The sequence below is a fragment of the Corylus avellana genome, chromosome ca3, assembly GCF_901000735.1.
Source record: "Corylus avellana chromosome ca3, CavTom2PMs-1.0".
Classification (NCBI taxonomy): Eukaryota; Viridiplantae; Streptophyta; class Magnoliopsida; order Fagales; family Betulaceae; genus Corylus; species Corylus avellana.
This window is the reverse complement of record NC_081543.1, coordinates 18,132,471-18,204,559: the sequence shown is the minus strand read 5'-3', so window position 1 is coordinate 18,204,559 and position 72,089 is coordinate 18,132,471. Positions and strand designations below refer to the sequence as shown.

Sequence of the window (72,089 nt, the reverse complement as noted above, 5' to 3'; positions counted from 1 at the left end):
ACCTAGATTGTGTGGTTAAGTCTAACCAAATCTAAGGAAAGGTTAAATCAGATTAAAGTTCAGATTGGATAAGATTTCGGATCGGATTCAAATTCAGATTCTGCACACGTCTTAGTATTTTGACCATAACTCTCCGTTAAAATATCCGATTGAAGTGATTCAAAAGGCATTGGAACGCTAGCTCAAAATACTACAATTTGTTGTGAAATAGGATTTTCGTAATTCGTACAGTTACTATGTCAAAATCGCCCCGCAATTAAAGGACACAAATCTGGACGAATCCTATTCCGATTTCAGACTTCTATTTTGACTTGGAGACAGACTTCCGAATTATCTAGGTTTACTTGGGCTGCGAGGACTTTCCTAAGCCTATAAATAGACTTCTTTGCATTCAAGAAAATATACACAATCCCAGAGAGCAAAATTCTTTTGTTTAGTTTTTCTTTAGGTTTAGGTTTAGGTTTAGGTTTAGATTTTATTTTTATGTGGAGCTAAATTCCCGACTAAGGTTGGTGATGAAGCCTCACCGATGAAGAACATCAATACTTTTATGTAAGTTTTTATTATTCTGATTTTATTGGGTTTTATATTTCAATTGTTTTACTTTTCATCAATTGTATGGAGTGATTCTTGGATATCTCTTGTGATTCAAGGATACATGTGATGATTTGAGATAATTTCATATGATTGATTGCGATCAAGCGCACTCATAGCAAAAGCAGCAGTTCCGTAAATCTTTGCCAAAAATTTATTTTTGGTCCTTTTTGTGAGTTTTAAAATTTAAGTTTTCATTTTTTTTTTTGTTGTTGTGTTAGTTGTTATTTTAGTTTATTTTATTTTTTTAAAAAAAATTAAAATTAAAAATATATATATATATTGGTTAATGTTTTATATGGGATATCTGCATGCTAAAAAGTGAGGGGAAGCATGAATTTTCATTTTAATGATTTTAATGCATCTCCTAGTTGTAGGACACCAGCTCCTACCAACTACCCTCAAAATTTTTACCCAAATAAACCATGTTCATTTTGTTTCAATCCTTATCATGAGGAGAACAATTGTCCAGATCTGCGAACTGAGCTCAACGACTTATGGGACAAATTAGATCAAATCAGAGCAGCTAGATCTAACTTTTCATATGAACAAATGAACACCAGTTTCTCTAGCCCGGGGTTTGATTCAAATTTCAATTGTTATAATCCGGACTGGAGCAACCAATATGATTTCTCAGGATCAGCTCAGGCTACAGGAAATTATGCTCACCAATTTGATGAATTGCATCATTCAGAATATCCACAGTTCGATCATCAAGCTCAACCTCCTATTTATCAGTCTACCACTCAAGTGCCTGCACCACAGTCATCACTGGAAGACATGATGAAAGCATTCATGCAATCAATGGATAAGAACATACAAGAGATAAAGCAAGATATGAAGAATACTACCCTGAGCAATTCCCAAGATATACAAGAGCTAAAAGGTTTCACCAATCAAGCCGTACAGGAGATGAAGAATTCCAACATGGCTAATGGTAGAGACATACAAGAACTTAAGCAGGCCATGACCAAGATAGAAGGACAGATCGGTCATCTAGTTGCTGACTTCAACAGAATAGAGGAAGAAGAGCTTCAAAGTCAGCTGATGGCTGAAAGGCACTACATGATGGATGAGGATGATTCTGAAAATTCTTATCATGAGCATGCCCAAGTCACCATCAGACTTGAGAGTGAGGAAATTGTGGATAACAAAGAGGAGGAAGAGAAGGATGAGCAAGTTGAGCACTCTGAGCAAGTTGAGCACCATGAAAATAGTGAACTCCCAATGGATCCTAATCTGCCCAGTGACATGGAAGTGAGTACTGAAGCTCCTGGCTGCATCACTGTCCCTCTTGAGACACATCAAGAGCCCAAAGCTTCAGCGCCTAAATATCTCAAAGAGCCATCTTATGTCAAGATACTCAAGGACTTGTGCACACAAGCACAAAAAACTAGGAACCACTTTCCTAAGACGATCCTTCAAAGCAAGAAATTCTACATAAGATGGCGAAACATCCTTCAAGAGGGGTATGAAGTTTTGAAGAAGAAGGGGTGGAAGGGATTGGTTGGACATCCGCATGATAGGGGGAAGCACTGTAAAGTTTTCTCCTCCAATTTATTTTCTGCACTTCACTCCAAAAATTCTTTCTTTCCTTTTTCATTACATGTTAATTTTATTTGTTTTTGTTTCTAACAGCAATTAATCTTTTGATATTGTTTCTATGAAAAAAATATTGTTGTTAGTTTTTATTGACAAGTGTTTTGGTGTTTAAGTTTGGGGGACGCCCTAGCCTTGTTCACACTCAGATTTCTTTATTTCCGGTAATGTATTTCTATACTACACATTGAGGGCAATGTGTAATTCAAGTTTGGGGGTATGGAAAAACCACTTTGTCTATTTATTTTTGTTTTTATTTGTTTATTTTTATTTGTCATTTTGTGTTAAAAAATTTGAAAAAAAAAAAAAAAAATTGTGCTATGTTGTTGTCAAGTTTGAGTTAAACTATAACTGTGATTTGCATTTCATTAGCTTGCTTAAAGGGTTGAACATCATCATTATGTCATTAGAAGTTTGAGTCCTTTGACTTATTTTTGGGTAAAAGAGATTTCACTTGTTTTGAAATAAATTTTTATGAGCACATTAGCATGTTTTCTGTGAGGTATGATGTTTGAGCTTAAGCTTGTTCTCTTTGAGATTTGTTGGATGACCTATTGATGAATAACCATTGGCTTGCAAGATATATATATAAAAAAAAAAAAAAAAAGAAGAAGAAAAATAAATAAAAAAGAGAAAGAAAAAGAAAATAAAGATCATGTTAAGTTTTTCACTGAGTAACCGGACCTCTTGCCTCGTTAAGCATTGAGTGTTCGCGTCAAAAGGTGTGAAGTTCAGTGTTGATTTATGATATGGCTAATCTGACTTCGTAGCCTTTTTGACTTAAGTTAATAAGCCCTTAAAGATGTTCTACATCTAGTGCCCTAAAGCCACCTGGCTTGGGAGTCATTGGCCTAACACTTGTTACATGAGTCAATTAGAAAGCTTAAGGGAGTTAGACATTGCAAGGCCTATTAAAAAAAAAAAAAAAAATGCATATCTTGCCTCGGTTGTTTCATTTGTTAGGGATTCTTTCAAATTTTATGGAACTTGTCTTGAGTTTAAGCAGAAAGCTTCATGATTGTATGCTAATTACACTTTACACTTTTTAGAACATATGAGGTCTCAATTGTCCATTTATGAGTAATTTGATTTTGGATTTCCTTTTGACTATTATGATGGTGTTTGTCTTTTTAAGTTTGCTCATGAATAAGAACCATGGTTCATGTGAAACTTCTTTCTTGTTAACAACATAGTGCACAATGTTTGTGGGTATCATTCCTGTTAAGCCCTCACGAGACTTCACTCGTCCACTAGGGATGCCTAGGGGTTTAAAAGGCTTATTGCATATGCTAAATGCAATCGTCTCTCCCACGAAAGAGGATTTATGTTTATTGCTTTCATTTTATTTTTTGTTTTGTTTTGCTAAGGGACTAGCAAAATGTAAGTTTGGGGGTGTTTGATAAGTGCCAAATATTGCATATTTAGACCCCTTTATTTACATTAGTTAATCCTTTAGTTGTGTCGTTATTTAATATTTTGTGTTAGTTTTGTGTTTTTAGTATTTTGTGGGTCATTGAAGAAAAACTGCAGCTTTAAAGGGAAAAATGCAAAGTTTGGAAGAAAGCATACTTTGAGAAGACCTAGATTGTGTGGTTAAGTCTAACCAAATCTAAGGAAAGGTTAAATCAGATTAAAGTTCAGATTGGATAAGATTTCGGATCGGATTCAAATTCAGATTCTGCACACGTCTTAGTATTTTGACCATAACTCTCCACTCAAATATCGGATTGAAGTGATTCAAACGGCATTGGAAAGCTAGCTCAAAATACTACAATTTGTTGTGAAATAGGATTTTCGTAATTCGTACAGTTACTATGTCAAAATCGCCCCGCAATTAAAGGACACAAATCTGGACGAATCCTATTCCGATTTCAGACTTCTATTTTGACTGGGAGACAGACTTCCGAATTATCTAGGTTTACTTGGGCTTCTAGGACTTTCCTAAGCCTATAAATAGACTTCTTTGCATTCAAGAAAAGATACACAATCCCAGAGAGCAAAATTCTTTTGTTTAGTTTTTCTTTAGGTTTAGGTTTAGGTTTAGATTTTATTTTTATGTGGAGCTAAATTCCCAACTAAGGTTGGGGATGAAGCCTCACCGATGAAGAACATCAATACTTTTATGTAAGTTTTTATTATTCTGATTTTATTGGGTTTTATATTTCAATTGTTTTACTTCTAATCAATTGTATGGAGTGATTCTTGGATATCTCTTGTGATTCAAGGATACATGTGATGATTTGAGATAATTTCATATGATTGATTGCTTGGCTTTTAACTCATAAAAATTGGATATCCCTTGTGATTTGTTCTACGGATACATCTGGTGTTTCAATTTAATTTGGATTCCTTTTGTGATTTGGTCAATGAATGGATACATGAGATGGTTTTGATTAATTCTTTGAAGTATAGTAAAACATATCTATGATTTAATTTGTGAGAACTTCGGATTAATATTGATGAACATAAAATATGTTGTTATGATTTGGTGAGTGTGAATTCCCAAACCTTAGTACCTTTATCCTTAGATTTACTTATTTTATTTAGTTTATGTTTATCCTTTAATTTTCAAAACTCAAAAATCAAAACCCTTTTGGAACTAGATTAGGATTTAATTAGTTTAGATATAAATTGCTCTTTCAAAAATACAATTCTCTGTGGGATCGACCTCGCACTTGCAATCCATTAAACTACAATCGATTCGTGCACTTGCGAGTTAAATAAATTTGCACAACAGGGACAAGCAAAATGTAAGTTTGGGGGTATTTTATGAGTGTCAAATATTCCATATTTGGACCATTTCATGCGCATTTGCTAAGCCTTTAGCTTTATTATTTTCTAATCTTTTGGTTAGTTTTAGTGTTTTAGTGTTTTGTAGGTTGCTAAGGGGAAAATGCGCCTTTAAAGGGAAAAATGCAACTCAATCCATCAATTCTAGGGCTTAAGACACTTTAGGGAGCATTGGCAGCAAATTTCGATTGAGCGATTATTCGCACCCGATGAGTCCAACTAAAAAGGCCATATCGAGAGTTGTAGAGCTCGGATTGAAGTTATCTTGGTGTCATTGGAAAGCTAACTCAAAGATCTACAAAGTCATGTTTCACAAGAGTTGGCTAATTCCGAAGGTAGTGCGATAGAGCGCACATGCTACCATCAAAAGTGGAAAGTGATGCACGAGTGCGATCGAGCGCACTCGGCCGACCTAGCAGTGCGAAAACCATAAAATTAGCTTATAAATATCATTATTTTCTATTGTAAACATATGGAGACGCACCGGGGGCGCCGTACTTTGTCAATATTTGACTTTTCTGGGTTTTTGGAGCTTTAAACTCTAATTCTTTTGTAAGTTTGTCAATTTCAATGAAGTATTTCAGTTTCTTTATGATTCCACGTGTCGTGAGAGGCTAAATCTTCAACTAAAGTTGATGATGAAGCCTCGCCATTGATTAGTTTTATATTTTTATGTTTTGTTCGTACAAATCCATCGTTTAATGTAATGTATGTTCATTTCAATTCAATTGTGTGACCAAATTGTGATTGATTGTTGTTCATAAATCGTGAAAACGTTGGATATTCGTTGTGTTTCATCCAACGGATACATCGAATGATTTGATTTAGACTTATATCCATAGTGATTTACAGATACAGTCGATAATTTGATCTCAATTGGATATTCGTTGTGATTTGTAATAGAGTTGGATTCATCGAATGATTCAATTGATTTATAAAAAACAATAGAACATATATAGGGTTTAATTGTTTGTCGTATGCATGAATGAAAACATGAGAATATATGGTTTGATTTGGTGAGGTGAATTCTAAAACCTTAGTCGTTTATCTTTTGATTATTTTTATTTTATTTAGTTTATGTTTGTTTATTTTCAAAATCAAAATCATTCGGAACTAGGTTAAGATATAATTGATTTAGATAGAAGTTTATTTACACAAACACAATTCCCTGTGGATTGACCTCGCACTTGCATAATCTGTACTACACACGACTCGCGCACTTGCAAGTAATTACAATTTGCACATCAGTTGCCCTTATCCTAAAAATTTGGGCAGCATAACAACATGTTCATAATATCTTGGTATCAATTTGGCATCATAATGACATATCTAAACATCTTAATACTATTTGGGCATCATAACGACTATATAGTATTTATTTATTTATTTTATTTATATATTTTCTTACGGGCATTAGTAAGGCATTAGTGTAATATTTAATAAAAATCTCTAGCATTACTTGGGCATTACAGCGTCGCTTTTGTAAAATACCTAATAAAATTTAGGTAGCAGAACAACGCATTTGTAATATTTAAAAATGATGATTGAATATAATATCCTTCTCTAAGATATTCAATCATACTTTTCCGAGCAATTTAGACATCATAATGACATAAATTAAATTGTAATAACTATAATTGACATAAACTAAGGATGAAAGAATTATATTGAGCAATCCCACTTTGAAGAAGCTCCAAGCCTATATATATATTCTACATGTTACTTTTTTTTTCTTTTTATTTACTGCGTGAGAGAGGAAGAGAGTTATTTTATTTTATTTTATTTTTTTTGAAGAATTCTTCACTGCTTGGGCTATTTATACTAAGTTTTTAGGACATGGTTGGAAATAAACTAATTAAAGGCTGCCAGTAAAAACAACATTTGATTGCCACCTAGAGGATAAAACAAAACTTAATTGTCGCCTTGATAAGTGCCGAAGTATTCATATTTTAGCCCTTAACTTATATTTGTTTATTCCTTAGTTTTGCTAATTTGTGCTATTTTATTTCTTTTATGTGTTTTCTTTGTTTTATAGGTTTTTAGAAGAAAATGAAGCATTTCTGGAAGTATTGGGCTTAAAGAGCAAATTTGGGAAAAGTTAAAGATTTTGATAGTGCGATCGATCGCACTAAACTTGCACTCGAGCGCACTTCCAGAGAGGTCCAAGCCAAGACGAGTGCAGGCTTGCGCTCGTGCGCAAAAGAAGAAGCCTCAATTGCAGACCTGTGATCAAACGCACATGGGTCGCGATCGAGCGCACCAGTGCGTGAAAAGCAAGGCAGCAGCACCCTATTCCAGAAAGTGCGCTTTTTCACGCCAACTAGGGTTTTCAAAACCCTAGGCAAACTAGAATGAAAAAGCTACGATTTTTAGGGTTTCTAGAGGGTTCCTAAGGCCTATAAATAGACCCTTAAGCTTATAGAATAGATACACAATTTTAAGGAGAAGAATTGGAGGCTCTTCAAGCTCAAGTTTTGGGTTTATTCTTTTCCTTCTATTTTATTTTATGAAGATGTTTAACATCAAAATCATGTGTAACTAAACTCCTTAGTAGGGCTAGATTAAAGCCCTAATTATGTTTATTTAATATTTCAATATTGGTGACTTTTTGATAATCATACTGTGATGCTTAACTTAATTAATTCCTATTTTATTGAATTCCTCATATGTGTGTGCCTAATCAAATATGTATGTGGTATGGATTAGTTATTTAAGTCAATTTGGATGATAGAGTCCTGGCTTAATAGAGTAACAAAAGATTGACACAATGTAAAAGAAAACATAAGTTAGAAAGGATAGAGACTTTTACCGCACCCAATGGCCTCAATACCATTGATATGAACAGATGCGCTTGAGCTCCTGAACTGCTCAAACGCTATCAATAGTAGCTTCAGTGCTACTATTTTAGGGAGATGCACTCAAATTCCAACAACTATGGCTCAAGTGCTCTTGGTGGTGCTGCATATTAGATAGACTAGAGTGCCAAATCTTGTGGTGCCAAATCTTCATCTCTTAATGTAAAGTTCATTTCAATGTATGGCTTCACTCTGTGTCCATTCACCTTGAATGTCTGATTCTTCTGTGGACTATGGACCTCCAAAGCTCCATGAGGGAACACTTGGGTGACAATACAAGGACCAAACCATCTAGACTTAAGCTTACCAAGGAAGAGTCTTAATCTTGAATAGTAGATCAATACCTTCTGTCCCACATGAAACTTCTTCCTGATCAGTTGCTAATAAGTGCCAAAATATTCATATTTTAGCCCTTAACCTATATTTGTAAATTCCTTAGTTCTGTTAGTTTGTGCTACTTTTTTTGTATTTTCTTTGTTTTATAGCTTTTTTTAAAGAAAAGAAAGCATTCATGGAAGTATCGGGCTTGAAGGACAAAATTGGAAAAAAGCTAGAAGATTTGAAACAAGCAAAAGCATTCTAGTAGTGTAATCCCTACGATCGAGCGCACTTCCAAAGAGGTCCAGACGTGAAGAGCAAGGCGTACGCTTGTGTGCACAAGAGAAGACTCGATCGCATTGCGATCGGGCGTAGAAGACATATGATCGATCCCAGAGGTGCGATCGAGCGCACATGGGCTGCGATTGAGCGCATCCGTGCGCTGGAGCATTCCAGAAGCTACGGCCAAACCTATATTGCTTTCCATATTAGGGTTTATCTAATCCTAGTTGTAATAGGACTAAACCCTTCGATTTTACTAAGATTTTTAGGTTTTCTAGAGTATTCCTAAGCCTATAAATAAGATCTCTAAACCTTTAGAATAATTATCCTTGAATAGACACAACTTTGGGAGAGGAATTTGGAGGCTACTTCTAGGTGCGGTTTTCAATTCTTTTTTTCCCTTTTCATTTTAGTTTTATTTTAATTATGTGTAACTAACTCTTTAGGAGGGCTAGATTGAAGCCCTAATTATGTTTATTTAATATTTCAATATTGGCGCCTTTGTGATAATCATATTATGTTGCTTAACTTGATTAATTACTGTTTTCTTGAATTCCTCATATGTGTTTGTCTAATCAACATATGCATGTGGTATGGACTAGTTAATTAAATCAATTTAGATGACCGAGTCTTGGGTTTAATAAGAGTAATAAAAGAAATTCACACTGGTTCTTGGGTTAATCAACATGGGGAACCTAGAGTAGACACCCATGCCCTGGGCCTCATGTATTTGTCGATTTCCACAGTTTTATGCTTTCTTAAAGAACAACTTAGTAGACACCCATGCTAAATCCTTTAAGAAAGAAAATAATTAGAGTAAACACCTATCCCTAATTCTTTGCTTAGGGAGATCAATAGCTTAAGGAGTAGACACCCATACCCCTAGGTTGGTAAACATTATGTATTCATAATATGATTGGAACATTGGCATATGGTTATATTATTTTAGCATGATTAGTGGTAGATATCAAAGCCCTACCTATACCTTATCTTTATCTTTATTTCTTTTCCTTAGTATCAATATCAATCTCGTGACAATTTTTGTATTTTAATTACTTCTAAAACAAAATCAACAATCTCCATGGGATTGATTTCGTACTTGCTGCACTATACTATCGTTTGATCTTGTGCACTTGCGAGTAAAACGTATTAAATATTATCTATTAATTTAGGTAGTATTTGGCACAACAAGTTTTTGGCGCCGTTGCTGGGGATTGTTTGATTTTGTTTAGAATTTTTTTTCCTTTAATTTATTTTTGTTTTAAGTCTTTCTGTTTTTCTAGTTTTCTTCACAATTCCTATTCTGCCTCTGGAGGTGCGCTCAAGCGCCTAATCAGGGCGATCGAGCGTACCTCACGATGCGATCGATCGCACATCCGGACAGCAGCACAGTTACTATATTAATTATAGATCTGATTTTTTTTTTCTTTTCTCTTCATGTAGGGTCAGTTAAGTTTGCATCTTCGTAAGTTTTAATTTTAATTTTGTTTTTATTTACCCTTTTTATTTTGACCTTTTGTTATTTTTGTTTTCGCACATGTGGGGCGGCATTCCGGCACCCCCGTAGACCATGTTCATGTTTCCATGACCCTTATCACCATATTAGAGAATGTCCTACAATAAGACAAATTTCTAACAAATTTTATGGGCACATGAACACAAAGTTCTCTAGACCAGGGAACGACTGCTATTTTTATTCCTGTAACCCATCATGGAACCAACAGTCCAATCTCTCATGGCAAGCTCAAGCTCCCAGAATTCATGGTCCACAATCTCATAGACTGCAACATCACTCATATCAGCAATTCTATGATCATGCATATCCCTTTCAATTAGCTCCACAACAGCAATATCAGGCTGAGCCATCTCCTCTTAAGTTTTCTGGAGAGACGTTAGATATGATGAATACATTGATTAAGACTACACAATAAGCATCTGAGGAGATGAAGACCTACCTCAAACCGAAAGGCAATAGTCTCAAAGAAGAAGAAGCATACCTAGAGGAGCCATCTTCCACTGATTGGCCTCCATAAGGCCAAGAAGAGGAGCCATGTCCACAATTATATGGTCAATCATATTCTTGTCTTAGCCCCAGTCTGAGGCAATTTATTTTCAAGATAGTAGTTCATGAAGAGGAACCATCTCTCATGTATGATCATTCAGATGTTTCTAATGGACACTAGATGGAGGATGAAGAGACTGGCTATCATGAGCAAGCTGTCACATTGAGGAGTGAAGAGGTGGTTGAAAATCAAGTGGAAGAGGGGAAGGAAGAGCAAACCGAAGTTCCACAGGAGCCACATCAGGAAAAAGAAAAGCACAATTTTTTCACATTAGCTCTTATTCCTGAAACACCAAGAGGCCAGGAGAGAAGTCTGTTAGAACTACCATATGAGCAAATTGAGGACATCAAGATAGAAAAGCTCCCTGAGTTTTCTTCTTACTTTATTCCAGTTCATGATTCCCCACTGGATGAGAAATTGTTTGAGAAAACTCAAAGTGGTCCTCCCCGATCTATAGACATTTGGAAGTGTTGATACATAGTTTTCTGAGGTGGTGACGTGGCACGCCTGGAAGTGGTGCTGCCAACTTGAGGAACGCTGCAAACAACACACAGGAAAGAACAAACAGGATCAGAACCTCCGATGGTGTCCCTGCGGGGGAGCTCCGATGCCTAAGTTAGAATTTGAGGAAAGAATATTTAAGCAACCCAAGTTTTCAGAGCTAGGATCGCACTTACCTTTGATGGAAATTGGGACCTGTATTTATAGGCATGGAGTGGAATTTTTTCCTCGCACGTCTCGGGATTCCTATCCCTAAATATCTGTTTTGCCGTTATTTGGTAAGGGTAGGAATCCTAGGACAAGCTGATAAGGTTTTGTTTTGAATTAAACAACCTTTTGAATTTGAATAACTGCTTATCCCGCTTGTGTAGGGATTTGTTCGTAGGTGGATAACCTTCTATGCTGTAGAAAGCTTCTTTGAATGTGAGATAATGTTTACTGGGACTAGTTTGAATTTTTGCATATCCTTAATTGTAAAATGACCGTTTCGCCCTTGGCATCTGACTATTTGCTTTCGAGTTGCGTCTCGGACTTCGCATCAGATACCTCCCGAGGAGTGGTCTTGGATTTATGTCCGAGTCCTCCTCGGGGCAAGCTTGTCCGAGACCTCAAGCTTGTCCGAGGCCTTGTCGGGTATTCCATTTAGTCAAGATCGGGTTTGGAACCCGTTGGGCTTTTAGAACTAATCCTTGGCCCAACAAGAAGCATCTTGCAATAGGAAGAATTCATTCCCATTGGTGCGAGAGAAGAAAAGACTGGTGCTTCAAGTTTAAAGTGCCATAGTCTGGCTGAAGATGTTAAACTTAGTGCTTATGGGAGGCACCCCACTGCATATCCCTTTTATTTTCTTTGTTTATTTTATTTTGTTTTCCATTGTTACTTTAGCATTTTATTTTTCAGGAACAAGTGTGCTTGCATTCAAGTTTGGGGGTGTGCAATGATCCATGCTATTCCAGATAGTTTCATTCATATCCCGGGTAAGATCTTTCCATGTTATACACACATTGGGGATAATGTGTAATTTAAGTTTGGGGGTATGGGAGACACTTTATACACACTTTATACACACTTTATATACATGTTCATGTTTGTCTTAAAATTTTGGTTGATCTTAAAAATTGTGATTTGATTCTCGTTGGTGAGCTTAGAATTTTGAACACATGATCGGATGATTGGATTTTTTAGTTTGGTTACTTGCTTTTGGTAGTTGAGAATTCATATGTTTGATCTGATCTTACACAAGCACATTAGCATATAATTTGTGGGGTATGACATGAAAGTCTGATATGTGTGTTTCTATGTCTTGAGTGAAACTGGATGACTTATTAGATGGATACTTTGGCATATATATATATGATAAAAAGAAAAAAAAATCATTGATAAGCTTTTTATTAAGTAACTGGACCTCTTGCCTCAAACCATTGAGTGTTCACGTCAAAAGGTGAGGAATTTTGATTTGGCTAAAGTCATGATTAGTTTGGTTTCGTATCCTTTTTTACTCGAGTTAGTAAGTCCTTAGGAGTGTTTTACACCTAATAACCTAAAACCATTTGGTTTAGGAGTCATTGACTTAACACTCGTTACATGGGTCAATTAGAAAGCTTAAGGGAACCAAACATTGCATAGCCTAACCAAGAAGGAAAAAAAAAAAAAAAGAAGTATGTCATAGTTATTCATTCTGATGGGGATTTTAGTGAACTTTGAGATATTGAGACATTACATATTATAAATAATTGGAAGCTTCATATTTTTTGTGCTAATTCACTTTACACTCTTTGAAATTTGTGATGCCTTAGCTGTCTTTCGTAAGTGATTAGACTTTAAAATTTCAATTCATTGTGAAGATGAAGTTTATCCTTTTAAGCTTGCTAATGAATGAAAACTATGATTTTGAGTGATACCTTAATTTTAAATCACATGAACTTGTGCATAATATTTGTGGGTAACATTCCTAAAAAACCCTCACGAGACTTCACTCGTCCTCTAGGGAATTCCTAGGGGTTTAAAATGCTTGTTGCATATGCTAAATGCAATCGTACACCCCACGAAAGATGGATTTATCTTTTTGTTTTCTGTTTTTCATATTGTTTTTAATTTCATATTGCTAAGGGACTAGTAATATGTAAATTTGGGGGTGTGATAAGTGCCAAAATATTCATATTTTAGCCCTCAACTTATATTTGTTAACTCTTTAGTTTTGTTAGTTTGTGCTATTTTACTTCCTTTTTTCGTATTTTCTTTATTTTATAGGTTTTTGGAAGAAAAGAAAGCATTCCTGGAAGTATCGGGCTTAAGGGGAAACATTGTAAAAAAGCTAGAAGATCTGAAACAAGCAAAAGCATTCTGGTAGTGTGATTGATCGCAGGGGACCTACAAAAAAGCCCATTTCCAGAGAGTTCCAGACGTGAAGAGCAAGGCATGCGCTTGTGTGCACAAGAGAAGACTCGATCACATTGTGATCGAGTGCAGAAGACTTACGATCAATCGCAGAGGTGCGATCGAGCGCACACGGGCTGCGATCGAGCGCATCCGTGAACTGGAGAATTCCAGAAGCTGCGGCTAGACCTATATTGCTTTCCATATTAGGGTTTTTATAATCCTAGTTGTACTAGGACTAAACCCTACGATTTTACTAGGGTTTCTAGGTTTTCTACATTATTCCTAACTATAAATAAGACCTCTAAACCTTTAGAATAATCATCCTTGAATAGACACAACTTTGGGAGAGGAATTTGGAGGCTACTTCTAGGAGCGGTTTTCGGTTATTTCTTTCCTTTTTCGTTTTAGTTTTATTTTAATTATGTGTAGCTCACTCTTTAGGAGGGCTAGATTGAAGTCCTAATTATGTTTATTTAATATTTCAATATTGGCGCATTTGTGATAATCATATTGTGTTGCTTAACTTGATTAATTCATGTTTTCTTGAATTCCTCATATGTGTTTGTTTGATCAACATATGCATGTAGTATAGACTAGTTAATTAAATCAATTTGGATGACCAAGTCCTAGGTTTAATAAGAGTAACAAAAGAAATCCACACTGGGTTCTTGGGTTAATCAACATGGGGAACCGGGAGTAGACTTTGTTCAATCGAGCACACCTCTGCATGAGTGCGATTGAGCACACTCGGGCAAAGAGTCATGTGACCTATTTTTAGGACACTCTCCCCCATTCCCCTCTCATTTTTTCCCATGCGCCGAGAACTCTCCCCAGCCCCCTTTTCACTCACTGCACACTACAAGTTTGCCTCCACTGGACTTTTCCTGCCACCACCGCACCTCTGCGTCGCCGTTCACCCTCCGACCGCCACTTACTGCCACACATCACTCACAACCCATTCCCCCATTGCCCATCTCCATTCTAACCCGATTCTTACCCACTCCCACTTTTTCCCAAATTTTTGTTGGTAAAGCAATCTATGGGTGTTTCTCCATGCACGGATTGCTTCTGTGGTTGGTTTTCTCTATTTTTGGAGGAGGTTGGGTCATTTTTGTAGTGGTTTTACAGTTCTAGCTCGAGATACTACACACCACCTACTCGATAAAAATCCTAAACCAAGCTGCACAATGGCTAAAGATCGAGCTTCGTCCTCTCGGTTTTTTGAAACTCAAGCCACCTCCTCCAGACCCACTTTTGAGCAGAGGGAGCTTCTTTTTAAGAAGAAATTTGCAATTCTAGAAGACTCCCAACACCTTGAAGCTACAAGCTAGGCAATTAAAGAATTCAAACGCCGTGAGTTGAAAAGAATGTACAAGCCCGTCACCTCCACTGCCTACAAGAAATTGATCACTCAGTTCTATGAGCATGTCTCTCTCAACTACACTAGGCCAGGTGTCCTGTCCTCAACAGTTCAAGGCAAGGATCTTGAGGTAACTTCAGTCGACATTGCCATTACTCTAAAATGCAATGATGAGCACCCTCTAGAAGAAGCACCGTTTGAGGCACAACCTCCCAAGTTCTACATTGCAGAAATCATCACGGACATGTGTGAGTGAAAATTTGCGAACAAGTATAACAAAGCTGGCAGTATAGCAAAGATGCCTCCACGACTCTGGCTTATGGACTCTATTCTGCATCACAATCCATTCCCCTTGGGACACAAAACTCAAAGGCGAGATCTATTCCTCCAAACACTTTACGCCTTTCATAAAGGTTTTTGGTGTTCCATTCCTGCGATCATCTGGAGCTAGATTCACAAGTTCGGGAGTGGGGTGCATTTAGGGGGAGCTGAGAATACCAACTCATGGGGGTTGCTCTCTCCATATTTACTCACTCACATACTTCAAAAAAAGGGCATAAAGGGTATCTCAGAAGATGGACCAGTCACCAAGACCCTGCGGTTTGTCATAAGACAATGGAATCAAAGTTATTCACACATGCCAAGGGTACCTCAAGCACCAATAGCTGAGGCGGAAGAGCCTGTGGAAGTAGATGAACCTATAGCTGAGCAGGAAGCAAAAGAAGATGAGGAGACTATCACTATGGGCGCTGCACAATATCGTTCCATCTGTGAAGAGATGGTTGAACTCTAGTCTGAGCTAGCAGATCAAAGACGGGAGGCCCAGGAGGAGAAATTCCTGGCAGACCAAAGATTAGTAAACCTAGAAGTAATGATGTTGGTCCATTACAAACCGATTGCCACCACCTTCAGGAGCATTGATGTACAAATTTAATTGTACTCGTAAGCGCACGAATCGTATGCAGTAAAGTGTGTGTGCAAGTGCGAGGCCGAATCCACAGGGAGACATGTTTGCAAAAATCAATTTTCTAGTTTAAACCAATTTTATCTTAACCTAGTTCCAAATTTTGTATTTATGTCATGCAAAAAAACATAAACTAAACTAAATGATTTGAAAACAATTAATGGGAAAAGTACTAAGGTTATCCGAATCTGCCTCGCCAAATCAAACAACATGTTCTTTTATTTTATGCATACAATAGACAATCAAAAAGTTTATACATTGTTCAAAAGTTGTAAACACACACATTAAATCATTCGATGAATCCATCCATTAAAAGAATCACAATGGAAACGAAACAGAAGCGCAAGAATGACAATAGGTCGTATTTTTGCTCAAAACAGTGCCTCCCGTCCACGGGTTACAAGAGAAAATGTTATATAAATAATAAAAAAAAAAAATAGGGTTCGACGCTGCCAGGTCAGCGTGAGTGCGCTCGAGCGCATCAGCTCTTCAGGGCTTTTGCGGCGTAGCACTTAAGTGATGTGTGCTAGGGTTGATGTGGACGTGCACTCGAGCATGCCATGCATGGGCTCGAGCGCAGGTGCGCTTGATCGTCGCTCTATGCGCTCGATCGCACTTCCAGGGATCTTCAATTCCTTTGCTTATTTCCACCCTTAAACCGCAATTTTCTCTCAATGACCTGCAACACACCAAAACTAACAAAATACATAAGAAAATAACAAAACTAAGAGCTTAACAAACATAAGTTAAGGGGCCCAAATATACAATATTTGGCACTCATCAATGAGCTCAAGCACGAAGTAAATGGGATCGAGAGCAAGCGCGCTAATTAGTCTAGTGCTGTTGTTGTGCTCGAGCTTGCGCAAAAGGTTGATGAGCGTAGGCGTACACAACTGAACTAGCTACTACCTTGGCTGGGAGTGCGCTCGAGCGTAGTAGGACTGCGCTCGATCGCACTTGCGTTGATGTGCGGAGAGTGCTACGACAGAAACTGGAAAACAGGGAAAACAAAACAAAAACACAAAGAAAAATCTTTTTTTTTTTTTAATTAGCAACATGAATTAAACAAAACAAAATAAAATAAACTTGCAGATGAAAATCCTAATTATAACTAGTAGAAGGATAAAATCAATTAAGACATAAATTGAATTCAAAAATCAAACAATTCCCCGGCAATGGCGCAAAAAACTTGTTGTGAGTTTTAAATGATGCTTGCATGTGCACGAGTTATTTGCAATATAGCTTTTGCAAGTGCGAGGTCGAATCCACATGGAATTGTGTTTTTAAGAACAAAATATAACTAAAGTAATTTTATCCTAACTTAGTTCCAAAAGATTTTTGATTTTGAATAAAAGAAAGCATAAACTAAATAACAATGACAATAATCAAAAGAGAAAAATACTAAAGTTGAGGAATCCACACTCACCAAGTCGGAACAACACATTCCATTTTCATTAATACCATCTGAAGTTCTCACAAATAAACTCCTATGTATGTTTTACTATGCTTCATAAATTAATCAAAACATCTAATGTGTCCATCTATTACACAAATCACAATAGATATCCGGATTAAACCAAATCATCCATTGTATCTGTAAGACAAATCACAAATAGATATCCAATTTCATTTTAATTAATAAAGATCCAAGCAAAAAACTAAATGAAACTCTCCTAAATCATCACATGTATCCGGGAATCACAATAGATATCCAAGAGTAATTTCAATAATTGAATTAAAGCAAAACAATTGAATTCTTAAAAACCCATAAAATCAAATGATATTGACTTACTTCAAAAATGTGTCGTTCTTCATTGGTGAGGCTTCATCCTCAACCTTAGTTGAGGATTTAGCTCCACATGATTATTACAAAATAAAACCTAAACCTAAAAACTAAACTAAAGAGAGAAAAACTATAGAAAATCGGACTTTGTCACCAGCCTACGTTTCTTAAGGCTTAGCCGTCATTTTATAGGGGTCTCTAGCATTAAAAACCCTAAAAACCGCGCTGACACATATCTGGCAGATGAGTGTGCTCGAGCGCATGGCCAGTGCGCTTGATCACACTCGGGCACGAAACTCTTCTCCTACGGCGCAGCACTTGGGCGCTTATGGTTTGCTGGTGGGCATGGGTGCGCTCGAGTGCAACCCAGCTGGGATCGAGGGCACATGCACTCGAGTGCAGGATGGTGCTCTCAATCCTACTTTGATGGCACTTTTCCCACCTTTCTTGCAAAATCCGTATTTTACACATTAAAGGCCCAGTTTTCCCTTACTAACCTACAAAACAACAAAATACCAAAACTAGCTCAAAATATCATAACATAATAAAGTTAAAGGATTAACAACTGGAAATTAAAGGGCCCAAATATGCAATATTTGACACTTATCAGCTATTTTGGTCGGCCGTCTGATAGCTCCTATTTTCATGCTCTAGGACTGTTTTAGTCAGAGCTAGGACTAATAGAAGGTTTTCCACAGATTTGGAGGATCCGAACTTGTAAAGGAGGTACTCGGAGGATTTAATTGAACCAGGTGAGTTTTAATTCACATAATGCTCGCTGTTATTTTTCATGACTGCACGTCTATTTTGTGTACCAAAACATGCATATTTGAAACTCTCATGATTTACACTTGTTGCACAAGAACTCTAGCATTTTTGAGAAAAACGTTATGTTGAATAAGTTAACAAGGTGAGACTTGTAAAAAGCATGCATGTAAAATACAGACAAAGTAAATTGCTTCGTATGACATGGTACACCGGTACATGCAGTATAATGGCCATGGGTTTACTATACATGTTAACTTGATGGTCAAAGGTGTGAGTTATATGGGCCTTGGATCCAATGATTGTTTCGTGGCCGACACAGCCTTAATGGACAATCACTACAGGACGGACATCATTAGTGGTGTGGGCCACCCGAGGTCGAACTCAGTCGTGCCACTAGCGTTATGTAGGGTTAGCGTACAATGGCTGGGGCACTGGTATTGTATTATAGGTCCCTCGGGACAGCGCCAACCCAGCTGAGAAGCGGTAATATCTAGGGTAGACCATGCTGTTGAACTATGACTGTTACCTTATACCATATGCATTTATCATATATTTATCTCACATCTATGGAAAATTATCATGATAGAACTGTTGCATACTTTATAAAAACCAGAGTTCATTACAAAAACTGGCATGGGCATTATATGCGCTAATATTCACTAAGTCTTTAGACTTACCCCTTTATTTTATGTTTTCCCTTCTCCATTACAAATAATTGCGTGATTTAGCTAGCTTAGAGGAAGATGCCTTCAGAGCAGACATGGGTGACCACGCAGGATTTGATTCGCAACATTTTTGAGGACTTCGATCCAGTTTGCTTACATCTATGTGGATTGATGGAGGAAACACCTGAGTAGACATGATCGAGATTGTTATCTCTTTAACTTTTCTTTAACTTAGCATTTGATCTATTGATCTTTTGTTAAGACAATTATATTATGGGTTGTAACCTTATTTGATGATGGTCTGATGACCGGTTCATTTGATGATTATCTTTATATCATGAGGTATTTTGTTTACTCAGGTGTATAAATGTGTGGTTGTGTATGTAATGGTCTTTTTTTCCTATAATTTAGAAAGTCTTCTGCTGAGGTCTCTCATCTATGAGTGGTTGAAATCCCTGAGTCTTGTCCCGTGAGAGATAGGGCTGGGAGACGAACCATGGGATCAATTACTAGTGAATTGGATTGCCCATCGGGGTCGTTACAAGGTGGGAATACTCCTCCCCCATTCTCTAGGGCCTGGCTTTGCAGATTTGACTAGGCATCGTTGTTCTGCTGGATCTTTGCCCAGTTCTGGTTGTCGGAGTGCGTTTCGACCGCCATACTAGATATTTTTTTATGACAAATGGAATTATCGTTCCCCCAAACGGCGCCAAACTGTTAGAACAGTTTTTGATACGGTGTGGACACGTCCTCCGAGCTCAATCCTGAAAAAGGTAAACACAAAGAGAAAACACCCTATGTTGAGAGTAATCTCCCTCCGATGAAAGTGTATGTCTAAATAATTTAGCATGTCGTTGATACGTGGGGTAGAACTCTTCCTTTGATCTCATTTGAACTCTGATAGGTTTACTCGGTTTAGAACTCTTCCTTTGATCTCATTTGAGCCTTGTGGCGATCTTATCCGAGTCTTGTAGTTTGGTTTGGACTGAGAGTGGTAGCTGTGTGTAAGCCCTAACATGATCCTTATGATACTAGATGATAAGCGTCAAATGTGTTTTCAAACTATTACAAAAAGGTGTTGATAGAGGGCCTTTATAATTATTGCAATTGGCTACAAAGGTTTTTAATAGAGGGCCTTTTCCATTGATCATCAATCTTCTTGTTTTCTTTGTTGGGAATAGGATTGCAAATCAAAGTATTTGCACTGCGGAAGGAATCGAATTCAGATGCCAAGATCCTTTATGAAAAACATGTGAAGAACTGTTACTATTTAAAATTAAATTTCAAGGACGAATAACACTTACTTGGATATCAATGGCCACTCATGACTTTGGGAAAAATCTTTTTGTTCTCCAAGAACATGTTCTTTATTGTTCAAGAACACAAATAACAATTTCTTCTTTCTTTAAGAACACGAATAATGATTTCTTCTTTATTCAAGAACACGAAGAACGATTTCTTCGAACTTGGGGATATAAAGACATTTAGGTCTTCTTACCAATGACTGATAATAACCAAGAGAGTGTAGGCTCTTACTTGGCTTTTCAAATCTTAAATTTTTGTTCTTCGTGAGTTAACACAAAAAACTAATAAAGTTTTCATAGAGTTTCCAAAAACTATGATAAAGAATACTTGATTGAATGATTTGAAGGCCCTAGGCTCCTCTCTATTTATAGGCAAAGAGTAGGGCAAAGAATCAGGTTTAAGGAATGTCGGACAAAGGAGAAATTCTAATCCAATTAGAACTTTGTAATATCAATTCAATGGTTCATATTAGAGTAGCATGGACGGCTAGGATTAAGTCCTAGCCTCCATGCTATGGCCGTGTGGTCCATGGAGCACTCTCCATGGGCCACACAGTTTCATGCTCTTGGATTGGGCTTGGGTTTCACCCGAAGCCTTTTTCCTTGTCACTAATACATAGGTCGAGTAATTAATCCATGGCCTTATTTTTTCCACTTATGCTCATTTGGCCTTTAGGTTTTATCCCAATTGCAATTACATCTAATTTTTTTAGCCCATGTTTTAATTACATAAAACACTTAGCCCCATAAATAAGAAAGCCTTATGGTTAAATTACATCAGCTTGGTGAGGTACCTAAAGGAAAAAATGTTATTGACTTGAATATGTCCGTAATCATGTCACCCCGACATTTATTACGCAACAATATTCTAACCACAATTAATTCCACTAAATGAATGTGATTGAACTCTAATAAATATTTTTGATTTAAAAACAATTAATTCCTTTGACTTTTTCACTTATGATTCCTCCATGAAATATTCCACAGCAGAATTAAAGCTTAGGATATTGCCACTTAATTCTCTACCTCTTTATCCTTGAGTCACTGATTTTATGTTATTCTCATACATGTGAAAAACACATGTATATATATTTTGGTATGCCAACTAAAATACTTGGCCGAAGACTCTGAGAATAATATCCATAAAATCAATCTCAAGGGAAAATTTCTTGTCTTTTTGTTTACTAACAAAAGATTTGGATTCCTCTTGAAGTTGGTGTTCCCACAATGTAAGATGTAATTACCCAATGCACTGAGTTTTTGTTGACCGACGATATGTCTCACTCTATGATACATCTAAGTAATCAACCCTTCACATGTGAGTTCACGAACTTCTCAGGTTTTAAAATCAAGGTCTAAATAGTATTTAGGGAAAAGTACACTTTAACACCCAAAGTTTGAGCCGATTTTTAATTTGACCCCCAATGTTTCAATTTTTGTAATGCACCCCCAAAGTTTAAATTTTTTGCAATTCGACCTATCCGTTAGTCAAAGCCGTTTTGACTGATGGAAAAGTGATCACGTGACTTGCATGTGATCACTTTTGTAGCTTTCTTCTCAAAAATGCCCCCCACCCACATGTACTCTGTATGCCCATTTTTGAAAGCACAACTTTCTGCACTGAAATTTCTATTGCAACCCAAATTCCCTTTCTCCTGGTTTATGAATACAAAACCAAGAGGACAAGTGCAAACAGCCTTTTGATTTATGAGATCACAATACCTATTGATGCCACATATGCCATTAGGAGAGCATGCATCTCCTGGCACAACCCACTCGATTGACCAATTACCATTCCCATTCAAGTCATGAGAATACAGCCGTAATATCCCATCTGCATCAATTGTTGCGTGGTACGTCTTCCCATTAGAGGGGATCCCTTCATTAGTGATATTCTTGTGGTTTATACCAGTACTATTGAGCACATAGAGGTGGCCGTTCTAGTGTCAATGTTGTATTTTCCCCAGCAAAGCTGTATTTGATGCTTGTTGATACACAGCTTTCCGAGGTGGTGACGTGGCACGCCTGGAAGTGGTGCTGCCAACTTGAGGAACGCTGCAAACTACACACAGGAAAGAACAAACAGGATTAGAACCCCCGGTGGTGTCCCGGCGGGGGAGCTCTGATGCCTAAGTTAGACTTTGAAGAAAGAATATTTAAGCAACCCAAGTTTTCAGAGCTAGGATCGCACTTACCTTTGATGGAAATTGGGACTTGTATTTATAGGCATGGAGTGGAATTTTTTCCCCGCACATCTCGGGATTCCTATCCCTAAATATTTGTTTTGCAATTATTTGGTAAGGGTAGGAATCCTAGGACAAGGTGATAAGGTTTTGTTTTGAATTCAACAACCTTTTGAATTTGAATAACAGCTTATCCCGCTTGTGTAGGGATTTGTTCGTAGGTGGATAACCTTCTATGCTGTAGAAAGCTTTTTTGAATGTGAGATAATGTTTACTGGGACTAGTTTGAATTTTTGCATATACTTAATTGTAAAATGACCGTTTCACCCTTGGCATCTGACTATTTGCTTTCGAGTTGCGTCTCGGACTTCGCATCAGATACCTCCCGAGGAGTGGTCTCGAATTTATGTCTGAGTCCTCCTCGGGGAAAGCTTGTCCGAGACCTCAAGCTTGTCCGAGGCCTTGTCGGGTATTCCGTTTAGTCAAGATCGGGTTTGGAACCCGTTGGGCTTTTAGAACTGATTCATGACCTAACAGTTGCCCCCCAATTTTCTGATCTGAAAGATTATGGAAATTTTTGCCCAATGGATCGGCGTTCAGAAATTACACCCAAGTAAAAATCTGAGACCTTTGAGGCGGGAATTTTGAATTTCAGATTTTGCTGAGACGGTTGACCTGACCAAGGGCGTATAGGTTGCCCCATGCCGGGACAGACGTCCTTTCAGTTACCGGCTGCTAGCTGTCATGCAGGATTCATAGAGCCCTTTTTTGCAGCATTTATTGCACGCGTGCCTCGGGGAATCCTTTGGTATTCTTCGCTCTTATCCTTACTTTATAAAACCTCTCTCTTTTCTTATTTTCTCTTTTATTTGCACCAAGTCATCGCATCGTTTGTTCTTTTCTGATTTGCTCTTTCTTTTCTACTCTGCTTTTTCTCTTTTACTCTTTTCCGACCATGTCTCAAAAGAAGGATCTGGGTCTGATGGCGGTTTGGGCAAAACCTACCCAGCTTTGTGGAAGCCAGATCTGAGCTCGGCTGACGAGCGCCAAATTATATTGGACTGCTATATCCCAAAAAAGGTGAAACTCCGTTTTGATGAGGACATGAAGGGCGCCGTCATGGATGCTGGGAGCCACAAGGTCTGTCTTTAAGAAGAAATATTTCGTGCAGGACTCAGGCTTCCTTTCCCCAAGATTGTCCGTGAGCTGCTCAGTCGCCTGAATCTGGCTCCCCACCAATTGGTTCCTAATGGCTGGAGGATGTTTTTCGCCTTTGTGGTTGTTTGGCCCATGGCCATTGGAGAAGGAAAGTGCTTGACAGTTTCAAAATTTCTCTGGATGTACCGACTCCAGAAGAATCCCAACAATGATGGGCTATATAACTTCCAATCATGACGGGGAAAACACTTTTTGATAGATAAGACCTTCACCAGTAACCACGGATGGAAAAACAAATACTTCTTTGCGCAGGGGCAATGGGAATTTGCTCCTAGAGAGAAAGTAGAGGGGCCTCGAGTGCCCCGGGAGACGACTACCCCCCATTTGGGTCTCCATAAGAATTTGTGTTTGTCAGAGGATGAGATGGTCCGAGTTAACACGGTTCTGTCTTGGGTTCAGAGGCATGTGTCTGCTATGACCTTCAAACAATTGATTACAACTAGTGCACTGAACCGCTGCTTATATACTGGTCGAGAGGACGCCGGTGGGTCTCGGATGAAACCATCTCGTCCAGCCGTTTATTTGGGCCCTCCAGTGGCCAATACCCGAGGCGCTACCCCTCGGAAGCCTACGCTAGATAAAGGCAAGAAGAAGGTAGATGAGTCTCGGGTAAAAAAGGCTTTGCACTTAGTTGACGAGCCCGAGGAGCTCGAGGCTCCTCAACCAAAGAAAAGGCGGCTAGTGAAGGGCAAGGGTCCCGCCGTCGAGGTTAAGAAGGGGAAATCCCTCTTCGCCGATCTATTGGCTGCTCGGAAGAAGGTTAATCCAGAGCCTGACATGGCTCCGATATCGGCTACCAAAATATTCTCGCAAACCATCCTATTGCTGCAACTCCTCTAGCAGCAACCCCCTTAGAACCTCCTGGAGCTGCTCCTACTACTGCTATCCCGGTGGGGTCGACATCACCGGTCCATTCGGGTCTCAACATTCAACATCTCTTAATAGACCCATTCTCAGATAGCTCTGTAGGGATGGAGCCGAAAGAGAATGGACTGCGCACCGAGGTAGATGAAGTGAGGCCTCGGGTCTTGTCCCCAATAGCCGAGGAGCGGCCTGGGGTTTCGACTCCGGTAGTTGAGGCCACGTCTCAGCCCTGACCTTGATTCTCGAGGCTGAGCCTGGCACTGGTTCTGAGGCTTCCTCTCACTATTCCTTGGTGAAACCTCATAACGTCGAGTGGACTGTGGAAAAGCCCCTGTCTCGGTTTGGTGGACAATTACTGGGGAATCCGTTTTAGGCTTTGGTGGAGTTGGTTCTCCAGGATAGCTTGACAGGTGAACGAGGCATCTCTGCAGGGGTATGGCAGAGTCAATGTTATTCAATCAGTTGTGTGTAAGTATCACTCTTCATAGGGCTTTCTTTTTGCCTGAGTTGTATTCTATTTGATTTACTTTGTTTGTTGTAGGGATTTATGAAGTTAGTAGTTTTATACTGCTACTTCAGGAAATTTTTTCAGGAGTCTGGCTCAGAATCCGAGATCCTCCGAAGCAGGCTTGCAGCCTCTGAAGCCGAGAATGCAAAACTGAAGGATATGCTAGCTCAACAGGACAAAGAACTACTTCTTCTTGGCCAACAGCAGTCGGTGACTCAAGTTGAGTTTGCACAAGCCGAATCTGGGGTTTTGGCTCCATCTTCTGAGTTGCAGACCCTTCATGCTGATCACTCAAAGCTATAAGAAGATCATTCCATTGTAAAGGAAGATCTGCACCAACTCGAGGAGAAGCATGCAGAGGTTTCGAAGCAACTGAAGGCTTCTCAGGCGGAGGCTGTCGGCCAAAATACTAAGCTTGAAGAGGTTATCAAAGGCCAGGCAATTACTGAGGAGCGACTTAAATTCTTCCGGGGAAAGCTCAAAGAAAAGAAGCTACGACTCAAAGAAGTTGAGGCCCGATCTTCCAACTATTTACAGCAACTGTCGTATGCTTCCTGGACTCAGGATAGTGCCTGGGCGGATGGGATCATTCTCTGTTTCGAGACCTTTCGGTCTTGGGCTAAGGATCCTGCTTGCACTATTGACCTCGACATGGTGAAACCCGAGACCATCCCTGTTTTTGACAAGGCTTTAAAACAGCTTATCAGTCTCGGGTCGGATCTGATGCCTGATGCCGAGGGGATCGACAGGTTTGCTCATCAGCCGTTCTCGGGTTTGGAAGAGTCCTCGGGCGATGGAGGAACAGCTTCTGGACATGGTGCTGAGACCCCATCTGCTACCAAGGCTCCATCTGCAGACCCCAAGGAAGACTAAACTTTTTCTTTTGGCTTGTAATCAATAGTTAGTACATTTGATTCTTTTGTAAATGACAAACCTGAGACTTGAGTGAGATGTTTTTTATTTATTTATGGGAGTGAACTAGCAATATTTTCCGAACACCCATTCCTTTGAATGAATTAATGTTCTTAATATTTTCTGAAGTTTGTTTAATCTTTTTCAAGCACACCTTTTTTTTTTTTTTTTTAAGGATTTCTGCTCTTGATAGGCTACTCGTTTGACTTTCTTTGAACACACCTTTTTCGAAGGTTTTACGTTTTTTACAAGTCACTAGTTTAACCTTCTTTGGACACACCTTGTTTGAACGTTTTACGTCCTTTACAGGTTACTAGTCTAAACCTTCTTTGGACACACCTTGTTTGAAGGTTTTATGTCCTTTACAAGTTGTCGGTTTTAACCTTCCTCAGACACACCTCGTTTAAAGGTTTTACGTCCTTTACAGGTTACTAGTCTCGGAAAGTTCTAAATTTGCCGGATGGCCTCTTGGCCGTTTACCGTGAGGGTAATTTCATTTACTTTGCTTTTGAAATACTCGGAAGGCAATTGAAGCTTCAGGGAGATTCTTTTTATTTAATCAAATAAAATGTAATGAAAATTACAAGGAAATAAGAATCGAACAAGAATCAAACAAGAATCACCTTACTGAAATAAGATAGATAAAGTATTTTTTGAGGTGCTCGGCATTCCATGGCCTGTGGAGTACTTTTCCCTCCATGTTTTCAAGGTAGTAAGCTCCTGCCCTTCTGCACTCAATCACTTTGTAGGGTCCTTCCCAGTTTGGGGCTAACTTTCCCTCGGCTGGATCGTTGGTGGTAATGGTGGTCTTGGCAACACCAGGTCTCCGATCTTGAAGCTTTTGTGCTTGACCATTTTATTAAAATACCGAGCCACTTTCTCTTGGTACGCCGACATGGTTACTTGGGCCTGGTCCCGGTTCTCATGTAGCAAGTCTAAATGTAGTTTGAGACCCTCATCATTAGTCTCGGGATGAAAGGTCTCGACTTGGTAACTACCTGAGCCCACTTTGGCTGGTATGACTGCCTCAGTTTCGAAAGCCAAGGCGTACGGGGTCTCCTCGGCGGGTGTTCTTTTCGTTGTTCGGAATGCCCACAAGACTTTTGCAAGATCGTCTGCCCAATCACCCTTTCGATCTCCAAGTTTCTTCTTCAGAACTTTGAAAATTGTCTTGTTGGTAGCTTCTACTTGCCCATTTACCTGGGGATGAGCTGGAGATGAGTAGTAGTTTCTTATATGAAGCTTTGCACACCATTCTCGAAATGACTCGCAGTCAAATTACTTCCCATTATCCGTCACAAACGCATGTGGAATACCATAGCGGCATACGACGTTCTTCCACAAGAAACGTTCTATGCTTTTGGCTGTTACGTTTACTAGGGCTTCTACTTCTGCCCATTTGGTGAAGTAATCCACTGCGACAACTGTGAACCGCACATTCCCCTTCCCACGAGGTAGTGGTCTGACTATATCTACCCCCCATTGTGAGAAAGGTCATGGCAAAGAGATTGACTTAGATCTTCAGGGGGTTGTTTTGCAATGTTGGCGAAGCATTGGCATTTGTCACAATTTTTGACTGTCTGCACCGAGTCCCGACTCATGTTTGGCAAGTAAAAACCGGCTCTAATCGCCTTATGTGCTAATACTCTTGCTCCCAAGTGACTACCGTACATTTCTTCGTGGATTTCGCGAAGGACATAATCACCTTCTTCTCTTGAGATACACTTGAGGAGTGGTAGCATGAAGCCTCGTTTGTAAAGAATCCCATTAATGATGGTAAATCTGGCAGCCCTAGTTCTGATTTGCGTTGCCGACTTCTTATCCAACGGGAGAATTCCCTGTTCCAAGTATTCCCTTATGCTCCTCTGCCATTCTGGTATGGTCTCGGTAACCGAGACCGAGACTGTCTCGGCTACGGCAGGTCATGTTAAAGTCTGAATTGGCTCCTACGGCTCTTCAGTTTCGTTAGCTGCTACCGACGCCATCCGGGCTAGCCTGTCAGCTCTTTCACTCTCTTCTCTTAGTATCTTCACGATACAGAATTTCTTGAAAGCATTCTGTAAATCTTGTACTTTTAACAAGTATTGCTTCATTTACCTCCTCTGGGTTCAAACTGTCCTCGGATGTGTTCGACGAATTTGGCTCCCATTTCACGGGCTAAACCGAGTCCTGCTAAAACTGCCTCATACTCTGCCTCATTGTTGGTGGTCTTAAAAACCAACCTTAGGGAGCTACATAACTCTTCTCCATCTGGGGTGATTAATACAACACCGGCTCCACCATTTTTCCTCGTAGAGGATCCATTTACGTAGACCACCCATGTTTGATCTTTCTTCCATTCTAAGGTGACAGATAGGTTGGTGAATTCTGCCAAGAAATCAGCCAATACCTGCCCCTTGATAGCGTTCCTTGGGAGGAACTCAATATTAAATTCTTCGAGTTCGATTGCCCAGTTAGCTAATCTGCCAGACAGATCTAACTTTCTGAGTACTTTCTTCAATGAATATTCGGTCAAGACTCTTATAGTGTGAGCTTGGAAATACGGGCATAGCTTCTTGGAAGCAATAGTCAGCGCAAATGCTAACTTCTCCATCTGAGGGTACCACTCTTCTGCCCCCCTCAATGCTCTGCTGATAAAATAAACTGGTTTCTGAATGCCATCTTCTTCTCGGATGAGGGTAGTGATAAGTGCCAAATATTGCATATTTGGACCCCTTTATTTACACTAGTTAATCCTTTAGCTGTGTCGTTATTTAATATTTTGTGTTAGTTTTGTGTTTTTAGTGTTTTGTAGGTCATTGAAGAAAAACTGCAGCTTTAAAGGGAAAAATGCGAAGTTTGGAAGAAAGCATACTTTGAGAAGACCTAGATTGTGTGGTTAAGTCTAACCAAATCTAAGGAAAGGTTAAATCAGATTAAAGTTCAGATTGGATAAGATTTCGGATCGGATTCAAATTCAGATTCTGCACACATCTTAGTATTTTGACCATAACTCTCCGCTCAAATATCTGATTGAAGTGATTCAAACGGCATTGGAAAGCTAGCTCAAAATACTACAATTTGTTGTGAAATAGGATTTTCGTAATTCGTACAGTTACTATGTCAAAATCGCCCCACAATTAAAGGACACAAATCTGGACGAATCCTATTCCGATTTTAGACTTCTATTTTGACTGGGAGACAGACTTCCGAATTATCTAGGTTTACTTGGGCTTCTAGGACTTCCCTAAGCCTATAAATAGACTTCTTTGCATTCAAGAAAAGACACACAATCCCAGAGAGCAAAATTCTTTTGTTTAATTTTTCTTTAGGTTTAGGTTTAGGTTTAGGTTTAGATTTTATTTTTATGTGGAGCTAAATTCCCAACTAAGGTTGGGGATGAAGCCTCACCGATGAAGAACATCAATACTTTTATGTAAGTTTTTATTATTCTGATTTTATTGGGTTTTTTATTTCAATTGTTTTACTTTTAATCAATTGTATGGATTGATTCTTGGATATCTCTTGTGATTCAAGGATACATGTGATGATTTGAGATAATTTCATATGATTGATTGCTTGGCTTTTAACTCATAAAAATTGGATATCCCTTGTGATTTGTTCTACGGATACATCTGGTGTTTCAATTCAATTTGGATTCCTTTTGTGATTTGGTCAATGAATTGATACATTGGATGGTTTTGATTAATTCTTTGAAGCATAGTAAAACATATCTATGATTTAATTTTTGAGAACTTCGGATTAATATTGATGAACATAAAGTATGTTGTTATGATTTGGTGAGTGTGAATTCCCAAACCTTAGTACCTTTATCCTTAGATTTACTTATTTTATTTAGTTTATGTTTATCCTTTAATTTTCAAAACTCAAAAATCAAAACCCTTTTGGAACTAGATTAGGATTTAATTAGTTTAGATATAAATTGCTCTTTCAAAAATACAATTCTCTGTGGGATCGACCTCGCACTTGCAATCCATTAAACTACAATCGATTCGTGCACTTGCGAGTTAAATAAATTTGCACAACAGGTAGCACTAACAACTGTTGGGGAGACAGCTAAGTATAGATACAATGCTTCTCTTGGAACAGTTCTACTTAACGTGGTGTGCTCGTCAGATACTTCTTCAATTGCTCAAAGGCCTCCTCACACTCTTCAGACCACTCAAAAGCTTTCCTCAGGAGTTTAAAAAATGGTAGACACTTGTCAGTCGACCGAGAGATGAAACGGTTCAACGCTGCAATCCTACCCGTCAATTGCTGAAGCTCGTTCATATTCTTAGGTGATTGCATATCCAAGACTGCTTGGATCTTCTCGGGATTAGCTTCTATTCCTTGGTTCGACACCATGTAACCGAGAAACTTTCCCGAGGCCACTCTAAATGCACACTTCGCGGGATTCAGCTTCATCCCATATTTTTTCAATGTTCTAAATGTCTTATGCAGGTCGTCTACATGACCTTCAGGTAGCACACTTTTAACCAGCATGTCATTAACATATACCTCCATATTATGCTCGATCTGGTCTCGGAACATCTTATTCACCAGCCTCTAATACGTTGCTCCTGCATTTTTCAGACCAAAAGGCATCACCTTGTAGCAGTACAGGCCTCAGTCGGTAATAAACGCAGTCTTCTCCCGGTCTTCTGGACGTATATAGATCTGGTTGTAACCAGAAAAAGAGTCCATAAAGCTTAAAAGACCATACCCAGCTGTTGAATCTACCAACGCATCAATGGGGGTAGAGGAAAGCTGTCTTTTGGGCAAGCTTTGTTGAGGTCTGTAAAGTCCACGCACATTCTCCACTTCCCGTTAGATTTTTTAACCAGCACCACGTTGGCTAACAATCGGGATAATATACTTCCTTTATAAACCGAGCCTTGAGCAACTTCTCTACTTCCTCGGCGATGGCCATATTCCGCTCGGGGGCAAACTTTCGTCTTTTTTGCCTCACTGGCTTCATGCTTGGGTCCACATTGAGTTGGTGGAGAATGTCACTAGGACTGATTCCCGGCATATCTTCATGAGTCCATGCAAATACTTCAATGTTTTCTTGTAGAAAGGCTACGAGAGCGTCTCGGATTCCCGAGGCGAGCTGTGACCCTATCTTCAGTATTTTTCCGTCTCCCAGGTCCACGTCTTCCAAGGGCTCGGCAGGTTCCCCTTTCAGGGGGTCTTTGTTTCGGGCACCCACCATGCCGACCGTCAATGGAGCAGGATCTACTTTCTTAAGGGAAATATTATAACACTTCCTTGCAGCAGTTTGATCTCCTCTCACCTCTCTGACTCCCTCCTCAGTAGGAAATTTCATCATCAAATGGTAAGTTGAGGTCACAGCCTTCAACTTATTGAGGGACGGTCGACCAATAATCGCATTGTATGCTGATGGTAGGTCGATCACCAAGAAGTCCACCATAGTTGTAGATTGCCTAGGAGCTGTCGCCACTATAACTGGGAGGGAGATGAGTCCTATCAGCTGGACTTGTTCCCCAGCAAACCCTACTAATGGCGAATCAAATGGTTGTAGCCTGTCTCGGTCAACACCCATCTGTTTGAAGACCAGCCAGTACAAAATATCCGCCGAACTACCATTGTCCACCAAGACTCGGTGGATCTTATGGTTGGCGACCGTTAGCGTAACTACTAAGGTATCATCATGAGGGAGTATTACCCCCCTAGCATCCTCTTCAGAGAAGGATATAGCGATCACTTCCTTCTTCCCTACTTTTGAAGGTCTCCCTATTGACAACACTTCGTCATCAGCCTTCGTTCTCCTTGCATAAGCTTTTCTAGATGAACTAGAAATTCCTCCACTACCACTAGCTAGTCCTCCCGAAATGGTGTGGATTTTCCTTACTACATCCTGATGCTGAGGCTGATGGGCATCCAGGTCTCGTCTCCATTTTGCCTGCTGATTGTGTATTGGTTCAACATACCGATCTTCTCTCGGCCTTACTTCTCGGTTTCTGGGAGCTTCTTGGTTTCCTTCTAGTAACTGGGGCTCTTCATTTTTTCCTCGATTCCTCTCATCTGCCAGGAATTTCACCAACTTTCCGTTTCTGAATTGATTCTCAATCTCTTGCAGCAAGGTTATGCATTCCTCGGTTAAGTGACCGTGGTCACGGTGATATTCGCAGTATTTATAGGGGTCACGCCTCTTAGGGTCACCTTTCAACTTGCTTGGCCATTTGAAGGCAGGATCCCTCCTTATCTCCATGAATACCTTATTCATGCTAGTATTCAATGAAGTGAACTTCGAGCTTTGCAGTTTCCAAGGGTCCATCCTCGGGTACGATGAGACCACCTTCTCTGACTTTTTCACATTCTTCTCTTCTTTCTTTCTACCACTAGCGGATGCTTCCTTCACAGTATTAGCCTTGGCTTCGAGCTCTTCCCTTTGAGATTTCATGAGAGCTTTGACAGTCTCTTCTTGATTAATGTACTCATCAGCCTTCTTCATGAATTGACTGAGAGTCACTAACTTAGTACTTTTCGACAACTCGGCCATCAATGGTCCTTTAGCCCTTACTCCGTGCATCAAAGCATCAAGTACTGTCTACTCATTCGGATTTTCAATTATCAGCTTCTCCTGGTTGAATCTGAGCATGAATTCTTTTAACGACTCCTCCTTCCCCTAGACAAAGGACAGCAAATAAGCTGGATTCTTCTTCCTCTTTTGGGTAGCGAAAAACTAACTTAGGAAGAGACGCCCGAGAGTTTTGAATCATCTATTGAATTGGATGGGAGTTTTCCGAACCAATCTTTAGCTACTCCAGCCAAAGTTAAGGAGAAAGACCTACATGAAATTTCATCTGGGGTACCATGAAAGATGAAATGGGCATGAAGACTCTCCATATGGTCCGTGCAATCCCCAGTGCCATCATAGGTATTAACTCAGGGCATCTTGAATTTGTCAGGGAGGGAGAAATTCATGACCCGAGGAGTAAAGGGCAGATTTGTGTTCTCCATGAGCTCCCCTGCATTGGACTGATCTCTGCCATTGGCTATCAATAGGACCACCTCTTCGTATTTTTTCTTAAGATCCTGCAAATCAGCATTAACATTGCTCTCGCTATGCCCTTCAGTACGGCGATCCTCCTGGCGAGGAGACTGCTCCAGTCAAGATCTAGTATGACGAGACCTCTCGGGATTCACCCACTGACTGTCTTCTACATTCTGGACAGTTGTGTGATGGCTGACTTGAACTGAACTTGCATCATCCTCGTGATCATAACCTCGAGGCCTCTTCCCTCTATGAATTTCAGCGTGTCTCTCCTTCTCGCGCCTATCTTCGTGTCTTTTAGTCCTCCTTTCTTCTCGCTCTTGATCCCTTCGGCTATTTTGGCCTTTAGAAACCATGAGCCTAGTGGCGACATCTTCGTTATGCTTCTGCAAAGCCTACATGGATTCGGTCATCTGCTTCATGAACCCCGCTAAGTCAGGAGGTGCTCCAGTAGCCGCGCGAGGTATGTTAGGTTGAGGTATCAATTGAGAGTGGGAGTGTGTAGTCACCATATCGGAATGATAAGAATTGATCAAACGAAAAGAAGGATTCCCACAGACGGCGCCAAACTATTGATGCACAGTTTTCCGAGGTGGTGACGTGGCACGCCTAGAAGTTGTGCTGCCAACTTGAGGAATGCTGCAAACTACACACAGGAAAGAACAAACAGGATCAGAACCCCAGGTGGTGTCCCGGTGGGGGAGCTCCGATGCCTAAGTTAGAATTTGAGGAAAGAATATTTAAGCAACCCAAGTTTTCAAAGCTAGAATCGCACTTACCTTTGATGGAAATTGGGACCTGTATTTATAGGCATGGAGTGGAATTTTTTCCCCGCATGTCTCGGGATTCCTATCCCTAAATATTTGTTTTGCAATTATTTGGTAAGGGTAGGAATCCTGGGACAAGATGATAAGATTTTGTTTTGAATTAAACAACCTTTTAAATTTGAATAACAGCTTATCCCGCTTGTGTAGGGATTTGTTCATAGGTGGATAACCTTCTATGCTGTAGAAAGCTTTTTTGAATGTGAGATAATGTTGACTGGGACTAGTTTTAATTTTTGCATATCCTTAATTGTAAAATGACCGTTTCACCCTTGGCATCTGACTATTTGCTTTCGAGTTGCGTCTCGGACTTCGCATCAAATACCTCCCGAGGAGTGGTCTCGGATTTATGTCCGAGTCCTCCTCGGGAAAAGCTTGTCCGAGACCTCAAGCTTGTCCGAGGCCTTGTCGGGTATTCCCTTTAGTCAAGATCGGGTTTAGAACCCATTGGGCTTTTAGAACTGATCCATGGCCCAACAATGCTCAATACACATAGTCTGCTGCAATTGGAGAACCTACTAGATACATCACAATGTTCCCATCATTCTGCATAACTATCCGGAAGTGTTCGGTCGAGTGTAGGGGGCATTTTGGGGAAAAAAGCTACAAAAGTAATCATGTGCGAGTCACGTGATTATTTTTCTGTCAGTCAAAACGACTTTGAATGATGGATAGGTTGAATTGCAAAAAATTTAAAACTTTGGGGGTGCATTGCAAAAATTGAAACATTGGAGGTCGAATTAAAAATCGGCTCAAACTTTGGGAGGGCAAAGTGTACTTTTTCCTAGTCTTTAGGTGATTTATTGTCTTTGCTCAATATACAATATCTTTATGAAAAGACAACTCCTTGACATGTTTAGTGCTTTAGGTTCTCAGCACACTACACATCCATCCCGAAGTCACCGCTTCGCTTGATTAAGGTAGATAACCAAGATTCAATGTATAATAGTCTTACTCAAAATGGAATGCCCAATTCCATTTACTAACTGTAAACTTTATACTTCGAGGATATAAAGATTATGGATTGTGACCTTGTATGATAACCATGTTACTTACCCCCATAGCTATATTCAATGTAATCGTAGGACCTTTCACATGCATAACAAATATGATTAACATGGTAATAAGCATGTAAAAGACATTATAAATATTATCTGCTAAATTCATTTTAATCGGTGAATATAACATTTATATTCATTATAGACATTTGAGTGTTAATATATATATATATATATATATATATAATCACTAGGATTCAGAGTATAATCCCAACATTCTTTTGCTAAGAAACCGAAGTATGAGGACTAATAATGGAGGGGACTACATGAGTATAGTTTTTGTTTCGTCTAAATTTCCACAATCTATAATTTTATTTGGGCTATTATTATGTGTTATTAAATTTTCTTTTATAGATTTGCCACGTGGTATTACGGCACCCCATGACTCCCCATCGACATGTGGCTATGCGTGCCACCCCCACTTTTGAGGGTGGCCACCTCCCATTGCAAGTTTGACACCACTTTCCTCCCTCATTATTTAAATAAAGTAAAAATTACTGTTGAAATCACTTGGCAAAACTGTTTACATGAAATTTTAATGCCACTTTAAAATATACGGCAGTAAATTGGAATAATGAAGCTATTATGAAATTTCCCTAATTTTAAATTGTTTAACTTTTAGCACCTCAACACTTATTATATTACATATGATATACCGAGTGGTGTGTTATATTTTTTTTTTGAAAAAAACTGTGGTGTTGTTATATATAACTGGATCATTGAAGTGGTGTGTTATATTTCGGTGGTGCATAATTGATGAAACAATTAATAAAAAATATGTCTTATTAATTTATCTTAATTATTTTATTAATTATAGACTGTCACGTAAATTTGTTAGACTTTATAGTAAAAGTTGTAATACTTTCAAACATTTTTCATAAAGAAAATAGTAGTTTTAAGGGTACTATAATTTTTACTGTAAATCATTTACAAAGTGACATGGCAATCCATAATTAATGAAATAATTAAGAACACAAAATTTTTCAAAAAACGAAACACAAAACACTTTTCAAAATAAAGATATTATTTGTGTCTTTGAAAACACAAACAATCTTCCAAAAGTTTGCCAAACAATTTTCTCAAGTGCATCCCATAAAAACATTTTCTCAAGAGATATGTTATACATTTAATATTCTCGTAGCATTCTCAGTTGCCGTGGTATATTCTATCTACCCTTAAATCAATTTTTTTTTTTTTTATATATAAAAAAAATATATAGGGTAGATTGAGTCTGCCATGTCATCCTATAACACTCCTCAACTCTATATAACATCAAAAGTTTTTTCAAGTAAAAAATAAAAAAAAATAAAAATCATTAACAAACATACCTAATTTTATCTTGTTTTTATCTTTCTTTTAAAATTCCGTCCATTCAAATGAGTTCCAGTCATTTCATCGTTTTGGCCTTTTCAGTTTGGCATGATTATCATAGATTATTTTTTACTTCTTAAAAATTTAAAAGCTAATTTTGTTAAATTTTCATAGAAATTTGTCTTCATTAATTTTATTTAGAATACAATTAAGTATTAAGAACCTCTAATTACATGTCAATTTTGTGTTAAAATATGAGAAATATATACATAGATATTTGTGTGTGTGTGTGTGTGAGGAAGAATTGAAATGATAGCCAAAAAGAGCATTAAAAGGGAAATATAAATAAAGATGACAGATGTGGTACTAAAATTGAATTGTGGCCCCAAAGTTACGACGCATGGACAACACGTTTCATAGACCTTTGCAACCAATTGTCAACCAATCGGCAACTAATTTGTCAAACACGCCAAACCCCAAACCCATAAAAACCACCTAATCTTAATTTATGTACACTCTACACTATTATTATCTTCTTACAAATTTAACAATTGTTTAGAAAAAGAGGATTCAACTTTTTTAGTGTTCTTAAAAAAAAAAAAAAATTTAGTGTCAATTTTTTAGTATTAAAAATGTTGCGAGATGTACTTAAAAATATTGAGTAATATTTAAAAAAAAAAAAAAAAAAAGAGATTTGAAGAGATGTATCCGAAGAGATCTACAATAGATCTAACAAAGAGTATTTATCTTTTAAAAAAAGGAAAAAAAAAAAAAAAAAAAAAGAGTTCACGTACCTCTTCCTCAAACTATAACTCAATTGACAATGTCTCATTTAAACTTTCAATTAGGATAATGTCTTCACAAATTATCAAAAAAATGAACAAAGTTTTCATTCAAATTGGGTTGGAGGAATTTCCTTCAATCTAATCTATAAAAATAACACGTGTTCCTTGAACATGTGAGAAATACATGTTTTATTAATAGTATGGACAAAGTTGGAATAAACTTTATTAAAAACTTATGTGCATCTCACATGTTATTAAAAAAATGTGACACATGTTACTTTTATAGACTAAGTTGAAGAAAATTTCTCTAATCCTATTTGAAGGAAAACTTTGTCCCAAAAAAAATTGCCAATGACTTTTCCGAGGACAATGAAAAAACAAAAATAATCATAAACTTTTGTCAAAAATACAAAAATACTCCTATAAGTTGGAAAAAGTTTTTTTATTTTTAGCTTTTTATTTTTTGTATTAAAGTTATTTTCATCATTATGGGGATAATTATGGGGATATTGACAATTTTTAGTAGTACAGATTTATTATTGGGGCAATTAAAAATTTAAGAAAATATTATTAATTAAATAATAGTTTAAAGAGTACGTAAACTTACCAACTTTCCAAAATATAAAAAAGAGAAATACTTTTTTATATTCATATATGTGAGATGGACTATAGAAAGCAAAATACAAAATATATATATATATATATATAAAACTAATAAAGGAATAAAAATAAATAAAACTGCGGCGTTATAATGTAAAATAAGAATAAAAAAAAATTAAATAAGAAAAAGGAAAAGGAAGTAAATAAAGAAAATGGGAATCCCAACAAACTGCCAATCATATCAAATGTATCCATATGCTACAGAGACAGTAACAAAAGCTATTTCTTAAGTCATCTTTACGTTAGCTGTCCTTCTCTTCCCATTTTTGACGCCTTCTACTCTGCACTCACTTTAATACTCTCTCTCTGATTGGAAAAACAAAACGAAAAGTAGAGAGAGAATCAGGCAAAACCCAATTCCTCTTTTCTGTTGATTGTTTCTCCAAAACCCTATATTTCTCTCTACATTTCTTTCCTTTCCGAGTATTTTTTTCCTTGTTTACTCTGCATTTATACTCCTCCAATTCGTTTCTCGTTGACAAAATCGAAAACCAACAAGATTCTCGCACACCCAAATCCTCAATTTTTAAAGCCTCTCAATTTCTCTCCAAAGCAATTCAAGACACCAAAAAAAGGAACCATTTTTTCTCTGAAATTGTAAACTTCATTGTGGGGATTTTTATTTTTATTTTTTATTTATTTATTTTTTCCAAATTTTGGGGTGTGTGATTCTATGGCTGCGGTGGCTGAGGTGTCCGGTGAGGCAGCGGCTGCCAACAACATGGATTCGAGACCCAAATCGGAATCGGAGCTCAATGTGCAGAAGCTTGTCGATATGTTCAAAAAGTTGAATCCTTTGGCCAAGGAGTTCTTTCCCTCCTCTTACTCACATCATCAGAGCAATAATCACTATCACAACAACGGTCAATTGTCGCCCAACTTTTTTCCCACCGCCAATAAGCCCTCCAGCAACGACAATTTTTCGACCAATCGGAGGGTAATGATCATCCTCACTCGATCTCTCATTGTATTTATATCGTTCTTTTTGCTTTTAATTTTTATCCTACGGTATGAATTATTGGGTTTGCTTAATTTTGTCATTTGTTTGGATTGTAGCAAAATGAGTTCTTGTTGGTTTTTGCTTATTGACTCTAGTATTTTATTATTTATTGGTGTAATGTGAATTCAGTTGAGTGACTGAATTGGTATATTAAGGGGTTTCTTTGGATTTTTTGTTTTCCCAATTTTTACTGTAGATTAGTGTGATTTGAATTGAGTACGAGAATTATCTGTAGTAGATAAGGTTCTAGCATCGATACTGTTATTTATTGGGGATCCCAGTAGCATTGGAATGATATCCAATTCCTCTTTGTTCAATTTTTTGAGTTAAACGAAATTCTCCATTTCTATTTGTAGTCTGAAGTTTATGTTGGTTCTTGTTTGTGTTCGTATTTAGTAGGGTTTTGGCTTTTGATCTGTAATTCTCTCTTCTTATTTTTCATCCACAAATTAATTTCTTTGTCATGGCTGTGTTGGAGTCTTTTTTTTCCTGTCCCTTCCGTTTGTAAATTTAATTTTTACTTTTATCAACTTTATTGTTTGTGTAAAGTAGAGTACAGCATTAGGTAATTTTCTAGTGTTCATGATGCCAATTGAATTTTTAACCAGTCCATGGTATGATCCTGAATATTTGTTGAGATGCTGGAACATTTCAGTGAAGGTAGTTTTCCCAACCGCCCTTTCCTTTAGATGATGATAAAGCTTCATTGTTGGAAAGAAAAAGAAAAATGTTGAGAAATAGTTTCTGAAAAAGTTTCTTGCAATAAGCATTGGAGTTTTACGCTCTTTGTATGAGTTATATTTCTTCATTATATCGCTGAAGCTTTAAGTTTGTAATTCCCAGAGAAGAAACAACTATAACCAAGGGAGGAGAAGGTCAAATGCGAGAGCTTTCAAAGCTCAGCGGGAGGATAGTATTAGACGAACAGTTTATGTTTCTGATATCGACCAGCATGTAAGTGAAAATTATGGGAATTTCTAATAATCTTAATGGTCAAATGTATAAATATAAAGTCTTTCTTTCTTCTGATTTTAGAGCAATAAAATGTATCAATATAAAGTCTTTCTCTTGTTCTGATTTTCGAGTAATAACTTCAATAAATCTATTTCTCTCACTGACTTAGGTCACTGAAGAGCGGCTTGCTGCCTTATTTAGTAGTTGTGGCCAAGTAAGTTTCAATGCTCACTCCATCACTGATTGATCCAATCTTCTGTTCAGTAGTTTTAGTACGATTGAAGCTAGGTGTTTGATTTTAATTCGTTGATAATATTTTACTTTGTTTAGAGCATTGTTTTCTGTCATTAGTTTGAACGCAGCTGGTTCATTCTAATTTATTTGTATCGTTCATTTTGTTCTGAAGAAAACTTATATCATGTAAAGTGGAAGTTGTCACTGTGTTGCTATGCAATCTCCCTTAATCCTTTTACATCTTTAGAGCAGTTTACAAAAAAAAGAAGATTGTGGAATACAGTCAGCAACTATAAATATTTTCTTGAGTGCTTTTATGGATGTTTCTCATTGCCATTGCTGCCCACCCTTAGATGCATTTGCTCCTTCAGTAGCTCCAGGATTAATAACATTTTTAGTAGAGAGCCATTGGTTGGCATGATACCTTGGCATGCAACTTCTAGCAGACTGGTTGAATGGTAGTCCCCCATTCTTTGTACTTTTCTTTTCTTTTCCTTACTAAAACAAAACTCATTCTCTTGTTTGTCTCTTTTTATTATTATTAATTTTTATTTCCCACTCTTCTTAAGGTGTGGCGTGTGAGCTGCTGGTGGTGTGTATCTGGGAGTTGAATTCTTCTGCATGTCATCTAGGAGGGTTTGGTGACTATTATAAAGTGTCTGCCTCCTAATACGTGTATTTGGGCATGCCCTTTAATATAGTTTTCTAATGCATGAATGATGTAATGGAACAAGTATATATGAAAACAAGTCAATTGAAGATGATATTGAAAATGTCACTTGAATAAGTACTCTAGTCATGACTGCTGGAAATCTAGAATGTGAAGAACATTGAGTGTAGAGGCCTCATGCATGCTGGAGATGTGTTCTCTCCAAGCATGACTGATTCTTGAGTTATTTACAAATTGGAATTACACGTGTTACTATAATTACCTCACGATTCATCAAAAAAAAGAAAAAAAAAAATTACCTCATGGATAGCTAACGTACACTGGTAATGGTTTAACATTACTTCAAAGTCTGAACAATGGTATGCCATTTTCAGTCGTTTTAGGTTGTTTGGGGTTATGCTTAATAGTGTGGTGGATTTGTTTGCCTGTTGGTGGACGGGTGGTCATTCTCGGAGTTTTGTCGTGTGGAAAATCGTCTCCCTTTGTCTTAAATGGTGCATGTGGAAGGTAAGAAATGAGAGAATGTTCGAAGGAGTAATGTTACAAGTCACTCTTGTGTCCCTCAAAGAATGATGTGGCTCTTAAATCACCATTGAGCTTGTGATTTATCATTATTGGATTTTGATTAAATTGTGATTTTAAAAGTCACATCATTTTTTGAATGACACAATTACTATATTCGAAGACCAAGAGAGAACTTTGGAGGAGCTCAAGTCATGTTTCTTTTTTTCTCTTTTTACTTTGACAACTGCTTGTTTAGCTCATTTAGTGATTAGCTTTTCTAATTTCCTTGTTCTCTTTTCTTCTTCTACTTAGGCGTTCTCTTGTATACTTCTTGTGTACTAGTGTTGTGCCCCTATATGCTTTTTAATATATACAACATTACTTATCCAAAAAAAAAAACTCTGAACAATGGGTGTGCAGGACATGTGATAACTATGAAAGTCCTCAGGGTTTGGTACTTCATAGCTGTCAAATCAGACTTCACTAGTTAGATAAAGAATTAGTTGTGGTGGGGAGAGCTATAATTATTTTGGCCAGTCAATTGACATAATGACATTCAAATAAAATCAAGCTAGATTTAGTGTGATATACAATTTTTGTAAAACTGATATTCTCTTTTGCTCTGTCATTGTCTTTTATATAATTTCCTTGATAGGTGCAATTCTATAAGAAGGTTCATCTTTTCTGATTACTGTTGTATATACCTCCAGTTCTCCATCACCAATTACAGATTCTTTGACTATTACCCCGTGTCTTCAAGTTTTGCCAATTTTATTCTCTTATGATGAGGTTTCAGTAAGTACATTATTTGAAGTTCTTGTTTTTAAGAAGGGTTCAAATCTGTGCCTTTTATGGATATATTTTATGTTATTTATTGGCTGAAAGGGTTTGTGGTATGTGCTTCTTAACAGGGGTGGTATACTTTTTTACCATGTTCTGTGATCATTTGTTGGTTCTTCGAGATAGGTGGTTACTGTGCATGCTAACAATAGTTGGGTTATGTTGCCTTGTGTTTATTCAGTAGTTAATGCTTTCTGTTTTATTTTACATGCATTAGATATCCACTAGAACTAGTTATTGGTATTTTTTAGAGAAGTTGGGTGTATCCAGACCTTTCCACATATTATAATTTTTTAAGTCTTGATCTACTTTCTAAGGGAAGTTTAAGGCCATTTTTCTTCACCTTGATTGAGTTTGAAAATACTGCCTCAAATCAGCAAGATGAAGGGTGCTCAAAATTACCCATAACTCCTGAACAACCACCTTTCCCTTGCCAAAGAGCCATATCTAAAATGTCGCCTCCTCTTCTTATAAGTACAGGAAGGAGGGTGTAGTTGTAGGGTCAAAATCAACCTGGTAACATATGAATAAGAAAAAAGAAAAAACAACCGTTACTCTCTCTTTACTGCAATTTCTAAGCTTCTCTTTTCTGCAATTTCTAGATATGCTCTTTAAAATTTTCCTGCAGTTTAATTTAGCTTGGTCGAAAATCTTCTCATTTTCCAATCTGCACTTCAACTCATTATTCATTAATCTCCCGTGAATGTTCTTTTATATGTTCCAAGTGTCTGATAATGTTAGGTTATCACTTGGGTTGTGTTTTGCAATAGCTTTGACTGAATCTGTTCCTGTATTTTGTTCTTCTTAAAGCATTTGCCATTGTTTAAAAAATTGACTTTTTCGCGTTTTATATAAAAGGACATTATTTAATATTTGATGAAATGTTTACAATATTTCTTTGTCTAATTCTTCTTCTGTACTCCTACACTTTCGAAAAGGTTTTGATTTTAAAGTTTCTAATAATTCCTCTCAACTTTCCTCCGTCTGAACAATTTTGTATCTGCCCTGCTCCATGAGGAGTAAAATGCTTAGCTTTATGCCTTTGCCTTTTCGAATATTGATAATATCTTTCTCTACTGATATGGTTTGTATTTTTGAGGGAACTAGGCTTTTTGATAATTGCCATTGCTTTGTACTATATAGTTAATGTGGTGGATGAGATCTGAAGTTCTATTGTCATTTTACTTTTGAAGGTTAACGATTGCCGAATTTGTGGTGATCCACACTCAGTTCTTCGTTTTGCATTTGTGGAGTTTTCTGATGAGCGTAAGTTGATTGTTTGAGCCTGCAAGTCTTCCAACTGGTTCTCTTCCCCCCCTTCCTAAAAATATAAATGGTAACCATATCTTACATGTTACATGGATCTTGTGCTAATAGATGGTGCAAGAGCAGCTCTAAATCTTGGTGGGACAATGCTTGGGTACTATCCAGTTAGGGTCTTACCTTCAAAAACTGCTATTCTTCCAGTGAATCCTACATTCCTTCCTAGGGTATGAATCAATAACTCTTGCCCTTTTTAGTTGTGTTAATTTCTACAAAATGCCAGCACAGCATTTGTGTCGTGAATTGACTAGTTATGAAGTTCATAACTCTTACCCGGACTAATGGTCTTGATTGACCGCTCTGTCAAAACAACTCAAAAGATAAAGAAGTATTGTTAATTTCTTATAAAGATTTTACTTATCAAAATTTCTTATAAATATTTTTGCTGTATTAGTTTTTGATGATTGTAATTTAACTGCAGTCAGAGGATGAACGGGAAATGTGTGCCAGGACAGTCTATTGTACAAATATTGATAAGAAGGTATTTCCCTTGGTTTTATTTGGAAGTATTAGCTTCCAAATATTCTGATGATACTTTTCCTAGTTGCATCTTAGTGTTCTGGATGATGCCCAATAGATTTGTCATTATGACTTTGTGCATGCATATCTAATTATTGTAGTTGAGTTACTTCATGAGTAGTCTTTTTAATTTTTCTGCCTTTTTTTTTGGCTTTGTCCCCCATAAAATGTTTGTTTGTAAATGCAGGTTTCTCAAGCTGAAGTGAAGAACTTCTTTGAATCAGCTTGTGGTGGTGAGGTTGGGACAGTACTTAAACATGATTGTGTTTTGATCAGATGTATTAAGTTTTATGATAGTTGGCATTGTTTTAAATTTACAGGTTACTCGCTTGAGGCTTTTGGGTGATCATGTGCATTCAACTCGCATAGCTTTTGTTGAATTTGCAATTGTAAGTTTTCATTTACAGCCTTGGAAGTTATTTATGTTTTCTGGAAAAATTCAGTTTGGATATATTTACAATGCTTACACTTCGTATTTTATTCAGTTTGGATATATTTACAATGCTTACGCATCCTATTTTGTACTAGTATTGTTGGATATGTCAATAGTAGGCTACAGAGGCGCTACAGCGCTCCCTCACACTAAAAGCCCTTTCCTCCAACTGTTTAAAACTTGAATAAACTTCCTCTTTCTCTAAGGGTGAGGTGCTGCCTGGCTGTAAAGTTCAGATGTTGAAAATATTTTCAGCATGGAGCTTATGTTCATTATATCAGATGGGCAATGAGCTCTAGCATTTTTGAGGAACTGGGTGGTTCCCTGGAAGTAGCTCTTAAAAAATGGGTTGTCTGTTTGATATAATTGCATATATTGTTCCTCTCGTTTTCTCTGTAATAAATGGGCAATCAGCTCTAGTTTTTCTGAGTAACTGGGTGCTTCTTCCGAAGTAGCTCTTTATAAATGGTATGTATCTGTTTGACTCAATTGCATATACTGTTCTATCTTTTTCTCAGAAATAAAATTGATCCTTCGCCAAAACGAAAACATGTCAGCTGTATCTTGAGGTATATATAAAGAGTAATGCTATATAATCAACTCCCAACCCACTCCCATACAACTTGACTAATGTGGCTATTGGATCAACCTTTGTACCACATAAAGTGACCCTAAAGAGGACGTTAAAGATTTAAGGGAGGGAGTTTGTTACGCTTCGGTCCCATATTGAGAAGATGAGTAGCCTTATAGGGTTTGTGGTTTATAAAAGATATTCATGGGTGCTAAGTCTCATATTGTTTACTTACTATCTCATTAACTTACTATCTCATTGAACCATCAATTCCACATTACGTCAGACACATGCATATGCTTGAATTTGTGTCCATGGTTTATGCATAATAGATGTAGATATGAGTAAAGATTCATCCAAGTATTTATACCATATTGCTCCCAATTCCTCTTACCTTTGCTTGCAGAAAGGGGCTCTTGCCTAATGCTGTCACGTTATTTTGTTTTCCTGAGCAGGCAGAAAGTGCCATTGCCGCTTTGAGTTGCAGTGGGATGGTCTTAGGAACACAACCCATCAGGTGTGCTCCCCAAACTGGATTCTCCTTTAAGTACTCAACTAAGTTGTAAGTCATTATATTTGAATCATGTTGATTTTGTAGGGTAAGTCCTTCGAAGACACCCGTGAGACCGCGAGTTATTCGCCCGACATTGCACTAACTAATCTCATAGTCCCTCCTAGACTCATGGATGGAATTTGGTCAACTTTCCAGTTGAGAGAAACTTTAATGTATCGAAGGGGTGGTGAAACTTCATTTTGATTCAGTATTTCCCTCCTTTTCGTTGCAAGAGTTATATTTTATTTTTATTTTTTTTTTTTTGTGACTGAGCATATCGTGACCTTGCTTCAATTGAAGTTTTTACAAGACCAGGTCTCGATCTTTGAGAATTTCACCTTGTTCCATCCCCTTTGTTTGGTTTAGTAGGCACTTCATGTTGATAAATTGATCAGGGTAGTAATATATTGGGAGTTACTAGAGAGGAAGGATTCAAGCATGTATTCTGTTTAGGTGTGAAGCCAAAGAAATGCAGAAGGCCCTTAACAGCAGTGTTGAAGAAGGGTTCTTTTTTGTGAGCCACTCAGGCAAGAAAACAGAAGGGGGAGCAACTATATAGGAGGGTTGATATCACTAATGGGTACAATTATCACAGAAGGCATTAATGGAAATGCTTTCACTTTGATTAGTAGAGGTGGCCATCTAGCGAGTTTATGCATACCGGCACAGGCTATTAGTGTGACGGCGATGAACTTTTTGGAATGACCAATCCGAAATGAAAATTCAAAAGATGACGAGCTTAGTTGCCAATCCAATGGACAATCTTGATTAATAAAAGGGAAAAATATAAAAAAGCCTTCCAAACTACTAGCCGTTTTCGATTTAGTCCCCCTAATGTTCCAAAAGTGATAAAGTAGCCCCCTAAACTATTCAACTATTCCATTTTGGTCACTCCGTTAGTCAAAACCGTTAGTTTGGACAGAAACTGCAAAATGTCGTCGTTTTGTTATGGGTAAGTTATTACAATGCCTTTTTATGGAAAAAAAAAAAAAATTGGGAAAAATATAAAAAAGCTCTCCAAACTACCAGCTGTTTTCATTTTAGCTCCATAATGTTCAGAAAGTGATAAAGTAGCCTCCAACAAAACGACGTCGTTTTGCAGTTTTCGTCCAAACTGACGGTTTTGACTAACGGAGTGGCCAAAATGTAATAGTTTGGTAGTTTGGGGGATATTTTATCACTTTTGAAACATTAAGGGTCTAAATCGAAAACGGTTAGTAGTTTGGGGGGCTTTTTTTTTTATATTTTTCCCTTAATAAAAAGCATAAATGAGCACTTGGAGTCACTTTCAACTATGATGTTATGAAGGCCTTCTCCCGGAACAACTTTGATGGCAAGTAAAGCAGCCCTGACTTCACCCACCGAAGAATCTAGCCCTAACTTCACCCACTTAGGCATAATTCAAGACTTTCTCCTTTGGGACCACTAGATGCTCTTTCTGGTTTAAGTTTCTATACTTGTTTTTTCAATTGGATAAATTGAGGGGACTCTCCATGTTAAACGCTATTTCTTTGAGTCCAAACCATATCTAGGGCAATGGCTATGAACAACAAAAAGGAGTGAGAATTCTATGGATTAAGATTAAACAAATTATTAAGAAATAAAATCATTCTAATCCAATCCTTAATATTAGAACCAACGAAAAAAGATAAAGAGTAGAGGCTGAAGAGATTTGTGCCAAAAAAAATTCTGGAATAATGATAGTCAAGAAAAAGGTGTTCTACAGTTAGGGCTGTAAACAAGTAGAGTTGAGTTTTGGCAATCCTGGGTTTGCTCGTTTAGAGGGCATATAAACAAGCTAGTCTAGAGCTCAAGTCGAGTTGGAAAACCCCTACTCGAACTCGGCTCGTTGGGAAGGTATTGTAGCTCGGGATCGCTACAAGGGCAATTTCGAGCCGAGCCGAGTACTCGAGTGGCTTGATTCGGCTCAAGCTCGAGTTATACATAAGGTTTTCAAACAGTTGATTTCGAGGTTGAGTTCGAGCTCTGTTAAGAAGCCTTGCGAGTCTTAAATAGGTAACTCGGTTTGATTTAAGGCTCGTTTAGTGTGATTAAGGAATTAGGTAACTTGAATTGATAGTTGATTCAAAACAATTGCAAAAAAACCTAAAATTGATTGTAAGGAAAAAATTATATCAGGGACATGAGGCATTTACAATTACGAGCAACTTTAAAATGAAAATAAATAAATAAATTACAAAGAACATAAATGCAAATGAACAAAGAGATCAAGATTATATAAATGACCAAAATAGAACTCAAATTACAACATTGTAACTATAAAGTGTCTACATAAATCAATTTGGGTTGCCAGTTGCCACATGCCCACACTGCATTCAATGAAAAAAATGTGTTAGATGTTTTTAACTCCCTTGCAAGATGTCAATGGAGCTTTATCACTTAAGATTTAGTCATTAGCGATTTGGCATGTACCTTTTAATAATTATTCAAAAATTAGATATGTAAAAACAAGGGAGGACAGAATGAACATAATTTGAGGTTTGAGGCAATTCATATAGCTAAACACACACATAACAAAGACCAAAATGTATACTAAAGTAAAACCAGCAGTAAAATGTGATGTACGTCAAATTATAATCACAACATATGTTACTTTGTTAGTAATAGATGGTCTTTCTTTCTTTCAAAAAAAAAAAAAAAAAAACTGGATTTTGCATATGCTTGGGCAGAACCACTAAATCATAAGCCTAAGAGAGTAACAAATTATTGGAATCAAATCATAAGATTAAGAGCTAACAGAGAAGATATGTACTCAAATGTTCAAAACTCAAAAATTAATAGAATCAGCCAAAACTTCTCCAATTAAAAGAAAAGAAACTACTAACTATAAACTACCTATCAACAAGAACAGTAGGGTCAACCACAAACAAACATGTAATCTCAACAACTAACAAGTGGGTTTAACAAATAAGGTAATAGTAGTAGACTAGCAGTAGTTGACAGTTTCACAAATCTTAATAAATACTCAAATGATCAAAAGTACATTCTAAACAATTGAAACTTCTCCAATTAAAAGGAAAGAATAATCTCATCAAGAAGAAGTTCAAGAACAGTAGAGTCAACAACAAATAGACAGTAACAGATATTGAATCTCAAAATGTCACAAGTATATATCACAGTATCAGTGTATCATAAACCATAAACAGATAGACATGGAATTACAAAATGAACAAGAGGGTATCATAAATCAGTTTCTGGGAGTAGAGCAGCATTAGGGGTGCAAAGGCGGTTACGGTTAGCGGTTAGTGGCAATAATCGCTAACCGTAACCGCCCTAGCGGTTAGTAAATTTCACTAACCGCAACCGCTAACCGCTTAGCGGTTAACGGTTAGCGGTTAACCACCGGTTAGCGGTTAGCGAAATAAATAACCGCCCACTAACCGCTTTTTTAAAATTGAGCTTTTTTTTTTGGCTTTCTTTAGGGCTTTTTGGGCTTATTTTTTTGGGCTTTTTTTTACCCTCATTTTTTTTCTTGTATTTTTAATATCTTCTTGGCCCCAATTGCTATAAAAAGAGCTCATATTGAAAAATCAAAAATATTTGACCCAAAATTTACATTTACTTGTACTTTAAAAAAATTTTCTTAAATATTAAATCATAACCGGTTAACTTTTTTAAAAAATAAAAATAAAAATTCAACACAACATACAAAAAAAAGTTCAGAATTCAGACAACTGTCACAACATATAAAAAAAAATATAAAAAAAGTTCAACACAAAGCTTATAAAATAAGTTCAAATAAAACATTAAATGATACAAATAAAACATTAAAACTTCATCAATCCTCTCATTTAATCCTCTAGCAAATCCTGTGGACATCAAAAGAAAAAAAGTTATAATATTAAACATAATAATATTAAGGCACAAGCATGTACACATATCAAAACGTGCTTAATATAATTGTATTGTAATTAAAATACTATGACAATTCAAAAAATAATAACCTTCGTTACTAACAAACCTCTAGGCAAAAAATGAAGCAGCACTTGAACTTGAAGGTTGAGTCACATCTATGAATAAATAATATATTGTTTAATTCAATTGAATCAATTGTGATTATCATTGTACATGAATCATATGATTAACTTGTAGACTTATGACTTATGAGTTATGTTATATTATATATGCATTATTTATTATTATATAATCATATGATTTAATGATCAAGTCATCATGTGATATAATCATATCAATTACAGTTATAATATATCAATTACTAAAATTATAATGATAATACATTAATACTTAAATTGTGTTTATATGTAACACATTGATCATTGTTTAATCTAATGTCAATTACTTAATTTGATATTATACGAATCATATCATCATTGTACATTAATAATATAATTCACTTGAAGTCTTGAATAAAGTATTTGAATTGTCATTGAATCATATGGTTAAGTATTGATATTATACATTTATATTATTCATATGCATATGTAGACTTATATAGACTTATAAGTTTATAACATACATTGGAAATAAGTCTCTAGATATTTAATTGTTGTATTAGTATGAATTGGTATACTTATGAGTTATGTCATATTACATATGTATAATTTGTTATTATATAATCAAATGATTTAATGATCAATCTCATGTGATATAATCATATAAATTATAGTGATAATATATTAATACTCAAATTGTGATTTAATTATTTTAAAAAAAAAATTGTGATTTAATGATCAAGTTATATGTATAAATATTTTTATAATTATAATTATAAAAATATATTATATAAAAAGGCGGTTAGCGGTTACGGTTAGTAAACCCAATAACCGCTAACCGCTAACCGCTAGGCGGTTATAGCGGTTAGACGGTTAGCGATTAATACGGTTAAGCGGTTAGAGCGGTTAACGGTTAGCGGTTAGCGGGCGGTTTTTAACCGCCCGCCTTTGCACCCCTGAGCAGCATCATAAAGACCTAAAGATTATACCAATAAACACTTTAATGTTAAAAAGTAGAGATATTCAGGCAATATGAAATCTAGAAAAATGAATAAGTTTCACAAATTAGGCAATGGTAGGCAAGCAATAGCAGGAGCTTGATTATGCACGACTGAAGAGCTTAAGACTATAGTTACTTAAAAATATCAATCTAGCAAGTGTGAAAAAGTGGAAGCTTTTAATGAAAGTTCTTTCTTACTCAAGGGATATGTACTGCATACACAAAAACAAAACAAAAAAAGTTAGATAATTTTACTCCCTTACGTTTCGTTAGTCAATGACTCAAAGTTCTTTTACCTTTGATAAACAAGTCAACGGAAGTTCAAATAACCATAAATTTTATGAAAACTATAAAAGAAAAATGGAACAAAGTATATTACCTCAACTCCAAGTTTCTATGCATTAATTTACTAGCTTAAAACAGGTTGTCCAACTTTCCAACAAAAGTATAATACATCACTTCAAAATACAATGTGACATTCAAATTGCACACTTAATATAAAAGAAAAGAAAAAAGAAAAAAAAAAGAAAAAAAGAAAAAGGAGACTGAATGAGTTCACGACAATGTAGGCAAGTCCACTTCAACCATTTTCTACAAAAACAAACACAAAGTTAATAAGGTGAATTTATACCAAAACATGAGTTAGTGAATCACTAAATTCATGAATTTATGATTGTTTTTTTCTTGATGCCATGAAATGCTCTCACCCAATCTGAATCACATAAGATCATCTCAACAGTTTCCGTTGATAATGATGATCTATGGGGTTCAACAACTCTACCACCAGCACTTAAAGAAGATTATGAAGCAACTGTACAGATGGGAACAACTAAAATATCTCGCATCATCTTAGACAAGATGTGGTACTACAAGGCATTGAATTTTCACCATGCCAAAACCTCAAAATCTGTTTCAATATGACATTGAAATTACATGCTTATTATGACATTGAAATTACATGCTTAATAAAAAAAAAAATGAGACTAGATCAGTTCAAAGTACAATGCATCTCTGACTAAATCACATTCACGACAATGTAGGCAAGTCCACATAAACCATTTTCTACAAAAACAAACACAAAGTTAATAAGGTGAATTTATACCAAAATAAGAGTTAATTAGTTAAGGGAAAATTACAGTTTACCCTATCAAAGTTGACAGCATTTTTCAATTCGAACACCAAAGTTTTAATTTTTGCAATCCACCCCCCTAAAGTTCAATTTTTTTGCAATTTGACCAATTGTATCCAAAACTTCCCACATTGCCCATAATTTTTATTTTTTAATTTTTTTTTAAAAAAATTCGAGGTGGCCGTAGCCACCCCTTTAGCTATCTGGCCATTTTTGGACCCACCGAATTTGTTTTTTTTTTTTTTAACATAAAAAATAAAAAATAGGGGCAATATGGGAATTTTGAAATAATATTGGTTGAATTGAAAAAAATTGAAACTTGTTGGGGGTGGATTGCAAAAATTGAAACTTTAGTGTTCGAATTGAAAAACGCTGTCAACTTTGAAGGAGTAAACTGTAATTATAATGAATTATAATGTCAACAAAAGTATAATACATCACTTCAAAATACAATGTGACATTCAAATAACCACAAATTTTATGAAAGCTATAAAAGAAAAATGGAACAAAGTATATTACCTCAACTCCAAGTCTCTATGCATTAATTTACTAGCTTAAAACAGGTTGTCCAACTTTCCAACAAAAGTATAATACATCACTTCAAAATACAATGTGACATTCAAATTGCATACTTAATATAAAAGAAAAAAAAAAGAAAAAAAGAAAAAGGAGACTGAATTAGTTCACGGCAATGTAGGCAAGTCCACTTCAACCATTTTCTACAAAAACAAACACAAAGTTAATAAGGTGAATTTATACCAAAATAAGAGTTAGTGAATCACTAAATTCATGAATTTATGATTGTTTTTTTCTTGATGCCATAAAGTGGTCTCTCACCCAATCTGAACCACATAAGAACATCTCTATAGTTTCAGTTGATAATGATGCTCTATGGGGTTCAATAACTCTACCACCAGCATTGAATGGAGATTATGAAGCAACTGTATTGATGGGAACAACTAAAATATTTTACACTGTCTTAGACAAGATGCGGTACTTCAAGGCATTGAATTTCCACCATGCCAAAGCCTCAAAATCTGTTTCAATATCTTCTCCATTCTCATTTTTATTACAAATGTAGACATCTTCTTCACAATAAACATCAAAATCAGTTTTTATGCGCCGGATCATGTCACTGCTTCTAACATGTTCCATATTGTAACGCCCCAGATATTAATTAACTGGTAATTAATTCCACAGTTCGTCTCTCGGCCTTATTCAACTCCGAACAAGACTTAGGAACCTCTACTCCTCGAAAACAGAGGATACTAAATAGCGGAAACAAAAAGATTCTATAAACATTAGTCATAACAACCAGAGCGTCTATCAAGGAACATTAAAATAGCTGAAATCACACTATACAAGTCATCATCTTTACAAGGGATTCATGCTATACCTCAATATGCAAGCATGCATAAAAGCTTTAAGTCTACAACATAACCCATAAGTACTAGTTATCATGAGTACCCGCCTAAGCTTGCAATAAGTCTTCAAGTATCTCTAGGGTCCAATCCTCCATAATAGCCGAAAGCTTCACGATATCCATCTTTGCTAAACTATCTATAACTGCATAGTTGTACATATGGAGAAAAATGGAAAATAATACAAGGGTAAATCTGACGACTTAGTGAGTATAAATGCACATAACGTACCCATCATTAAATGGTGAACTCAGTTGTTTATAAAACACATGGAACATAATGACAATTTATCATGGATGTGATATAGAAATAATATATGCTTATAATCATGAGTAATAATAATAGTTCAACCGTATGGTCTAACCAAGATATTACATTTTCTCAGTAGGGTTGGCGCTGTCCCGAGGGACCTGTAATACAAGACCGGTGCCCGGATATTGTACGCTATCGTACATAACATTAGTGGCACGAACGAGTCCGACCTCGGGTGGCCTACACCACTAATGATGTTCGTCCTATAGTGACCATCCATTAGGGAATGGCTTCGCCTTGGTCACAACATCATTGGATCCAAAGCCTACACATACACATATTTGACCATAAAGTTAACCTGTATAGTAAGCCCATGACCGTTATCCCGCATGTACCGATGTACCATGTCATACGATGCAATTAATCTTATCAGTCTTTTACATGCATAGTTTTACAAGTCTCGTTGTTATCTTATTAATCAACACACGTTTCACAAAAGAGAGTTCACAGTAGTTCCAAAATGTATTTCATGAGAGTTGCAAAATATGCATGTTTGATATATATATAAAATAGACGTGCAATGCGGGAAAAGTAACAACAAGCATCCATGTGAGTTTGTACTCACCCGGGTCGTAAGGCTCCTCCATAAAATTCCCTTGAGGCTCTATACCCTCGAATACTGAGAAATGATCTATCATTAGTTCTAAATCCAACTAAAACAAACCTAGAACAAGAAAATAGATGCTATTGGACAACTGGCCAAAGTGACGTTCCCTTGAATGCTTCTGACCGTACGTCCAAGCTCGTGGCCTAGCGTCCGCCCAGAAGGTTTAGGTAGAACCTCATTTGGTTCAATCGTCCTCCTATCCTCCCAAACTGGTTCTAAAGCTACCAAAATGATTTCTAAGACTACCTATCTCAAAATAATGTCTCCACACAATACAAAACATGCTAAATCAAGATAAACTACTAAACCGCCAAGATTAAAGCATAACCTAGCTAGAAATTCAAAACCAATAACTGAGCTAGCAATTAAATAGCATAACAGCTAAGAAACGAGCTAGGCTTAAGGATATTACGTCCTTGAAGTGAAACTTCAAGAATCTCCTCTCTTCTCCACAAAACACACTCTCACAGAGTTCTGGGAGCCTGGGGGAATAATTGGGTGTGTGAGAGTAAGGGGGTAGGAGGTATTTATAGGAGAAGGTGCTACCAACTTCTCTGAAAAGTAGTAGACGTCCAGGTACTATTGGGGCGTACGTCCAGGTACTATTTACACAGCGGTCCAAAGGTTGTAGCGTACGTCCAGGTATTATCCAAGGGGTATTTCAAAAGTAGTGTACGTCCGTGTGGTCCCTAGCGTACGTCCATGTACTATTTGCAGAGTATGGCGTACTATTGTCAGCATACATCCGGTGGTCCCCATGCATACGTCCTCTACTATAGACAAGAGCATACATCTAGTAACCCTAGAGTACGTCTGGTCCAAAAGTCCAAGTCCAAAAATGCCCTTCCAGCTGTCCCTAGTGACCCAAAACTCAAATTAACCTTCTAACTAAGCTACCTAAACTTAGTTAATTATTTGGGTCACTACATTTTACCCTCCTTGTAAAAATTTTGTTCTCAAAATTCGTAGCCCCAAAACATGAGAAGAAGTAGTAGCATCACCTTAACGTTTGTAGTTTTACAAGGTTTGTGCTCAACCCATCCTTGGGAAAAAAATCTTATCCCATATGTTCTTCTGGCATTGAGCTCCTTTGTCCAATATAAAGTGATCCGCATCGGCATCCTCAAAAGTTGCACCAAATCCATTTGTAAGTAAACAAGAGTGTTGTAGTCAATGTTACCCACACTATATCGACCATCGTCAAACTTGACGACCAAAACGAGTAGTTTCACATGGAGTCGAGCTAGTGGGTATCCTAGACATGATGCTATACTTCCTAGCCGGAAGCAAACTTATCTTAATCGACTATTCTTAGATAATCCAAATGTAACGGTTACCCATAATCGTAACGGATAGACATACAGTCCAAGACAAATTAACCATGTGAATAAAATCCTTGAACCTCAATGTAAGGACATGAAAGACACCATACTCAATGTTTTCTACACTGTACCAGTCCTCGTCAACCTCGACACCCAAGTCGAGTCATTCCACATACAGTCTGAATCGATGGGTATCTATGCCATAACCCTATAGAGGAAAACAAACTTTTTCTTACTCGACTATCCCTTTAACCAAAACAAGAATAGGTATACTATCCAAATATAATCTTAAGAAATCAAGAAAGAGCCATACACAATCAAACAAATGCAGATAGCGGTTCCGCATGTCCTACTCCACTTCTCACCATGATGCTTCCTCGACACCATGATCTTCACCGGCTCTTTGGTGTACGTCAATCCTTCTTGGATCTTCAAAGGTTCGTACTTCACCACAAAGTCTAGATTAGCGATGTACTTCCTTAATATTGAAACATGAAAAACATCATGTGTTCTCACCAAGTCTGGGGTCGAGGCGACCATGTATGCCAATCTCCCCTTCCTTTCCAAATCGCATTATTCCCCTCATCGATGATATCTTAAGGAACACACGATCTCCTACTTCGAGTTCTGAAGGTCGTCTTTGGTTATTGACATAACTCTTCTACCGACTCTAGGCTGTATTCATCCCTTGTTTGATAGTAAGCACTTTGTCACGAGTATCTTCAATCATTTCAGGCCCTAATGTTTGTCTCCTTCCAACGTTGTCCCAATACAAGCGCGATTGACACTTACGACCATAAAGTACTTTGAAAGGCGGCATTCCAATAGTCACCTGTAGCGAACTCAATCAAAGGTAGGTACTAACTCCAACTATCTTTGAAGTCCAACACGCAAGCCCGTGACATGTCCTCCAGGATTTGGTTAGTCCGCTCCAATTGACCGACCGTCTAAGCGGTACTAAACTTCAATTCTGTCCTTTTCTCGTCCTTAGACATCTTGGTACTTCCGGGATGTATAGTATACAAAGAATGATGAGTCTTTCTCATGATCTCCTTTCTTAGTCCTCCGTCCTCCGACACACACTTATTTGAAATGGGTGAGCAACCCATCATCCTTAAGGCAAAACCCTTATGCCTTAGCAACTGCTTGATCTTGGTGCACTCAGGATTCTCCAACTGAGCGGCCTTAATCCTAGCAAGCAATTCTGATTCAACCACCAGGTTAGACAAGCGTGCATGTGTACCCTCATCTACCACTTCTACTCCCATCCTAGCGGATTCCATAACCAACTAGGGTTGAAAAATTCCAAGAGCGGCAAGTTCTCTGGTTGACTTCCTACTTAATGTGTCAGCTACTACATTAGCCTTGCCAGGGTGACAATTGACCTTGCCATCATAATCCTTAGATTAGATCTAGCCACCTCCTTTGCTTAAACAAACATCTATACCCGATAACTCCTTAGTCCATTCAGGTATAGAAAGATTCTCTAGAATATCTTAGCTCATATATACAAGATTCACCAATTGCCCTTTACCAGAATCCAAGTTCAAGAATACCATGCCTTAACATCCTTCTAATGGGCAATTAACAAAATCAGGAATCTTATCATTACACAAGCATCATAGCATAACAAACATCATGCTTTAACAAAACTCTTAGTTAATGTTACATTTTTAGGTCCAAAACCCCAAATCAAGTGCAAGTACAAAACAAAATACAACTAGTTGATGCATGAGTATACATCCTGTAATCTAGCCCCTAATTCCAAAACAAAGCGAACCCGCATGCCTTAAACAATTCTAGTGGTTACGCATATCCCTTGTCCTACCATCATTTCCATCCAGGTGGACCAGTACCATTCCTTTTGGCCTAGTTGCAGTTTCAAACGAAGTGTCCCATCTTGACACATCTGTAGCACAAATTCTTCCAGGATCTGCATTTTCCAAAATGCAGCCTACCACACCTATGGCACCAAACAACTCTGTTTCTTGTTGAACCGCGACTCTTGGGGAGTCATCCTACTCGAGCTCCATGAGTACTCCTGACAGAACTCTTCCTAGAATTGGGTCAATGTAATAGCCTCCTCGCTTCCTATGTCCATCACTAGCAAGTTTCGCTAAGCGTACCACCATCGCCTTGCTTCTCCAAAGAACTTGTAGGCTACGTACTTGACTCTTTGCTCCTCAGTGCAGTCCATAACTCGTAGCAGTTCCCCCAAGTTTGTAAGCCAATCTCTCGCTTCTCCAGAGTTCAGGTTCCCCTTAAACATCGGGAAAGGATGCTCATAAAACTCCTTGAAAGAGTAACCCTTGATTCCACTTGGAGTCCCTTCTCGTCGTACGTTGACAAAATCCTCCACCAAAAGACTTGCCATAGTTTCCAATGCTTGAATACCGTCCAGAACGTTCCTTGTCTTCTTATCGGGCTGGGATGGTCCCTTACCATCGTTGCTCCCAATGGCGTCGTATCTTGGTCGTGGTGACATCTCTGCAGTCACAACGATCATCAACCCCTACTTCAAAGTGCTACGTTGAGCCTCGCTTAAGACGTCAAACCTAGTCACAAACCTATCCTTACTAAGGTCCTAAACTACTACCACCTTATCCAAAGACCTAATATAGATCTAAGCTTAAGACCTTATGTAACTATCTAGTGCAGATCAAACTTAATCTCCAAAGTTGCATCATCAAAGCGGTCCTAGTCCTGACTTCAATACCATATCGAATTCCTAAGATCCTCAAGTCCAACATCCTCAAGATCATCAAGATTCAAAACTCATTTGTATACATCTAATCCATCCTATGCCCTGGTAGATCATCTCCTACTGTCCGCAGAGCCAAAAGCTCTGATAAATCTAGACCTAATACCTAACAGATCAATTCCTATGGTCCGAAGAGCAACTGCTTTGATACCAACTGTAATGCCCTGAAAATTAATTAACTGGTAATTAATTCCACGGTTTATCTCCCAGCCTTATTCCACTCCGAACAAGACTCAGGGACCTCTACTCCTCGAAAACAGAGGATACTAAACAGCGAAAATAAAAAGATTCTATAAACATTAATCATAACCACTAGAGCATCTACCAAGGAACACCAAAATAGCTGAAATCACACTATACAAGTCATCATCTTTACAAGGAATTCATGCTATACCTCAATATGCAAGCATGCATAAAAGCTCTAAGTCTACAACATAACCCATAAGTACTAGTTACCATGAGTACCCGCCTAAACTTGCAATAAGTCCTCATGCATGTCCTAGGTCCAATCCCCCACAATAGACGGAAGCTTCATGGTATCCATCTCTGTTAAACTATATATAACCACATAGTACATATGGAGAAAAAGGGAAAATAATACAAGGGTAAGTCTGACGACTTAGTGAGTATAAATGGACATGAGGTACCCGTCATTAAATGGTGAACTCAGTTGTTTATAAAGCACATGCAACATTATGACAGTTTATCATGGATGTGATATAGATATAATATATGCTTATAATCATGAGTAACAGTAATAGTTCAACCGTATAGTCCACCCGAGATATTACCCCTTCTCAACAAGGTTGGTGTTGTCCCAAGGGACCTGTAATACAACATCGGTACCCCGAATATTGTATACGGTGTGGCACAACCAAGTCCGATCTCGAGTGGCCTACACGACTAATGATGTTTCTCCTATAGTGACCATCCATTAGGGAATGGCTATACCTTGGTCACGAAACCACTGGATCCAAAGCCTACACGCACACACATTTGACCATAAAGTTAACCTGTATAGTAAGCCCATGGCCGTTATCCTGCATGTACTGTTGTACCATGTCATACGATACAATTAATCTTATCAGTCTTTTACATGCATAGTTTTACAAGCCTCATTGTTATCTTATTAATCAACGCACGTTTTCACAAAAGAGAGTTCACAATAGTTCCAAAATGTATTTCATGAGAGTTACAAAATATGCATATTCGATATATATATAAAATAGACGTGCAATGTGGGAAAAGTAACAACAAGCATCCATGTGAGTTTGTACACACCCCAGTCGTAAGGCTCCTCCATAAAATTCCCTTCAAGCTCCATAACATCGAATACTAAGAAAAGACCTATCATTAGTTCTAAATCCAACTAAAACGAACCTAGAACATGAAGGCTATTGGACGACTGGCCAAAGTATCTTTCCCTGAAACGCTTATGACTGTACGTCCGGTCTCGTGGTAATACGTCCGCCCAGCAGGTTCAAGTAGAACCTCAAAACCAATAACTGAGCTAGCAATTAAACAACATAACAGATAATAAACGAGCTAGGCTTAAGACTATTACCTCCTTGAAGCGAAACTTCAAGAACCTCCTCTCTTCTCCACAAAACACACAAAATCTCACAAAACACACTATCATAGAGTTCTGGGAGCCTTGGGGCATAAATGAGCATGTGAGAGTAAGGGGGTAAGGGGTATTAATAGCAAAGGGCACCACCAACTTCTCTGAAAAGTAGCGGACGTCTGGGTAGTATTGGGGTGTACGTCCGGGTACTATTTACACAGTGGTCCAAAGGCTGTAGCGTACGTCCAGGTATTATCCCAGGGGTATTCCAAAATTAGCGTACATTCGTGTGGTCCCCAGCGTACTTTTGTGTACTATTTGCAGAGTACGACATACTATTGTCAACATATGTCTAGTGAGAGTATGTCTGGCAACCCTAGCATACGTCCGGTTTGAAAGTTCAAATCCCAAAATGCCCTTCCAGCTGTCCCTGGTGACCAAAAACCAAAATTAACCTTCTAGCTAAGCAACCTAAGCTTAGTTAATTATTTGGGTCACTACACATATACCTTGATCGACCAATGAAAAATTTGGGAACTACATGTCTAACAGATGCACTTGAAGAACTAGCATTTACTTGAGCAGTTTGTTGTAAGATGAATAAATTATGAGCAAAAACATATATCTCATACAACTCTTGCATAACAGTCAACACATTTCTAATGTGAGTACCAGCTTTAGGCTCTGGATAAATTATTGGAAAATAGAAATTGATCAACTTTATCTTGTATGTCGGATCCAACACATCAGCTAAGGACATCAACAAATTGTATTCACCTCAATACTTATCAAATTTGTCAGTCATCTTAGTTGCCATTGATCTTATGTAATCATTCTTTTCCACACACTTAATACTCAATATTTCTTTCATCCTCCACACCTCAAGTAGATAAAGATTTGATGTAGGGTAGTCATTTGTAGATAAAACATTGGTGACATCATTGAAAACATCCAAAATCTGGTTCACATTCTCTACCTTATCCCACTGTTTAGGACTTACTACCCACTGAAAAGTCTGATAAACTCTATAGTACCTAGGGAACACTTCTTTGAACCTAATGGCAGTCTCCAACATCATGTAAGTGTTGTTCCAATGTATAGGAACATCTAAAATCAGTTTCTTGCAAGCCAAATGCAACTGTTTCGCTATATCACTAAATACATTCAACAGCCCCTTAGAAGTCATTAAATATTTTATACCATGCAGTACATAATCTATAATGTCCCCAATTTCTGCAAGCCCTGCTTGCACCAACAAGTTGGTAACCTGTGAACAACACCCCACATGAAACAACCGACCCTCAATAGGCAAGGTGTCCCTCAACTCAAAATCATCGTTAATGATTCTAATGGCATAATCATTTGCTTTTGCATTATCAACAGTTATTGTAAGTATCTTATCCTCAATACCCCAATCAACAAAACAATCTCATAGTGCATCAACAATAGCAACAGAAAAATGTGGAAGAGGCACATTGCAAAAGTTCAAAATTCTTTTTTGGAGAAACCAATTAGAATCCACAAAGTGAAAGTGACCACCATATATGAAACTTGTTGGAACAAGTGGTTCATATTCTACTACTGGCCCATTGGGTGTAATTAGTTTATGTGGACCTCAGGAAAAATAAGTTGTGAGGGGTATTTTGGGGCTTTCCAAAATACTTACAATTATGGTTTTCTTATAAATATGTTATGTTGCAACTCTAAATTATTGAATAGTGAAATATTGCCGTACTCTCTTGTGTACGTAGGCACATTGCTGAACCATGTAAATCTATGTCTCGAATCTCTCTTGATCTCTCTACTTTTTCGATTTTATACTATTCATCATTGTTGTGCAAGGTGACAACAATTGGTATCACAGCCTAGTTCTACGATGGCTGGGGTTGGCACATCTTCTGCGAAATTCGACGTGATAACTTCGGGTTATAGCAAAGACGTGTCAAGGATTTATTGGTGCAACAAGGGATAGTGAAGGCGTTATATGGGATGAAACTAGAAGGTATGCCGGATATAGATTGGAAGGAACTTGAGGCTAAAGTGGTGACTACTATTCGTGTAGCATCCCGGCTTTACCAGGCAAGCCGTAAGTGGACTTATCTAAATTCTCACATTACGCTACTACTTTTTCCTTACTAAATAATACAGCGAGAAACCAGTAATAAATTTTTCTTTTCTTTTTATAACCAACACCCGCTAATAAATAAATACTAGAGCTTCTATTATACATTATTATGACATCATAACTTTATGCATAATACAATGAGTTATAGGCATCATAAATACAACTAAACTAACCATACTAACTTATGGAAAGATAGCTTTTCGAATGTAGAAGCCTCCTGCAAGTCTTTAGGCTAAAATTCTAATCAGGTGTATGGATCCTCAACTACAGTCTTTGAAGTGACATATGTAGAATCATTATGGTTTTACAGGTAGAAGTGTGAGTCTACGACTCAGCAAGTTCAAGCAAATTGACCATTTATAATGTGAGCCCATCTTTATTTGAAAATCAATCTTATCACTAGTGTTTAGTAAACTGCCATGTATGCAGTGTTTTCGCAAATGAGTTTTAATAAACGCATGGCTAAATGGTAAACCAGATGACAGATAATTTGATACATAGTAATAAATCGTAATAATATTTTCATGCGTTTTCTTACTACATAATTAACTTCACATTTCATAATATGAAGCGGTAAAGCAGTTCATAACATAATGAGTACAACATCAATTAAAAATAATCATAATTTAAGTACATAACTTTGCATAACATATTATATCATAACATAACATAATATTTCATAATATACATAACATCATAAGTGAATTTATACTCCCATTTATCCCCTAGAGTTTGCTAAGTGTTACCCCACTTAACCGCAAAATTGCTAATAATTTATCCCTCTCATAGCTTTTAGGTGTTGAGCGTGTAACCCCACTCAACCGCTAGGCTGTTAGGCAACTTTGTTTCCCCTTTCCTAACATCGGGGTGTTAGGCACATAATCCCCCCTGACCGCTGGGTTTTACATGCATTCATACATAACATCATATTTTTCAAATCATCATTCTTTTCGCAAATCTTGTATTCCTTCCAAACTCAACCACTTTTCAAAAATCATTTCATTTGGAAACACATTTTCATTTAACACATGTAAAACATTTCAAAATATAATCATATGTGTAATTAAAATAATAGGGCTCAGCAAAACATATAAAACATGCTTTTTTAAAATAATGCAAGGTTAGTAAGTTTGAACTTACCTTTTGAGCATAAAGTTCCTTATACGAAGTTTCATTTGTTTGTACATTTTCTGCATTAATATTGCATTTTTCACATTAGCATGCATTTATTTTATTTTATTCCTAAGCCTCATTTTAAATCCTATGATCCTTAAAATATCTCGAGAAACATTATTTTCATGCTTTGCCCTTATCCTAAAAATTTGGACAGCATAACGACATTTTTACAATATCTTGGTATCAATTGGGCATCATAATGACATATCTAAATATCTTAATACTATTTGGACATCATAACGACTATATAGCAATTTTTTTTTTTTTTTTTTTTCATATGGGAATTACTATGGCATTAGTGTAATATCTAATAAAAATCTCTAGCATTACTTGGGCATCACAACGGCGCTATTGTAAAATACCTAATAAAATTTAGGTAGCACAACGATGCATTTGTAATATTTGAAAAGGATGATTGAATATAATATCCTTTCCTGAGATATTCAATCACACTTTCCCAATCAATTTGGACATCATAACGACATAATTTAAATCCTAATAACTAGACTTGACATAAACTAAGGATAAAAGAATTTATACCTAGCAATCCCACTTTGAATAAGCTTCAAGCCTATATTCTATGGATTTCTTTTTCTTTTTCTCTCTTTTTTTTTTTAACTGCGTGAGAAAGGGAGAGAGTTTTTTTTTTTTTTTTTTCTAAAGAGTTCATTCACTGCGTGGGCTATAATAGGGGAATGTTGGGACATGGCTGGAATTAATTTAATTGAGGGCTGCTAGTAAAACAACACTTGATTGCCGCCAATAGAATGAAACAAAACTTAACTGCCGCAAGACTAAGTAGGAACAAAACCTAAACAGTACATTGTAGGCATGAACAGTGACATGAACAGTACATTTGAACAGTGCACATGAACAGTATGCGAGGACAGTGCACGTGAACAGTAACTTCACTGAAATCTTACTTTGCAACATGGGTCCACCATTTCCAGAATTCGTCTCCCACTCCTTTTATTAGCATAACATTTTTCTATGAGCCTCGTTGGAACTGTCTACTTCTCCATTATTAAATATATTAGATCTAACATGAGCACAATATTTATACTATCTCTATTTAATTAATAGAATCTTAGATGTTAAATCATCTAGCCTAAACCAATCACTTCTTAATTTAAATTAAAGATGTATGATTTAGACGTCAAATATATTTTCTAGATGTATTTGATTAAATTTAAAACTAATATTTATACCAAAGTATTTTTAGTCATTTAATAAATTCCTTGGGTGTCACACCCTCCCCTTCTTATTGGAATTTCGTCCTCAAAATTTAAATGTAACATATACGCTACCATACCATACCATACCAAACTATAACATGTATCTATGCATGCTTATAACTTGAGAACACTCAAACTACTACGTCTCGTGTCAAATCAATCCCTTGACTAGTATACTGCATATCACTATAGCATAAATTTTCATGCTGACTTTTGCTATCTTGTCATCCTATCGTATCACAACTTTTATTCTAAGGTTTCCAATCCTTATGCGACATGTATTGTGACAACTAAAATTCCTCGAGCACTGTCTCAATCAAGTACCTTCATATTGTGTATCGAGTCATTCAACTAAAAATTCTCTTACACATTAAAAGGCTCATCTCCAAAGTGCTCAATGGATTATAGTATCACCCTCATCCAAGGATTAAATGATAGTCTTAATACTTTATTTCACCTTAAGACATCTACCTATTATCAATAATACTTTATAATCTCTCTTGCTAAATTGACTACCACAAGGTCATCAGTCATTTCATTTGGGATAGTTATTCTACGCATTGTTTTCCTCACCCATGGTTTCAACGTACATATATTCTAATACCAGGACCAGTCTTACATGCCCAAATTATAACGCTCGTATGTATATGCACATGTGTAGGCTTATTAAATCTAGTGGTGTTAACATCTTTCAATATCTATTTGTTTCTATATCAAACATACTCTATTTTCTATCTCTTCATCCCAAGAAAACAATCTGCTACATTGATCGTTTAGCTCTAATGTGTTCATCATACTGCCAAATTGCTTCATAATCCATATGGAACTAGTTTACTTGAAACGACGTTGTCATAGAACTCCCCTCCTTAGGACAAAACTCATTATTCTAACTTACAACCTAACGAGGATCATTCATAATCTCTTTATGCCTTAAATTCTCGTATATCCTTTCATAGTGATCTCTGAGCTAAACATTACCTCTTAGCAATCAAATCCTTAGTTGCAGTAGAGTTCTATCTCACAATTTTTTGCCATTAAATCTAATATAACCTCAATGGCATTCGATTGTACTTTATACATATAAAAGGCGACCTCCATGCCTTCATATAAATTTGTCTATTTTCTACAAGTCCTATTATCGTTTATTTTGTAGTTTCTAGCAGCATAACTTGAAATATTTAACTAAATCTTTCCATATGCTAATATCCTCAATAATTTTTTAATCAATTTATTCAAAAAGGGTGTAAAATAATAATTCCATATATTTCTTAATATTTCTTAATATTCGAGATCATGCACCCCCGGCATAATTATCCAAACTTCTATTTATATCTAGGTAACAATCCTTATTTAATGGTACCATTATTTGTTTCTTGTTTAAGCATAGATACTATAATCCTCAAGATATAACATAATGAAATACCTATTTTAGTCCTAGATGTCTATTCTTTTACTCGTATCTCAACCATGTTAGGTAAATTGTTTATCCTTATAATAGAGATCCATTTTGAGAAACTCACTCTAGGTATATCATATTTCTAAACTCTTAATATTATTCATCTTAAGATTTAAATCCCATTCACCAAGCTATTTTCCAATCATTAATCCTGAATAACATATTTTTCTCTAATTCTCCAATGTTTATCAAACATATATTAAAATCCCGATATTCAATCTCTTGATTCTAAAGTTGCTCCCACTATGGCAAATCAAACAAGTAGGGAAAATTTCTTCTATATATTCATGGGGCAGCAATATAGTGCTTATCTAGTTTATCAATCTTATCATTCCACAAATCTGTAAAAATAATAAGCATCAAAATTCAGCAATTTATGTCTCCACAAATATTATTTCATGACTATACCTCAAAAGTGACACTAAGTATCAAGCCCTTCTACTCACAATGTCATTTTTATTTCCATACTTCAAGTTGGCCTATGATTGGCATAGTCCACACCTTTTGCTAGACCTTTCAAGATTGACTACTCGACTTAACACTTAGACCTATTGGACTTATCTTTCCTTTAGACTGATCATAGCCTATGCTCTGGCATCGATACCTACATAGATCCAAGAGATTTAAATTCTAATAAGATCAATTTCCTACGGTCCTAAGAGCCAACTACTCTGATACCATTATGTAGCGCCCCGGCTTTACCAAGCAAGCCGTAAGTGGACTTATCTAAATTCTCATGTCACACTACTACTTATTCCTTGTTGTGAGTTTTAAAAGTACACGCAAGTGCACGAGTCGTTTGCAATATAGCTTTTACAAGTGCGAGGTCGAATCCACAGGGAATTGTGTTCGTGTAAATAAACTTCTATCTAAACTAATTATATTTTAACCTAGTTCCAAAATTTTGGGGTTTTGTAAATTGAAAATAAACAAACATAAACTAAAACAAAATGAAATTAATCAATGGATAAAATACTAAGGTATTGGAATCAGCCCTCACAAGCTCCTAGCAACAACTTTCACGTTCATCAATATTTTTCGACGTTTCAAGCGACACATTTTATGCATGTTCTATTTTTGCAAAACAAATGTATCAAAACATCCAAAGTATCCGTTCTTTGTACAAATCACAAAGGATATCCGATTTAGTTTAAATCATCCAATGTTCCGTGGTTTGCACAAATCACAAGGGATATCCAAATTAAACCAAAAGATCTGATGTATCCATCGAACAAAAGACAATTGATATCCAAAATTTAAGCAAATAAACCTAAAAGTGATCAACAATTAATTGAACAGAAATAGAACAATGAGAAATATAATTCATATAATTGGAAAAGTGTCAATTTACATGAAAGTTATCAGTTGCTAATCATTTGTGAGGCTTCTTCCTCAAACTTAGTTGGGGCTTTAGCCTCTCATGAAAGTGAAAGAAAATACAACAATGTAGGAATTCATAGAGGTTTAAAGGCATACAAAGAGAAAAATACAATTGAAAACCACCAAAAACACTAGAAAACCCTAGCCTTTTTGCTCATATTCTCTCCAAAATTCGTCCCTAGCATCCACCTGGACGGCCTGCGTATGATGGCTCCCCGTTTCCCCATAAAAATATGATATTTATAATGTTAATTAGGGTTTCGGCACTGCCAGGTTAGCCGAGTGCGCTCGATCGCACTCGAGCATCAGGTCTCCTGCGGCATAGCGCTAGGGTGCTTCTGGCTTGATGTTGGGCACAAGTGCGCTCGATCCTAGGATGGGTGCGCTCGAGCGCACTCGTGCATGAGTTCCTCTTAAGTGGTGCAATTGCGCTCGTGCGCTGCTGTGCCCATGCTCGAGCGCATATGCACTCGAGCGCCAGTGCGTGCGTTCGATCGTGCCCTTCTAGAAATGCTCTTTTCTCAAATTCTTTGCAACATTCACATTATGATTGGAGTTTTCCCTTTGCAACCTGCAAAACACTAAAAAACCAAAACTAACACAAAACATCATACTAAGACACAGCTAAAGGCTTAACAAATGTAAATTAAGGGGCTCAAGTATGCAATATTTGACACTCATCAATACCCCCAAACTTACATTTTGCTAGTCCCTTAGCTAAACAAAACGAAAAACAAAATGAAAGCAAGAAGCATAAATCCGCTGTTGTGGGAGAGATAATTGCATTTAGCATCTGCAACAAGCCTTTTAAACCCCTAGGCATCCCTAATGGACGAGTGAAGTCTCGTGAGGGCTTAACAGCCATGATACCCACAAACATTTTCAAGACTATGTTATTAACAAACATAGATTTCCACACAAACACGTGGTTCTTAGTCATAAGCATGCTTAACAAAATAAACACCACAATCACACCATCAGGACATCCAAAATCAATTCACTCGTAGATGGAAATTTGAGACAGCACATGATCCATTAAGTACAAACTGAGATTAACATAGAATCATGAGGCTTCAATCTACTCAAGGTTTTTGTGCACTTCAAAATTTAAAGAAATTTTGTCAAATACAAAAATAACCAAGGGTTAAGTCAAGATTTGCTACGTCTTTTTTTTTTTTTTTTTTTTTTTTTTTTTTTGTAGGTTGTGCAATGCTCGGCTCCCTTGAGCTTTCAAATTGACCTATGTACCAAGTGTTGGGCCAATGACTCCCAAACCAAAATGGTTTTAGGGCACTAGATGTAAAGACATCCCAAAGGGCTTAATGACTCAAGTCAAAAAGGCTACGAAGCGAAACCAGCCATACAATCAAACATATTGAATTCACATCTTTTTACAATGCTTAATGACGCAAGATGTCTGGTTACTCAATAAGAAACTCAAACTGATATATATATATATATATAATCTATTTTTAAGCTAAGGTTTCATCAACAATTCATCCTACAAATCTCAAAATACACACCATTCAATTCAAATCTCATACCTTACATATTCTATGCTAATGTGCTCATGATGATCAACTCAAACATGTGAAGTCACTCTAATCCACAAATGAGTCAAAAAACTCAAATTCCTAATGATGATGATGGGTTCAAGATATTAAACAAGAAAATGCAATGCAAACCAAAGTTATAGTGTAACTCATGCTCAATCAACAACATAGCGCAATTTTATTTTATTTTTTAGTCGAAATAAATAGATAAAGACAAACAGACAAATTAAAATAGGCAAAGAGACACAAACAAACAACAGACAATGTGTTTTTGCCATACCCCCAAACTTAAATCACACATTGTCCTCAATATGGGAAAAGATACAATACCGAGAGGTGAGGAAACTGGAGTGTGAAAAGTGTTAAGTGCTAAAATATTCATATTTTCAGCCTTTAACTTATATGTTTTAATCCTTTGGTTTTAGTGAATTATATCATTTTAGTTCTTTTATGTGTTTTCTTTGATTTTGTAGGTCATTGGAAGAAAAAGAAGCAAACTCAGAAGTTTTGGACGAAAAGGAGTTATTTTGGATTTTGGAAGGCTCTGGTAGAGTGATCAATCACAGGGAAGCTGCAATCGAGTGCACAGACAAGGATGGCACATTGCAAGGCAACCACGATGGAGCGCAAGCATCAAGCGAATCGATTACAGACTTGCGATCGATCGCACACGGGCTGCGATCGACCACACCTGTGCGTGATGGCCAAGACAGCTGCTAGCCTTAATAAGGAAAGAGCAGTTCTAGGGTTAGTGCGAACTAGGGCTCAAACCCTACGATTTTTAGGGGTTCTAGAGTGTTCCTAAAAGCTTATAAATAGACCCTTAAACCTCTAGAATAAGACACTTTGGAAGGAGAAGAAGAAGAGCTCTTCAAGTTCAAGTTTCAAGTTTATTCTTTTCCTTTCTTTTATTTTATTTTATGAAGATGTTTAACATCAACTTCATGTGTAACTAATTTATTTAGTAGGGCTAGATTGAAGCCCTAGTTATGTTTAGTTGATATTCAATATTGGCGCCTTTGTGATGATCTTGTTGTGATATCTAAATTGATTAATTCTTGTTTTCATGAACTCCTCATATGTGTGTGCCTGATCAACATGTGCATGTGATATGGGCTAGTTAGTTAAATCAATTTGGATGACCGAGTCCTGGGTTTAACATAAGTAACAAAAGTAATCCACACCGGGTTCTTGGGTTAATCAACATGGGGGACTGGGAGTATACACCTATACCCTAGGCCTCATGTGTTTGTCAATTTCCACAGAATATATGCTTTCCTAAAGAACAACTTAGTATACACCATGCTAAATCCTCTAGAAAAGAAAAGAGTTAGAGTATACACCCATGTCTAACTCGTTGCTTAGGAAAATCTATAGCTTAAGGAGTATACACCCATGCCCTTAAGTTGACAAACATTAGATAGACATAACATGATCAAAACATTGGCATATTGACATATTAGCTAAACATAATTAGTGGTGGATATCAAAGCCCTACCTTTTTATCATTATCAACTCAAATCTAATCTTTTGTTTTATTTTACGTTGGGAATTTATTTTAGACAAAATTCAGCAATCCTTGTGGGAATGACCCCGTATTTGCACACTATACTACTATGTTGACCTCGTGCACTTGCGGGTAAAACATCCAATTATTTGCCTATTAATTTAGGTAGGTAATTGTGACAACACAAAGGCCCAGGGCATCCCACAAACTTAAACACCAGAACACCTATCACAAAAACTAACAGCAAAATTTTCTCACAAAACAGGCGTCATAGATCAATTGCTGTTAAAAGAGAAACGAGAAATAAAAATGAAAAAGGAAAAAAGAAAACATGAATTAAAATGCGGAAAATAAAATGGACCAAAAAAAAATTTTATAGCACTTTCCCCAATCATTCGAATGTGCAACCAATCCCTTCCACCCTTTCTTCTTTAAAATTTCATAGCCCTCAGGAAGGATGTTCTACCATCTTAGGTAGCCAACCTTGTTGCTTAGAAGGATCTTAGGATGATGGTTCCTAGATTTGCTCGCTTGTTTGCATAGATCCTTGAGAGTCTTGTCATAAGATGGCTCCTTGAGACATTGAATAAGTGAAGCCTGTGGTTCATGATGTGTCTCAAGAAGGATAATAATGAAGGGGTGAGCTTCAGTACTCACTTCCTTGTCACTTGATAGATTTGGAGTTGACGGGGGCTCAATTTGCTCCTCTCTTTCTTCCACCTTATTGTCAACATTTTCCTCACTCCCAAGTATGGTGGTGGTTTGGACATGCTCATGTGAAGACTTGCTAGCATCGTCCTCATCAATTATGTAGTAGTAAATGAATGGACAATCTTCCTGGTGATAAGGACTATAACAATATGAACATGACTTATGAGGTGCGTGAGTGTGAGGAGGCTAGGTATGGGCACACCTAGCTGCCATGAGCAGTTGGAAAATGTTGCATTAATGATTCTTGAGGACGATAATTGCAATGTGAAGGCATGGAAGAATGGTTATTGAACTGCGGATATTCAGGATGGTGCAGTTCATGACATTAGGGAGCATAATTTCCTGTAGTTTGAGCATGCCACGAGAATTCAGAATGGTTGCTCCAGTTTGGGTTATAAAAATTGGAATTAGATTCCAATCTCATACTGAAGAAAGAAGTGTTCATTTGCTCATAAGAAAAACTGGAAAATTGCCCATAGGATGGACAATTTCAATTTTGATGATGATGATTGGAGCAATATGAACATGGTTCATGTGAGATGAGTCGGTAGAAGCGGGTGTCCTATAACTAGTTGAGACATGTTGCCACCAATTTTTGTTAAATTCATCCAAAGAAAACATGCTTACTCTCACTCTTTAAAACAAAAGCACACTTCCGCATGAAACATTAACCATTCTTCTCAAACTCATAAACTAAAAGACTTACAAAACAGACCAAAATCAAAGTTTTGGCTCAAATTCAGCTACTAATCCTTTTTGGTACAGTCTGCGGAGGTGCGCTTGAGTGCAGGATGGGAGGGATCGAGCGCAGGTGCGCGCGGGTCCTCAGTTGGTGCAGCTTCTGCGCTGGTGCTCTCAAACGGCACTGGCTTGCACTCGAGCGTACGTCTGCCTTGCTTTTTTTTCTTTTCTTTTTGTTAGTAATTGTAAACATAAACAAATAAAATTAAATAAAAATTAAAAAAAAAATGCTAACTAAACTAGTAGAAAAATAAAATCAATTTAGACAAAAAATTTATTTTCACAAATAAAAACAGTTCCCTGGCAACAGTGCAAAAAACTTGTTGTGAGTTTTAAAAGTACTCGCAAGTGCACGAGTTGTTTGCAATATAGCTTTTGCAAGTGCGAGGTCGAATCCATAGGGAATTGTGTTCATGTAAATAAACTTCTACTTAAACTAATTATATTTTAACCTAGTTTCGAAATTTTGAGGTTTGGTAAATTGAAAATAAACAAACATAAACTAAAACAAAATGAAATTAATCAATGGATAAAATACTGAGGTATTGGAATCAGCCCTCACAAACTCATAGCAACAACTTTCATGTTCATCAATATTTTTCGACATTTCAAACGACACATTTTATACATGTTCTATTTTTGCAAAACAAATGTATCAAAACATCCAAAGTATCCGTTCTTTGTACAAATCACAAAGGATATCTGATTTAGTTTAAATCATTCAATGTATATGTGCTTTGCACAAATCATAAGGGATATCCAAATTAAACCAAAAGATCCGATGTATCCATTCAGCAAAGACAATGGATATCCAATATTTAAGAAAATAAACAAAGCAATCAATTAAAAGTGATCAACAATTAATTGAATATGGAAAGAACAATGAGAAATATAATTCATATAACTGGAAAAGTGTCAATTTACATGAAAGTTATCAGTTGCTAATCATTTGTGAGGCTTCATCCT

The 72,089-nt window shown here is 37.0% G+C and overlaps 1 protein-coding gene across 5 annotated transcripts; it reads left to right on the top strand.

Moving 5' to 3' along the window:
• Positions 1–37,797: 37,797 nt before the first annotated feature.
• Positions 37,798–45,489, top strand: LOC132175143 (polyadenylate-binding protein-interacting protein 9-like). Of its 5 annotated transcripts, XM_059586982.1 has the most exons (10): positions 37,802–38,485; positions 39,392–39,502; positions 39,672–39,716; positions 42,944–43,016; positions 43,128–43,240; positions 43,495–43,554; positions 43,780–43,830; positions 43,913–43,981; positions 45,052–45,113; positions 45,195–45,489. In XM_059586982.1, exons 1-10 carry the CDS (start codon positions 38,222–38,224, stop codon positions 45,250–45,252), a joined length of 906 nt encoding a protein of 301 aa, XP_059442965.1. In that variant the 5' UTR covers positions 37,802–38,221; the 3' UTR covers positions 45,253–45,489. The 5 variants fall into 5 exon arrangements, with proteins under 5 accessions (XP_059442968.1, XP_059442969.1, XP_059442966.1 ...); XM_059586985.1 differs by lacking the exon at positions 45,195–45,489 and having other exon boundaries at positions 37,798–38,485; positions 43,780–43,825; XM_059586986.1 differs by lacking the exon at positions 45,195–45,489 and having other exon boundaries at positions 37,798–38,485; positions 43,780–43,825; positions 45,003–45,093.
• The last annotated feature ends 26,600 nt before the right edge of the window (positions 45,490–72,089 follow it).

Coding starts and splice junctions, on each gene's coding strand:
- LOC132175143 (XM_059586982.1), top strand. CDS start 38,222: ATGGCTGCGGTGGCTGAGGTGTCCGGTGAGGCAGCGGCTGCCAACAAC. Junction 38,486..39,391: donor ATTTTTCGACCAATCGGAGG/GTAATGATCATC, acceptor TGTAATTCCCAG/AGAAGAAACAACTATAACCA. Junction 43,831..43,912: donor AATCAGCTTGTGGTGGTGAG/GTTGGGACAGTA, acceptor TTAAATTTACAG/GTTACTCGCTTGAGGCTTTT.